General features: G+C 38.3%; 3 long non-coding RNA genes and 1 other non-coding gene across 4 annotated transcripts; 3 read left to right on the top strand and 1 right to left on the bottom strand.

The window, feature by feature from the left end:
- Nucleotides 1–28,819: 28,819 nt before the first annotated feature.
- Nucleotides 28,820–29,457, top strand: LOC133821282 (uncharacterized). The gene is made up of 3 exons (XR_009887436.1): nucleotides 28,820–28,901; nucleotides 28,995–29,095; nucleotides 29,385–29,457. It is a non-coding gene; the product is annotated as an uncharacterized LOC133821282 (long non-coding RNA).
- Nucleotides 29,458–32,724: 3,267 nt separating this feature from the next.
- Nucleotides 32,725–33,601, top strand: LOC133821281 (uncharacterized). The gene is made up of 3 exons (XR_009887435.1): nucleotides 32,725–32,779; nucleotides 33,279–33,341; nucleotides 33,482–33,601. It is a non-coding gene; the product is annotated as an uncharacterized LOC133821281 (long non-coding RNA).
- Nucleotides 33,602–34,167: 566 nt separating this feature from the next.
- Nucleotides 34,168–34,720, top strand: LOC133821280 (uncharacterized). Its single transcript, XR_009887434.1, has 3 exons — nucleotides 34,168–34,294; nucleotides 34,403–34,480; nucleotides 34,603–34,720. It is a non-coding gene; the product is annotated as an uncharacterized LOC133821280 (long non-coding RNA).
- Nucleotides 34,721–36,998: 2,278 nt separating this feature from the next.
- On the bottom strand, nucleotides 36,999–37,105 carry LOC133828222 (small nucleolar RNA R71). The gene has a single exon (XR_009890854.1). It is a non-coding gene; the product is annotated as a small nucleolar RNA R71 (small nucleolar RNA).
- Nucleotides 37,106–72,089: the final 34,984 nt, after the last annotated feature.

Below are 72,089 nucleotides of genomic sequence, written 5' to 3'. Positions count from 1 at the left end.
ACTTTTTCAAACTCACCACCATTATCAGAAAAAAAAATTAATGATATTACGATTAGAGATTTTTTCTACAAGAGCCTTAAATCGTACAAAAACATCAAATGCATTTGATTTCTTTTTCAAGGGATAGAACCACACATATTTTGAAAAGTGATCAACAAAAATAACATAATACTTAAATTTGTCAAGAGATAAAATGGGAGAAGTCCAGACATTTGAGAAAATGAGTTCTAAAAGAGCATTTGAAGAGAGTGATGATAATGAGAAAGGTAATTTGTGACTTTTATTCATATTGCAAGAATTACAATAAGACATTGAAAAATAAAAAATTGATAAATAAAAACGAGAACTCAAAAACTTAAGAATAGATAATGATGGATGACCTAGATGATGATGCCAATCATGCTTAGGAAATTTAAGAGATGAGAAGACTTGAGGTGGACTTGGATGCAATTCATACACACCAGCTCTAGTTTGACCCTGTAGGAGGGTGGTACCCTTGGAAAGCTCTTTTACATGAAAAATAGAGGGTAAGAACTCATTACTAATATTAGTTTCTCTACAAAATTGTGAGATATACAAAATGTTTCGAGATATGGAAGAGACATGCAAGACATTACAAAAATTAAATTTTTTAGAAGATGTAGAGAGTGAGAAATAACCAGTGTTTTGGATAGGGAGGGTATAACCATCACCAATTACAAGTACCTCAGTACTATCATATGGAGCGCGAAGAGACAAATTTTCAAGGTCATTGGTGACATGGTGGGAGGCACCACTGTCAAGTAACCAAGCATTTGATTGAGGAGAACGTGTCATTGCAAAATGGGCTTGAGGTGCCTGAAAAGACGGTTGATAGTCCTTCTTCACAGCTTGAACCGGGACAACGTTGGACACTTGGATGGCCGGGAATTCGCCCTTGAATGTGAGACAATGAATGAGAGAATGGCCTTGTTCATGGCACCATTGGCACTTGCCAAGGTAGGGATATTGTTGGCGAGGGGCGTGAACATTGATAGGAGCTGATTGTGGCCCATGAGGATTTGGGGCCTTGGTCCAGGGTTGAGCAACATTCACAGTAGCAGGGAACGTCAATGGGGCAACCTTGATGGTAGCTATGAGTTCCTTAGTGATTAACTTCTCATGAAGTTCCTCAAAAGAAATTGGAGTGTTTCAAGCAATCACGACATCTATAAACGACTTATATTGTTCATAATCAAGACCATGCATTACCTTATCAATGATGTCTTCATGATTCATAGGCTTTCCCATGGAAGCTAGGCGATCAGTGCATTGCTTAGTAGCTTGCATATACTTAGTGATCGATTTAGTTGAGTGTGTCATCTACCCAAGATTGCTCTTGATTTGCTTGAAGTGACCCCTTGAGGGATTAGCATATGTTGAAGCAAGGATTGTCCATTCTTCTTGAGCAGTACCAGTTTGAGATAAAAGAGGAACAAGGTCTTGTGATTGGGTACCAACAATAGCACCAAAAATTAAACGATCTTGTCGAAACCATGGGACGGCTTCGGGGTTGGCCGCAGGCGCATCATCTTTTGTAATCATGGAGGGAGGCTTAGGGTAGCTACCATCAATGGACTTCCACAAATCATAGCCTAGGAGAGTTGCTTGAAGTTGAGTTTTTCAAGCAATATATTCACGGAGGTTAGTTTGATGGAGTTGTGGACTTGAATGAGAGTAAATGGCTTGGAGGGTTCGGTCTGGTTTGGGATGGTAGCATCGTTCACCATGATGAGGATAGAGAACAAAAATACAGGTTAGTTTTAGGATCTAAAAATTGATACCATATAAGAAATATGAAAGCTTAGATAATTATCATTGATGAATCAAAGCTCGTTAAATAATACACAAACAAGCTATAGTTGGCAAAACAACTTAGCTGAACTACTTGCTAAAGTTAAGCTAAGGATAAGGAAACAAACTAACAATATTGACCTAACAAAAAAACATCTTTAAAAAACATCGTGAATAAAATACAACTTGAATAATTTGAATATTGTAGAATATCTAATTATTCCTTAATACTTATGACTGAATTGGCTAGTTCCATGTCTGCTGTCTTTTTTTTATTTCATTTTCTAATTTTGTTGTTGTTTGCTATGATTCTTGATCTCCAAAGACCTACCTTGGCTTGGTTGTTGCAACTTTATACAAGATTAAACTCCCTTGTTTAACATGGTTGTAGAGTTTTGTGAGGTACACAATTATTGGGCTGGATGGATCAAATCTCTAAAATTATTACATTTATTAAATGGAGTAATAAAAAAGTAACACTTTGATTTAATAGTGAAACACATGTATATAAGATCATCACTGTCATTGAATTTAATTATGATAATAAGGATTTATGTTGAAAAGAACTTCATAGTCAACACAGTATTGTTGTTCGAGTAGATTATATTTGGTGCAATCTTTTAGTTAGAGTTGCAACAGGCATATCTAATGAAATTAAGAAACAATTCGCATTCATAAAGAACATAATACAATAAAGTATATGTTCCATTATAGACATAAAAGGAGAAAATTATGAGAAATTTTTCCTTGGAAAATTTAGAAGTTGGACAACAACAGTAGGTTATTGCATTATTGAATGTCGATGGTTTATTAAATTGTAATTTTTCTGCCTGGTTGACATGAGTAGATGGGTTACATATTTTGCCCAAAAATATAAAATTCTGTTGTAGTTTTGTCTTGTCAAATAAATGAATGAGAAATGAACAAAAAGTTTATATATAAACATGGTATATCGTCCTTCATCGCATAAAATGATACCCCTTGAAGATCAGCGCCTGATTTCCCTCGATCACCACCACCCTTCAAGTCGATGTGTCCGAACTCGACCAAGTCAAGTTATTCTTCGATTTGGCTAAGCAGTTCTTCAAAGTTTAACCACATGGCGACATCAATGAGTATATGGATTTCAATTTCTTGGAGGTGGAGTTTTCAGATGCTTTTGGTTTTGTAAAAAAATTAAAAATACATAATCAAAGAATGCAATTGACTTTCCCCTTAAAAAATCAGGACAACTCTACCATCTTACTAGGGTACACTGACAAAGAGAGAAATCGATGAAATTGCAAAGAAACAGATGAAGCCAAAAGCAAAGGTGAAGAAAGTGAAATATGCATGAAATTTTATGATAAGATAGAGCACACCATAAACTTACGTGTGTCTACGAAATTAGATCCGTTGTTCAAATATCAACGGCAGCAAAAACACCCGCACTGGTACGAGCGTTTCGTATGCCCGTATCATAGAACTACCCTATCTATATATTTATATTCTTTCTAATTTCTTTTTTTTTTTCACATTTTTGTATTCTTCTTTTAAATATTTATGCTTTAAATAAAAAATAAAAATATCTATCTATTTCACATATAATTTGAATTAAATTAATTCATTAATTGAAATGAGAGATATTTAAATCTATATCTATATATATAATATTTATATAAATGAGAGCATTAAAGAGATGATGTGACACTCTAAAATTGTTTAAAATCTTTCTTTCTATTTTCACATCTTTTTATTCTTATTTTAAAAATTTATAATTTAAAAAAATAAAAATATCAATCTAATTCATATATAATCTACATACAAGATACAAGCAACGTACAATGCACTTAATTTTATTTATAGAATTTATTAATTATTTTTACTAAATTTGTATAATTGTCATATAAATTTCAAATAAATAAACAATATTATATATAATAGAATGACATAAACATATTAAAATAAAAATAAACCTAAAACATTTTTTTATGATTTTTAAAAATATATATGTTTACCCAAAAAAGATTTACCTGATGATGTGGCAGAATTAATAAGCACGTGGGATACACCTGACCGTTTAAACGAGTACGATCTATTCGTCCATCGACCAGAATAGAGTTCACTCAACAGACAACATATTTCATGATCGACCAATCTGGTCGTAGTATTTCTGTTATTTTCTACAGAGATGTAATTTCGCATTTATGTAATAATTTTTATGCCCATTATTACTTAGATACGCCTGTATTAAATGTAATTAAGGCCCATCGACCCATGTAGAAATCCTTGAGCCTATAAATAAGACTCAAAGGGCTCAAGAGAGGGAACTTTTGAACAATAGAATTCTGATAGAGAATTATAGTGTTTTTATCCACCAAAATTCATCCTAAAGCTTGTGAAACTTGTGAACCCTAGTTCATTGACCACAGTGTTTGGGATTCAACATCAATAAGAACATTAAGTGGACGTAGGTTATTACCATTTTTCTACGACCAAACCACTATAAATTTTTGGTGTCGTTTATCTTTTTGTCTTGATTTCATCTCGTTTTTATCATTTTACTTGACTCTGGGTCGTTGACCAAATTAAGGGTCAACATTTTGTTGCTTTCATTGAGAGACTGAACTCAAGACCTCCAAAAAGATCAAATGGAAAAAATAGCTAGAAAGACTGGACAAACCCCAGGTGCCGCACCAACCTAGCCTCCTCCGCAAAATGTGGCTGAAGATGAGCCACAAGTGGATTTGGAGGAGGAGGAAATGGATTTTGAGACCTTGAGGACAACACTGATTGTGTTGCAGGAGGAGTTAGCCAATATGAGGGCTAATCAAGAAAATGTGGCTGAAACAATGGCATTGCAGTAGAGAGAAATTGATAGGCAACGCTAATAATTGAATGAGCGGCAAGCTGACATGGATCGCCGGCAGAGGGACGCCACTGCCGCTCTAGAGGCAGCCATTCAGTTGGCCTGGGGACAGCCTCCACCAGCCTCCCAACCAGATCAGCCACCCAGTGTGCCACCACAATAAGGTCCACATTCGGATCATCCCCAACATCACCACACTCCGCCTTAACCAGCAAACCCCCAAAGGTCGGATGCTGCTCAACAGGATATGTCGTTTCAAGATCCTGAGCGGCAACCACCTTCTCATCCTGGTCGAGATAATCCCCAGCAGCAAAAGCAGAATAGGGCTGGGTAGCCTCCCCAAAGTCCTAGACGCCATATTGTTGAGGAACCAAACCCACCGAGCAGGGGACAACGTTCTTCTACAAGCAGAAGTCAGGGTGAATCAGGCTTTGCGGTCAGGGGTGCCCCACGACATAATAATGCCCGGGGACCTACCGACCAGTGCATGCCTCCATCTGTCGGATGGGACATGCCAGCAAGGGGAGGAGGAAATCGTGCGATCAGCAGGTCGCACCAAAGTCGGTCACACTTTAGGGATGGCCATGACTATAATGAGGCAGATTCCGGCAGGGAAATGTTGGCCGAAGGCAAGGAAAGAGGGGTGGAGAACAGAACCCTCCGCCAAGAGAGAACTGGCCTACGAACCAGAATGTTGGAAGGTAGACTAGACAACCCAACGTCTTTGATCGGCTGGGCGTGAGCGAACAAAGGCGTAGGGATGAGGATTTGAGGGATGTTCTAAATGACAGAAGAGAAAGACACGACGAGTATGCCCCTCCAACACCAGTCGTCCCAATAGTACTAGACGCTATTCAGGCTCAACTCAATGCGTTGAATCAGGCCGTCCAACAAATAATGGGGAGCCGGACATCCCATATTGAATACGACCGAAGAAGAGGCACTCCGTTTGTGCAAAGAATAGCAATGGTCGATACCCCCAGCAAATTTAAGATGCTAGTTTTGCCCAACTTCATAGGATTAGAAGACCTTGTATGTCACGTGAATAAATTCGAGATACAAATGGATATCCAAAAGGTCTCAGACAACGCTCGGTGCAGGATCTTTCCAGCTACCTTGTCTGACACTGCTCAGGAGTGGTTTTTCAAATTCCCTCCGGCCAGCATAGTGTCTTGGGAAATTTTTGTGAAGGAGTTTTACGAACAGTTTTATGCTGGTCGAGTACATCCGACTGAGGCCAACCAGCTGGTCGAGATATGCCAGAAGGCTTGAGAAACCTTGAAGCGGTATGTCTAATGTTTTATGCGAGCCGCTGCTGGGGCTAAGACAGTCGGTGATGAAGGAAAGATGATGGCTCTTACTGCGGGGGTACGGTGCCATTCATCCCTATGAAATAATTTGCAGAAGAATAGGGTAAAGAGCACCCAAGAGTTTATGGACCGAGCGGACATGTATATCAAACTCGAAGAGGCCATTGCCAACGAAGGGAAGGCACCCGTAGACGACCATGGTCCGAAAGAAGATCCCACCAAAGCCGCCAATGGGTCTGGGAAACCCAATGGCAACGACAAAAATAATGGGAAAACGGAGGAAAACAAGCGCCCTAAAGGTAACGAATATGAGCCAAGGTTCACCAATTATACAACCCTAGTCGATAGCAAAGCAGAAGTGTATCAGGCCACTCACACAACTATTCCCTTCAGGCGACCAGCCCCAATCAGGAAAGATATCTCCAAGAGAGGTACAACCAAGTTTTGTCGTTTTGATAACAACTATGGTCATGACACCAATGAGTGCAACCAACTCAAGAATGAGATTGAGTTCCTTATTAGGCAAGGGCACGTGCGGAGGTATGTGCGAGTGGCTGGAGGTTCTCAGCGAGAGGCTCAGGGTGGCAATGAGCAGGCACCTGTACGCCAACGCTCACCCCCTTTGCAGCCAGCTCCAGTTGCTGGCACATTGTTGACCATCTGCGGTGGCCCACACCTGGCGGGAGATAGTGGGAAGGCAAGGGAAAGGTACGCCTGAACCTTACGTCATGACCAGGACATTGAAATGTTGAACGTAGAGGAGTGAACTCCCAAAAAAGCTCGAACAGAGGAAGAACTGATAACTTTCTCTGAGCTTGATGCTCAGCATGTCTGATTTCCCCATTCAGATCCTCTGGTCGTGGATGTCCAAATCGCTAATATGATGGTTAAATGAGTATTGGTGGATATAGGAAGCTCAGTCAATATCCTGTACAAATCTTTGCTAGAGAGAATGAAGTTATCAGTGCAAGATTTGGAGCCATGCAACCAAACCATTTATGGTTTTTCCGGTGAAGGGATCGCGCCAACTGGGTTGATTAGGCTTCCAATCACAGCAGGAACTGTACCTGCGAACAAGACATTACTCACTACTTTTATAGTAGTTGATTGTCCTTCTGCGTACAATGCTGTGATTGGAAGGCCTATTTTAGTCGACCTGCGAGCCGTGACCTCGATCTGGCACTTGGCCATGAAGTTTCCAACCGATGTAGGCGGGAATGTTATAATTCCTCGATTACCAAGGCAAAAAGAGGCGGATCGGGGGAAAGAGTTGAAAAAAGGTTGATGTTGGCGAATGAAGTACAAGCCCAATCAGGTGAACAAGTCACCAAATAGGGTGTTGCCCAAAGTGAGGATAGAGACTTAGATGCTCGCTTTGGGGATTTTGAAGAGAGTGTAGGACCAGTGGAGGACCTCGAGGAGGTCCAACTTGAAGAGGTAGATCAAGGAGAAATTACTGGAATTTTTTAAAGAGAACCAGGAGGTGTTTGCCTGGTCGCATAAAGATATGGTTGGGATTGACCCAACAGTTATCAACCATGTCTTAAATATAGACAAGAGTTTTCCACCAGCTCAACAAAAAAGGAGGCTCCTCGACAAAGACAGATTGAAAGCATTGAAAGATGAAGTCGAGAAGCTAAAGGAGGATGGATTCATCAGGGTGGCGTTTTATCCATCTTGGGTATCTAATCCTGTATTAGTTCCCAAGCCAAATGGCAAGTGGAGGACGTGCGTGGATTTCACAGACCTCAATAAAGCCTGCCCGAAGGATTGTTTCCCGCTTCCAAGGATTGATCAGCTGGTTGATGCTACATCAGGACATGAAAAACTATCATTCATGGACACATACTCTGGGTACAATCAAATCAGTATGCATCCACCTGATGAGGATCACACTAGCTTTCGAACAGATACAGGGCTTTACTCTTACAAAGTAATCCTTTCAGTTTGAAAAATGTTGGTGCGACTTACCAGCGACTCGTCAACCATATGTTCAAAGAGTTGATCGGCGTTAACATGGAGGTATATGTCGATGACATGCTTGTCAAGTCGAAGAAGGCAGAAGAGCACATCGGGGACCTGCGAGAATGCTTCAACATCTTGAACAAATATCAGATGAAGCTAAATCCCCTCAAATGTTCATTTGGTGTTGGATCAGAATTTTTTTTGGGATTCATAGTAAACTTGCAAGGTGTCGAGGATAATCCTGAAAAGATCAAGGCCCTGATCAAGATGAAGTCGCCTGCCAAAATTAAAGATGTTCAAATCCTAATCGGGAGGATTGCTGCTTTGAGTAGATTCATTTCTAATTCAATGGACAAGTACGTTCCATTTTTTAATCTACTTAGGGGCAACAAAAAGTTTGAGTGGTCAGAAGAGTGCGAGCAGGCTTTTCAAGCGCTAAAGTCCCATATGTCACAACCACCGATCTTGTCCAAACCGGTTGAAAAAGAAACTTTGTTCATCTACTTGGCAGTCATGGAATATGCTGCTAGCGCAGTTTTGATCAGAGAGGAGGACCATGTCCAAAAAGTTGTGTATTATATAAGCAAGAGGCTGATAGGAGCAGAATTGCGGTATCCGCCCATTGAGAAATTAGCATATTGCCTTATTTTGGCTTCAAGAAAGCTGTGACCGTATTTTCAAGCTCGCCCCATCATGGTACTAACGGACCAGCCATTACGGAAAGTCTTATAGAAACCAGAAGCCATCGATCGATTATTAAAATGGGCATTCGAACTTGGGCAGTTCGATATTTCCTATTCTCCACGAGCAGCTGTGAAGGGACAGGCTCTAGCAGACTTTGTCGCAGAATTCACTGGAATCTAGGAAACCGAGATGATAGAGGAGCCTGAACTCTAAATTCAAGCTCTTTCGTGGAAATTGTTCATAGATGGCTCTTCCAACGAGCACAATGCTGGAGCAAGTTTGATCTTAGTCACACCCGAAGGACATCGGTTCCATTGTGCAATTAGATTCGACTTCGCAGCGTCCAATAACAAAGCTGAATATAAAGCTCTGCTCGCAGGATTGAGATTAGCCAAGGACATGGATATAAAGTCGCTTGAGATCTACAATGACTCTCAGCTGGTGGTTAATCAAATTATAGGAGAATATCAAGCTCAAGGTCTCAAGATGGTTGCTTATTTGAATAAAGCAAACGACTTATTGGCACAGTTCGAAAAGTATACCCTCCAGCAAGTACCTCGTGATCAAACCTCAAATGCTAATGCTTTGGCCAAGTTAGCAAGCGCAAAGGATGTTGACACCTTAAACATAGTACTAGTTGAGCATTTGTCAGCACCAAGCATTCAAGCAGAAGAGTCTACAATGGTGGTCCAAGCGGCAGACACATGGATGACGCCCTTCATTAGATACCTTGAGCAAGGAGTATTGCCAGCAGAAAGAATTAAAGCAAGGACCCTCCAAAGACAGTCGGCTCGATTCATTCTAGTCGACGAAGTTTTATACAGAAGAGGGTACTTGATGCCACTGTTGAGGTGTGTTTCAAAGGAAAAAGCCAAGGAATTAATGCAAGAAGTCCATGGGGGTTTTTGCGGAGATCATGCTGGGGGCAGAGTTTGTAAAAAAAAAAAAATCCTAAGGCAAGGATATTTCTGGCCTACCATGAATGCGGACTCTATGGACTTTGTGCGAAAATGCGACAAAGATTCTCTAAAATACCTCGAGCAGCCCCAAATGAGCTCAAACAAATGCAAACCCCGTGGTCATTCGTAGTATGGGGGATTGACTTGATTAGGCCTTTACCCATAGGAAAGGGAAATGTTAGATATACAGTGGTTGTTGTTGACTACTTTATGAAGTGGGCCAAGGCTGAGCCACTTGCGACGATAACGACCAAGAAGGTTTTGGACTTTGTGGTCAAGAACATCGTATGTCAATATGGGTTACCAAGAAAAAATGTCTCAGATAACGACACACAATTCGACAGTGATCTTTTCACCGATTTTTGCGAAAGGCACGGGATTATCAAGAGTTTTTCATCGGTAGCTCATCCGCAAGCAAACAGATAGGTTGAAGCTGTCAACAAGACCCTAAAGGACACCATGAAGAAAAGGCTTGAAGAAGCAAAGGGGGCATGGCCAGAACAGCTGCCAGAAGTCCTTTGGTCGTATAGAACATCCCATCGAACAACGATAGGCCATACTCCATTTTCTTTAGCCTATGGATTTGAAGCCATGTTGCCTGTTGAGTTGGACCCACCATCACAGAGAAGGTTGGCATATGATCAGAGTACTAATGATCAGTTATTAATGGAGTCTTTGGACTTGATCGATGAAAAGTGCGAGTAGGCTCAACTTCGAGTGGAAACTTATCAACAAAAGGTGGCCAGATATTTTAACTCTAAAGTACGAGAAAGAAAGTTCAGCGTGGGTGATTTAGTACTTAGAAGAGTTTTTCTCAACACTTGCGATCAAGCTGCCGGAGTGCTTGGACCTAACTGGGAAGGTCCGTATCTGATTGAAGAAGTCCTCCAACCAGGCACGTATAAACTTGCTCGCTTGAATGGAGATCTCATTCCTCGCTATTGGAATGGAGAACACCTGCGGAAGTATTATCAATAAATAATTCTTTTTAAAGAATTAGCTTGTGTTAATTTCACTTTTTACAAGTTTATGAATAAGGGATGGTTCATTAAATGACTGGTCGCTTACAAGTGTAAGATCAATTTTTGATCACTTATACAGACACAATTTTGTCCACTTATTACGAGAAATAAAAGGAACTGTGCGCAACTAGTTATTCTTGCTAATTATTGTATTTATTACAAGTATTTTCTCATTACATGTGTTGTTTTGCTATATTATCATTTTTTATGAGTTTTTAGTACGAGCAGTAATGTTCGAACAGGTATTGGTCATGGAAAGTAACCGAGGACCTTAAGCTCCTCAATCACTCGGGGGCATATGAGGTACTAAACAAGCAAGCACATCAACAGGCATATGTAAACACACAAGCAAAATAAGGGAAAGCATACTACGACACTTAGAGTATTTTTCAAAATTTTTGATTTTGTAAAATCAAAACAAAGTGCTATTCTAAGTTCGGTCATGCGACCATATGTTATAATAAATAGAAAATATTATAATGTCAAAATAGAATGTTTTGCACCGCGAGCATTTGCTGCTCGGATGTAATTTGTAATTAAAAGAAAGTTGCCTTACACAGCCAAAAATTGTCTTGACATCACAAACTGTAGTTCGTGTGTCCCAGTTACAAATAAAAATAAATAAATAAAACTATGGAGCAGCATGAGCAGCAGGAGAATCTTGCTGAGATTGCTGGTCGACTGTAGTCTTAGCATCCTCTTCGGCACCTTCGATGCCTGTCGCCAAAGAAACCTCAGGAGATTCCTAAGCTTTTCTCTCTTCTTCCAGGCGAGCAGCGCACTTTGCCACTTCCGCTTGCTTCATATGCTCTGGGAGGTAGTCAAAGTTTTCCCCTGGGTTGCTCTTCCAGAACATGTAGAAGCATTTGAAAGTCGCTCCCTTGTATTTCTCCAGGTTGCGAGCGTTGGTCTCCTCGAGCCGGTTAGCACGCTCCTCCTGCTCGGTGGTTTCTTTCCTGCTGATCACCAGATCATACTGAAGTTTGGAGGCCTCTTTGAAATTCAGCACCAAAGCCTCCTTATACTTCTCTTTGGCCTCAATGATTTTAATCAAGGCCTCCTAGTGTTTCTTCAGCTCCTCGCCCAGTTTAGAGACTTCTCCTCAGCCGCTTTTAGCCACTCGACATATTTCTCTTCGACCGCCTTCAACTGTTCGACACTTTTCTCCTTGGTCATTTTCAGCTGCTCGGTATATCTGGCCTCGACAGCCTTGACCTCCTCGGCAAATTTAGCCTCGAACTCCTTAGCTTAGCGATGGCCATGCCCCAGTGTGAGGATACCCTGTGAATAAAAAAAAGAACAGTAAATCAGTTAAAGGCAATGAAAGAAACTGTTATTCAATTAAAGAAAGAAGGAAAACTTACGCTGAGAATTTTGGACAGCCCGCGGCTGATGACTTGGCTGTACGATAGTGGAGGGAGGTGTGAGAAGGCCTCCTGGCTACGATGATGCCGTGAAAGCCTTTGTATCCTCTCCTGAGTGGCATTGGCGGCACTCAGTAGGTCTTTTGTTGAAGCTTGCCTTGCCTGCTCGGAGGGAAGGCTAGTGCCAGGAGGGGGTGGAGGCGTCGTATTCTTAGAAGGAGTGGGTGCAGTAGGAGGTGCTGGAGGATCCTCTGCTCGAGCCTTCTTCTTGGCAGGATCGCTGCTGCCCTCCCCAGATGCCTTCTGCTCGCTCTTTTTCTGCTCGGGGGAGCATCATCGTTCGCATACAAATCGAAGGCTTCTCCGGAAGGCATGACTGCAGGATGAAAATAAGAGATCAGATAATATAATTTAAGCTATTTAAAAGCGTAAGGGAATAAAGAGAAGGGAAATTCTAAGTGATATACCAGAGCTATTATTACTGGTCGATACATTATTTATAGAACTACTGCTGCTGGTACACTCACTCTCTGCCTCGAAGAAGTCTGAATCTAAATTACTGATCGCAAATTTAAAGTTATCGTCCCTATCAAATAAATGACAGGGGATAGGCAAGTTATCTAAAAGTGAGAAGTCAGTACTGTTCTCGTCGGTGTACTTCGGGAGTTTTTCCTTGCCCTTCCCATGTTGGGCAGGGGTAGCAGTAGCCTGAGGGTTGTTAGAGGGTTCCCGGATGGTCATTCCTGTTGCCTGCCGTCTCAGGGGTTGTGACACATCCTGTTGCTCCTCGGGGATGCCCTCTCCAGTCGCACTTCCTGCGGTGGACTCCCTCACTTCCTGGTGAGGGGCGAAGAGGCCCACCAGCCTCAGATTACTTTCTGTGACCAGCTCTTTGATGCTCTTCTCGATATTCGTCAACCTGGCCAGGGCTGCAGCCCATATCTCCATCTCTAGAGTGGGATTTGGTTGATGCCATGGACCTAGACATAACATCAAGGTTCTAAGGATGGAGAAGAAAAACAAACTAGCAGAAAATAAACGACCAGTAATTAAGAAATTTACCTCCTCGAATGAAGGCCAGGTTATCAGCGACTAGGTCCATCGTAAGGAAATACTCCTGGAAGTACTTCCCTACGTTGGATTTGTAGGTGATGTCACTCAGAAAGGTATGAGCAGACTCTTGGTGGTAGAAATGGAAGAACCCCATGTTGTTATGGTTGGGGTTGGATTTGAGATCGAACAAGTAGTTGATCTCATATGGTGTAGGCACATTCCATTTTTTATGATTGTAAAGGATATAGAGTGCTAATAGTACTCTATATCCATTGGGGGCAATTTGAAAAGGGGCGACCTCGAAGTAATTGGCCACCCCTTGAAAAAATTCATGCAGAGGCAAGATTGCCCCTGCCTCGATGTGGTACCTCGACCAGGCACAGAAGGCGGCTCCGGGCACATTTGCCCTCTAGTCGGGTGAAGGTTTGACTAGGGTTATTCCAGGAAGACCGTACTTCTTGAGATGATTGTTCACCATCCTAGTCGATATGATGCTAGGAGGCGCAACATACCATTCAACATCTGGCCTAAGGCCATCGCGAGGTCAAGCTTTTGGTTGGATTTCTGGTGGTGCAGTATTTATGGGCTGAGGGTTAGTAGAAGGGTCCTCAGTGCGAGGGGAAGGTTGGTTAGAAGGAGTGATAGTTGTTTTCTTCTTTCTGCGAGCAGTATATTTCACACGACCCATGTTTGGTTGATTGGTCGGAGGGTTGGTCGCTGGGTGTTGTTGTGAAAATGGTACTTTCAAAAATAGCAGTGACGGTTGTTCTTGATCCTCGAACAACAATGCGAGAAGATCATCATCGATTGACCTCTCACCTCCCCAAGGATCGTGCATGAATATCTGAGAACAGAAAAAGGAAGATGAGAATCTATGGCCAACAGATAGAAGAAGTGGAAACGTTGGGATAACGTTGCTCGTGTATAAAAGTTAAGATTTTATACGACCAGCAGCATCCTAACGTAGACACTAAAAGTATGCGAGCAGTTTGGAAAAACAGATCAAAAAGTGGAAGTGAAAAGTTTTTTTTTTTAGAAAAACTTTTCGACTCCGAAAACAGGTGGGAAAAACCCAGATTTACCCGAAAGCATAAAAATCGAATTTTTACTTAAAATTTGGGCCCTAAAACAGTATTCTTGCTTCCCACATCGATTTCTAAGCCTCACTTAATGTTTTTTCCACTTGAAAATCCTATCCTATCATGTTTCCGACTACGAACTTGATCACCTCGAAATTTTTTCTCAAGAACATTCAAAAACTCATATCTGAATACCAGAAACTTCGTGAAATTTGTTTTACAAGGTATAACAGAGACAAGGAGATCAAGAAACTTACTTGAATGGCAGATTTCAGAGAGGTCACGAGTGTTGATGCTCAAGGTTGGTCGGACGCGCCTTGGAATACCAAAATTTTCTGGGCTTCTCTTGAGGGTTTTTCTTCAGAATTCTTGAGAGAGGAAGGCTTGGTAAAAAGTAAAAAAATGAGGCAAGTGATTTATTTATATTGATCGTGGCACAGTAATAGAGGTAATAATGGGGGTAAATTTTTGATGTGTGGGAAATCGTGTTAGCCGTCAAAACGTCTTTGGGAAACTGCAACGATCATTGTTATTTACTTTTTTTGAAAAAGGCACTGATAGACGTGACAGGTTAGACGATGAGTTGGTCGATAAAGTTTATTATATGTTGGTCACAGTAAAATAAACTTGGGGGCAAATGTTTACCCAAAAAAGATTCACCTGATGACATGGTGGAATTAACAAGCACATGGGATACACCTGACCGTTTAAGCGAGTACAATCTATTCGTCCATCGACCAGAATAGAGTTCACTCAGCAGACAACATATTTCATGAGCGACCAATCTGGTCGCAATATTTCAGATATTTTCTACAGATATGTAATTTCACATTTATGTAATAATTGTTATGCCCATTATGTAACGACCCCAAATTTGCTAATGAGGCTTAAGGGCCTTGATTAGTGTACCGGGAGGGCATTTCTGGGTTAAATGTGGTTTGCATGACTTTATTGATTTAATACATAATTATATGGTTAATAATGCTTGTGTGATTATATTGGCTTTAATGTGATATGTGTATATGGTAATTGTGAGAACCACATTATTATGTGGGTAGGTCTGCAGAGCACGACTCGAGGCGATCCTAGGGCTAGTTAGCAGGGAAAAGTCACAACAGGGCTTAACAGCTGACTTTGGATAAGTCAAGGGTATTTCAGGTATTGGGTAGTTATTTAGACTATCGGGTTATGAAAATAAATATATGGAGATATATTTGAGGTTAGGAAGTCTAGGCGGGAATATTGGGGAATTTTACCGTTTTTCCCTCGGGGACGTTTTCAGCACCCTGAGCCTCGGTATTTACTTAACGGGATAAGGTTAGACTAAAGGAATAGAAAACAGTAGACAGAAATATTAGATCGACTCTTTCTCAGCCCTTCTCTCTACTCTCTCATTCAAGGAAACACAAAGAGAAAACCACTGAGAATTTAGTGAATCAAGCTGGGAATTTCTGAGAATTGTGGTGGGGATTTGGAGGCTTAGCTCAAGAATTAATCAAGAACTAAATTAGGGCTAAGGTAAGCATTTAATTTCCTTTTCTGTGGTTAGAAATTCTAGGTTTTGGTTGGGTTTTGAGGAAAATATGGTTTTGATGTTTAAAGACAGAATTAAGGAGGAAAGCTTGGGAGTTAGCTTGGTTTTGGCTTGGTGAAGTAGTCCAGCAGAAGAGGTAAGTCTCAATTCATGATTTAGAAGTTTTAATTTGGGTTTGAATGACTGGTTTGAGTGTTTATAGCTCTTTAGTTTCATAAATTGAAAAGAGAATTCTAGTGTGTGTTAGGCTGGGTTTTCTGTGGAATTATGTTGTTTAAATCATACTAAAAGTGTTGGGATTGTTGGGTGTTGAAGTAGGGAGCTTAAGGGTGGTTTTGGCTAAGGTTTCAAGCATAGAAATGGTGGGAATTATGGGTTCGAAGGGAAGGGCCGCAACTCTGTTCTAGAGCACTGCAGCCCTAGTATGAAGATGAGCCAATGAGGCTCGGCCAGGGGTGAGCGCCGCGGCGCCCATTGCAAGGGTCACAGCGCGTGTCTTTGCCCAGGGTGGTCCTTGGTTCTGTTTTGAGGCTAGGGCCATGGCTAAGCTTCAAGGGTCGTAGCCCTTAGTTGTGCACTTGAACTTTTGGGGATTTTAGGCATGGGAATGTGGTCTAGTATGCTCGGGGTTGATTTCACCACCGTGCTTGGTGGAAATCGAATTCCCGGAAGTTAGTTTTGTAACTGGAAACCTATATTTGAGTATTAATGGAATCCTATACATTGGTTGTGACTAGGTGATAAAAGCTTAGGCTCGGGAAAGGATCGTGCTTGAGGAGTGTTGCTCATAAACAATAATCGTAAAGACTAAAGGTAAGAAAACTGCACCTGGTTGAATATATGTGACGGGACTAAGGGTTCCCTATTGTGAATGCTTGAAAAGAGGGTATTATGCCATGCAAGATATTTAGTGAACCAACAGCCTAAGGGTGCCAAGGGTTACACTAGCGCACAGGGCGCGGCTCAACCACTGGTAGCCGAGGACAACTTAATATGCACTGAGCTCGGTTTAAGCGGGCCGGAGTCAGTGGGTTAAACAGAGGGTGCGGCCTAAGTTGTCGACCCTGATTATTATGTGATATAAATGTTATAAGAGTTTGATTGCATCCTTGACTCTGAATATATGCTGATTGACTATTGTGGATTATTTGATGAGAGTTCATGCGTAGTGAGTTTGTTATCTGTTTCTACTGTTTGTGTTGCACATGTTTTCTTGCTGGGCCTTGGCTCACGGGTGCTACGTGGTGCAGGTAAAGGCAAGGGCAAGTTGGATCAGCCTTGATTGGAGAGCTCAACAGGCGGAATGTACATGACCAGTTGCTCAGCCGCCACGGTTGAGGTTTAGGTAGGGACGCGAGACCCAGAGATTGTCTATTTTGCCTTAGTATGGCTTACCTTTGTTTATGTACTTTTGGAAGTCTGTAAATCAACTTTCAACTCTATTCCTTTTGGGATCCCGTGTTTACAACAGTTTAATTATATAAAATGAGTCTTTTAACACCAAAACCTTTTTAACCCTAGTTCTTACATGTTTAATGACACGTTTTCAAATTAATGACTTGATTAGCAAGTCTTGCACCTTTAAAAGTACACAGTGTAGCGGTCTTGGCTATCCAGGGCGTTACACATTATTACTTAGATATGTCTGTATTAAATGTAATTAAGGCCCATCTGCCTATGTAGAACTCCTTGAGCCTATAAATAAGACTCAAATAGCTCAAGAGAGGGAACTTTTGAACAATAGAATTCTGAGAGAGAATTATAGTGTTTTTATCTTCCAAAATTGTATTCATCCTAAATCTTGTGAAACTCGTGGGCCCTAGTTCATTGATCACAGTGTTTGGGATTCTTCATCAATAAGAACACTAAGTGGACATATATTATTACCATTTTTCTGGGACCGAACCACTATAAATTTTTGGTGTTGTTTATCTTTTTGTCTTGATTTCATCTCATTTTTATCATTTTACTTGACTCCGTGACGTTGACCAAATTAAGGGTCAACAATATATAGTATAATAATGATAATTTTTTTAATAAAAATTAAGATTATGTATTATATATTATTGTTATAATGGTATTTTATAATATTTAAATTTTTATTAATATAAGTATTAAATATCTCTTTTTGTTAAATATTATGAAAATAATAATATTTTATAATATTTGAATTCATATTAATATAATTAGTAAAAAATTAGGATTAAATATTTTTATCATAATATTATTTTATAACATTTGAATTTATATTAATATAATTATTAAATATCTAGTCCTTTATTATATATTATTATAATATTTGAATTTATATTAATATAATTAATAAATATTTATTTTAATTAGTTTTAAAGGTATATTCCGTTAAGAAATTAGAATATTTCGTTAAAGTTAACAAAAAAACTGTTAAAACCAAGAATTTCCGTTATCTACACACTTTTTATATAAAGAGATAAAAATTGTGTTGATAACGAAATTTTTTTGTTTTAATTATTTGTTTTGTTAACTTTAACGGAATATTATAAATATTTAACGAGATATACCTTTTGTTGACCATGATTTTGGCCAACGACGAATAGACGTCAAAACTACAATAAACTTTCAAGAGAAAATACGACACTGATAATTTTATAGTGGTTTAGCTCCAATATGTTGGTAATATCCTAATCCACTTAGAGTTTGATATATAGATCTGCACTCAAGATCAGATGAACCTATGTCAACTGAGTTTCTTAAGTGTAAATGCAAGAAAATACAAGATTTCTCTCAGAATACAAATGCTCTCTCAGAAAAATCAGAATTTGAAATCCCTTCAATGATGCCATGAGCTCTTTATTTATAGGATCAAGATCGTACAAATCGAAACCCCTCATAATCGGGATCATTTAGTTTCTCTAACCAATATTTAATTAATAATCAAATTTAAAATACAACAATATGCGATTTCTTTGGGATAATCTGAGAGATTCCCGCTGTGGGTATGACTAATTCTAGCTGAAGTTGTTACTAAAGTTCCGCTGCATAATGATGATCTATCTGGTCGGCCAACTTCACTCCTTGAAGTGAGACTAGTCGGCCAAAGCACCCTTCCGGCTAGGCAAAACTTTTAACTGACCAGAAACACTTGATTCCAAGATGACTGGTTAGCCAAAACGACTGACCGGTCAATCAAAACGGATGACTAGTCAGTCAAAAATCTTTATCGATCGGACATAAATTTTACCAGGCTGGTCAGATCACTTTCAAACCAGATAAATGATTTTCATGCCCAGTAGTATCACAAGATTAATCTCAAACCTTTTACCCAACCATTTATTGCCACTTGTCACTTTTATTGCCACGTCATCGTATTCAAATTTTGGGGATAACATTTTCCCCCCAAGTTTATTATATGATATTCTCACATAATAAACTTTTTCTCAATTGCTGACGACATAAAAAGAGAAAACTGACTTTACACATTCTCCATCCTTTGCAAACAAACCACGACATCTTACCAAACCACAATCATTGTAGTTAACTGCTCCCAATCGTGGGGAAAGGAATAGCAAAAATAATTTCAAGAGTCTAAGAGTAAGTGAAAATTTCCACTCTCTTCCTTTAAATAGACCCATAAGTGCTCCAAATTCATAAGCAAAAAAGAGGGCTCACAAACTACCCATTTCTCTCTTGGCCGAAACCTTCAAGGCTTCCTCTCCTCTTGGCCGAAATCTTCCAAGAAGTCCAAGAAAGGCTCCAATCTTCTTCAAGAAAATCCAAGGATTCTTCAAGAAATCAACACCTCTTCAAGATATTTGGGTAAGTTCTTCTTCCTCATCTCAATTTGTAAGCTTTTTTAAACTCTAAAATTCACATAAAAGCTTGTTAAACCCTTGTATGTGCCGAAACCCCTTTTAGAATACACTCTTGGATTTGTGTATGAATCTTTGATGATTGATGCAATTTGTGGCTGTTTTGATGTAGTTTAGGCTATGGGTAAATCAATTTTCTCTCCAATTTCATGAAAATTTGAAGAAAAAAAAATGATTTTTCACTCCAAATTGCATATTTGGGTTTATGGGTATTTGATGAGCATATGAAACCCCTAGAACCTCATGAACTTTTCAAATCCCACATTTTGATCTTGTTGTAATGTCCTATAAATGGAAGAACATGTTTGTGCTTCAAGCCTTTGAGATTTATGGTCTTTTCGGACCCTATTACCCTTTTTGGCCTTTAAATTCTTACATGATTAGTAGTAAAATCTAGCTCCTCGGAAATAGATAATTAGGGATGCTTGTGTATGGTCGATCGGCTATTCTCAACTGTTTGAACACTCAGACATGCCCCTAAACTGTTCGAGCATGCCTCCTCCTGCTCGAACACAAGGGAACAACTACTCGGACATCCCCATGGCTGCTCGGACACGCACGTCACCCGAGTGATTGCTCCTCCATCCGCTCGGACACCTGCACCAACCGATCAGCTACTACACGCATCCTCTTGGGTAGTTGCATCATTGGATCGGATGTTCCTCTATCCGCTTGGACGCATATTCCCATTCGCTCGGGCATCACGCAGTCTACTCGAACACGCCCCAGCATCCGCTCGGCACCACACGGACCGCTCGGGGTAGCATGGCATCTGCTTGTACCATCACCCAACCGATCAGTCAGCATGCAAATCACTCGGAGGACATGCCCCACCATCCGCTCGACACCATGCAGACCACTCAGAGGACATGCCCCAGATGATCGGTCACCACACCATCCGCTCAGATACGCCGCGCGATCCGTTCGAACATCACGTGGACCACTCGGGCACCACGGCTTCTGCTCGGCCACCACGCCATCTGCTCGGACACGCTGTGCCATCCGCTCGGCCATCAATGCTCCCAAGCCTTCGGGCTACTTCTAAAAATAACTCATGTATTTTAGGCACCAAAAGAAATTTTTTGATTATGACTCTTTCCTTCATACATGTTTATTCTGGGGAGTAAAAATTATTTTTACTACACAGTAAAATATTTCCGAGTAGTAAATAAATATTTTTATGTTTGTTTGGTTCACTCACCTCCCCATACTTTTTTTTTTGTAGATGAATCGCTTCGACTACAGGGGAGTTGACAACCATACAAACTCTGACTCTTCAATTCCCAAGTCAAGCAACACTCCTCAAAGTAGCGACTCTTCATCCAAATCTCCTAGCAGTCGTACTCATGAAGACCGCCTTCGTAGCCTTAAGAAAATCCCTCCTCGGTCGTCTTTATACTTCCTCCACGAAGAATAGTTTCTCAATCAACAGCTTCAGCATTCGCCAATGAGGGTGAAAAAATCCAATCGACTTCCTCAAGACCAAGATCCTTAAGTGGCTCGTAGAGCGACACAGAAGGTAGTGGAATGTGGTGAAGCTCAAACTGAAGCTTCTTCAAGATCGCTGCAACAGGTCCAAAAAGCTAGTGAACCCTGGAGAAAGACTATCCAGAAATTTACAACTGAGATTCAGCAAGCACCTGTTCTAAAACTAAGAAAAGACGAAGACGAACCGCCTTCTTGGTTCATTGTCAAAACTTCTAAACTTAACTCCAGCATGTTCAATAAATACATTCAGGCTTTAGGCCTTGAAGGAGAAAACGTGATATGCCTGCGACCTCATTAGAGAGCTAACAAGCCTGGTGGATCCTATTGCACCTGGTCCAGATACCATGTTTTTGCAGGAGCTACCATTCCACTGCACCCTTTTTTCCGGTCAGTAGTAGATTATTTCAATGTCTCTCCTTTCCAGATAGCTCCTAATGGGATTCAGGCATTATCTGCTTTATATATTCTTTATTACCTTCAAGGTTGGGAGCCACCGACTCCTCATGAAGTACATTACCTTTTCGACCTTAGGACTAACCCAAGCCATAAGAATACAGGTTTTTTCCACCTCTTCCATAGGCATAAATGGATTAAATACCTCCATGGTATCGCGCATAAATCGAATCCCGAAAAATACTACACAGAGTATTTTCTTACTTCAGACATTAAGGCCAACAATTTGGCTTTCACACATGCAGGCCTTTTCCATCAACCCCTACCAACTAGGGAAATGCATTCCCGTGCAGAGGAACTTGCTAGTATGTCTACCGAAGAGAAAAATGTCAAAGGGTTGGTGACCGTGGACAATCTTCAGCTGGTGGGGCTGTTACCAAGCAATCAAAACATCATAGAAGATAGCACTACTGAAGAAGCGCACACAACTGACTAGTCAAACGCTGACACTGAAGTAGTGACTGATCAGTTCTCTCCTGAACCATCTCCCTACTTACACCGACTAGGTGACCTTATTATTAGGGAACCCCTTCCCGAGGACCATCATAGACGTGCCATTCCTACAAAGCCTAGGAAAGGAAAGACGCTTGAGCTCGATAGAGATGTCAGCTCGTCATCTGAAGAAGAGGACGACTTTCTTGATCAAATTCTAAACTCAGGTTTTTCTACTAATCAGTAACCATAGTTCTGTGTTTTGGTATAAATACCTTCCTTCAAGACTGATTGTATGAAATCTGTAGTGTTATGTGGTAATAGTAAAATTTTCATTTATTTACATATTGTCTTCCATTTTTACTAACAAGTCTTGTGCTTCACTCTTTTTTGCAGATCCAGATATGTTCAGACAATTTAACACTTTTGCTGCCCAAAAGAGGAAACCTGGGGAGGGTAGTAGCTCAAACCCTCCAAGCAAAGTTGCTAAGACAACACCGACCAGTCAGGGAAGATTACCTGACCAGCCTATCACCATCCCGCAGCTGACTCCTTCATCGATTCCTCCTTCTACTAGTTTAACACCTACCAGATCGGCTGGCTTAAGTGAGCCCCTTCGCATTGCTGGTGATATGGCGAAGGAATTGCTCAACCATACTCTACACCATGCTTCAACAACTCAAACTTTTGAGACTTTGCCTTGGCTCAGTGTTGAAGTTGTCTTGCAAAGGGGTCTTGCCTAACTGATGAGTGTAAGTAGTATTTTATCATCAAGACATCCCATTTTGTTATTAATTGTTTTTACTTTAAGTAACTCTCTGTTATCCATTTCAGTCACTTATCATGATCAGTCATGCTCATCACCGGGCAGTAGACTATAAGGAATTGATCAAAGTCTTAAATGATCAATTGTTGGAAGCCCAAGCCAAGATTAAAACTTTAATTACATTTGAAGGGGATCTTCGATCCAAGCTCGAGCAGGCGAAGAAGACCATTGCCGAGCGGGATGGATCTCTAAGAGAGTTGGCCGATGAGAACAAGAAACAAATCCAAACCAACAAAATGTTGACTGATCAGCTGGAGAAAATGACTTGCGAGCATGAGGAGCTGAAGCGAGAAAAAGAAGCCGATCTTGCTCATTATGAGGAGATTTGTTTCAACTGCTTCTACCAGGTATGGAAGTTGAACAAGCCCCTCAACCTTGACTTTCTCTCAGAGGAGGCCAGGGCAGAAGAACTTGCCAAATGCCAGGAAAAGGTCGCTGAGGAGGCTGCCAATCTTGTTGGTGTTATGCCTATTTCTCCTACTTTATCATTCCGACCAGAGGACATCACCAATTCCGAGGATGGTGTTGATCAACCCGTTAATAGTTTACCAGACTAGTGATCATACTTTAGCTGACCAGAGAGTCTCTTATCTGACTAGTAGACACTTATCTCAACTATCTTCTTATTATACTTTGCTTGTACGACCGAGCTGTTGGCATGTATACTTTACTTTTCTTTTTGCTAACTTGAAACATTCTAAGTCTATTTAGACTTAAAAAATTATAAGTTTTTTGTGAATAGTAAAGTTACTCTTATGTATGCTTATATTTTTGCATGAGTACCTAGTTTTCTAACATAGAAATTCTAGACATTTCATAAGTCCCTACTAAGCATGCTTTCTCACACTCTTATTGCTCTAAAATTTTATGAGCATAATGTTTATTTTCACACGAATATTTGCTTTTAACTTGAAATTGTGAAAAATTCCAAGTTACTTAAGCTTTGTTAAACAAGTTAGCTCAATGGCCTTTTTTGACTTCGAAAATTTACAAGTCAGCCTAAACACAAATATCTTAACTAGTGCTCTTATTTCTTGTGTTAAATTATATACCAGTATACCCTATGTGCCCCCCCCAAGTGATCGAGGGTTGAATCCTTGGTCACTTGCTACTTGACCGAATCTATTCGAGCAGTTAATTACTCATAAAATACATAGAACATATAGAAAATATTCGAGTAGTTGAACACTGTTCAGATAATTAACACACATGCATATTTGTAGCAATAATCGACCACGCTGCGCGTAGTCTCTTTTATTACTCGTAATTTAAAATGGACAAAATGTGTTTAATAACGAGTCTTAAACAACAAAAATTGTTCAAAAATAAATAATTGACTGGTTAGCAAATAACCAACTCATAAACGAAACTCAAATAACAAGTTAAACAAATTGAAATTAAGCTACCACTCTGAAAGCGGTATTTTAACGATACTATATCCTCAGATGCTTGCCATTCCAGTGGTTTTTTGTCAGGCTCCGTCCACCAAATCCGATCCTAGCACTCCCGCTCATGCCGAAGTGTCTGGGCATATCTCTCCCTTGCTTTGTTATTGTCCTCAACCAAGTGTGGACCTCCACATATAGTGTCTAAGGTAAAGTCCACAGGCCCGGGTTGTAAGGGTGGAGATCTCTGTTGTTTGAACCCAGGATTGCTGCTGCCTCTTTCTCCTTGGATTGCTTCTGCTTGATACTTTTTCAATTTGCCCGACCGGAGAAAAAATTCTATCTCATCTTTGAGGTGATTGCATTCATTTGTGTCGTGGCCATAATCTCCATGGAATCGACAAAATTTGTTCATGTCCCTCTTAGATATCTCTTTCCTCATCGATGGAGGTTTCTTGTAGGGAACTTCCTGATGACTGGCGAGATAGATTTCTGCCCGGCTAGCTGAAAGAGTTGTGTAGTTTGTGAATCGGGGCTCATACTTGGTCGGCTTATCGTTCGGACTCGACTTAGCCTTCTTTTCATCATGGCGGTCAGACCCGTTATTCCCACGTTTCTTTACGCCATTTTGACCATTTCCTCCGTTCTTAGGAGGATCAGTTGATCTGCCCGGATTGTTTATACCTTTCTCCTCTTTCTCAATCACATCATCTAATTTCATGTATTGTCCGCTAGGTCAAGAAATTGTTGGAGTGTTGAGATTGGATTGCGATGTATACTATCCAACAAGGGGCTCCGATATGTTATCCCAGAGGATATTGCAACCATCTTCCCCTCGTCTCCGATAGCAGTTGCTCGGTTAGCCTCTCTCATGAATCTCTGTATATAATTCTTTAGAGATTCATCCTTTCCTTGTTTGATATCTTCCAAGTGGTTGGCATAAACTGGAGGAGTCCGAGCAGCGTTGAACTGTCTACAAAATTCTTTCCTGAAACTCTCCCAAGAGGTAATGGAGTTTGGCTTGAATTTACAATACCACTCTTAGGCAGTATCAGACAACGTAGTGGGGAAAACTCTACAACGATAGTCACCACTCACCTCGAGCAACTCCATTTGGTCTTCAAACTTCCCAACATGCCTTATGGGGTTTTCCTTTTCTGTATATACTGGCAGTACCGGTGCTTTATACTTTGCTGGCGGCTGGGCTGCCCTGATTCGGGCACAAAACGGGCTGCCACTCATGTGGTCTACCGGATCGATTGCAGAAGGTCGTTTCGACAAACCTTGAACTGCGCCTGTTAGAGCATCAAGCTAGGCCTGGACGCCTGGTGCAATTGACGAGGTGCCAAGGTCATGACCACCTGGTCGAGCATTTTCATCTGGTGCACTGTTGTCAAGTATTTTTACTTGGCTAGCAGGGTGGTTTAGATTTTGCTCTTCGACCAAGACGGTCCTGCTTTTGTCTTTGATAACGTCCCTTTTGCATCCTCCTAGGCAATCAAAAACTGTGCTCCGAGTTTTTTCAGAAGGCTGGTCGGGGTGTAGTGGTGGCCTTCCTGTTTGTGCCGGGCAGTCCTATCCTCCTTGTTGGTCGTTGCAATCTTTTTCTTTCGATCAGTCGATGTGATGACTATCAGCCTCATCATGACCATGTCTTTACCTCGAGGAGTCCTGGTTTAATCCTGCCTGGGTGGAGTCTTTTTACTGCTCGATTGGTGACTCCTTAATCTAGAAGTTTCTAATCGGTGGCTCCTGGAGGGGGTTCTAGAGTTCCCCCTTTGAGTCGAGGCAGTGCCAGATCGGACCCCATCATTTTCCCGATCAGAAGGGTTACTCCTGCTTCTGTCCAGCCCCCGAGAATTAGCTCTGTTAGTAGTTTTTCGACCAGCATCTGTATTCCTTGCTCCCTGGGTAGCTGCTCCTCGTGCTGCAGTTTGGGCATTGGCCCAGGCCAACTATGTAGCCGTCTCCAGAGCAAGTGCAGCCTCGCGGTGTCGCCTATCAGCCTCCTCGTGCCGTCACCTGATCTCTTTGCTCTTGGCGTCCATCTCGCATCTTTGCTGCTCAAACGCAGCTATCTGTCTAGCCATTTCTTCAGCAAATGACTCCTGCCGAGCGTTGAATTGCGCCATCTCCTCTTGGAAGGCCCCCATGGCTTCCTGGAGTTGTTCAACCTCTGGAGTCATCTCCTCGAGAAAGACCCTGGGCTCAGTCTCCGGGTTCTGCGGTCCAGGACCTTCTGATCTAGCAGGCTCTTTAGATGTGCCTGTCTTCTATTCTGTTAGGTTCATTTTAGGTTTGTTTTAGAGATTGTTGTATGCTATGTTTTTAGTTATTTAGGATTGTTTAGCACTGATTTATGCTTGTTTTCTTCTTGTTTCAGGTTTTAATGGTCAAGTACATAATATGGAGTGAAATGAGAAGAAACATGTTAAATATGATAAATAAGGTGGATTTTGTGTTGATTGTAGAGTTTCAAGACATTATGTGTGGAAAATACTACATTGAAGATGCTCAACACACGTCGTTTATGCTCTATAACACAAGTCTGAGACTTCAAGCCTAATTTTGGCCATGATTTATTCACTTTCTAGAAACACTTCTTGAAATAAAAGTTGTATATATTTCTCTTAGCTTTCCATAGTTTTTTGAATCATTCAATTCAGATTTATATCAAAGGAGTTATGATCAAAATAAAATGAGCTGATGCTGCAGGTTGTTCGAAATGAGTTTCCATTCTATTATGGAAGTAGCGCTACAGTGCTAGTGCACCCAATTCTAAGGCATTTTGGCACTGTTAATAGCACTACAGCACTCCAGAAGCAGCGCTACAACGCTGGTTACTCATTTTTCAGATTTTAAACCACTTTTTGAAGGACAATCTGGTCTATTCACTTGGGAACATTGGAGGGCTATTTAAGGAACATTATTCTGCGATTTTGGAGATGAGAGTCTCAGTTTAAAAACCCTAGATAAAAAGAGGCTGCTGTAATTATTTTCTCTTTTTTTCATCTGAATTCTGTAGGTTGATTTTATGAACAATTATTTACAGTTTATTTTCATCATGGTATTTATGAACTAATTTCTTTTATCTAGGAATTAATGTCGTCACTGGGATTTTTATTTAATTTTATTATGATTTTCTATTGATACTTCTTTTCTATTCTAATCTATATGATGTGTGTTTAATGCTAGTAAATACTTGATCACTATTTGCTTGATTTAATGGTTTTGATTCAAAATTCGAAAGATGAGAATTGAATATGCTATCATTGTATAGACATAGGGTGCATATTGGACGAAAGTACTTGTATGACTTGTGTAGTAATTAGGTTTATATGTTTAATGCCTTTTATATGTTCAAGTTTATCACAGAAATGTAGAAAACCTGCATATAGATTGAGATCTTATATCTTGAAAAAGAATAGGAATCAATTATATTAACCTGCTATTAGAATAGAAAGAATAGATTTAGAATTGATTATTAAAATTAATAGAATGAACAGTTGATGAAATTAATTCCTAGGATTTTTAAGTAGTGATTCATTGTTTTGCTTTTTAATTCTTTAATTCTGGTTTGTAGTTTATAGCACTACACCAAATACCCATTTCCATAACACATGAATATAATACTAATAAAAAAGTGCTATGCTAGAGTACTATAATGGGCCACTTTATGAAAAAAAGGGCAGTAATAATACACCATCCCGCGCCACTTAAATTTTTTTTTTCATTTGTGACCTGAAAATTTATGAGACCCGAGAGAGAGCCAATTCTCATACCTTTTTTCCCCTTCTCCTTCTCGTCTCTCTCTTCCCTTCGCCCTAGCCGCACTCCCGTAACCACCATCATCCTTAGCTCCGACCACCTAACCACCATCCTCACACTCCGAGCCAAGCTCCAAATCTCAGGCACCCGTGAACCCAACCCCCGAACCAAGTGACCCCAGGTGCGAGCCCACCTCTGCGTGCCTTCGACCCAGTGCGACTTCCATTCGCGGGCCACCACCAAGCTTACGCCGTTGAGGAGAAGATGAAAGGTTCTTTTCATTTTCCTTACGACATTTTGTTTGTGATTCATCGCTATCCCTCGTTTCCTTGAACTGTGTTATATGATCATAGTGAAGTAATTTAAAATTTCTTAATAATAATAATAATTTAGGGATCTGTCCAAAATTTTGCAAGTTTTTTAAGCTAAAGCCCTTTGTCCATAGCCGAGAAAAAGAAGAAGAAAAGATGCAGCAAAGAAAATCCACATATGGAAGGCCTACTGGAACGAACAGTTTCGATTTCTCCTACCGCATGGTCGTTGAATCTAGCGAGTTTCATCTCCTATTTTGATTCAATTCAATTTTCATTTCAGTTTTTAGTCTGATTTAATATCTTTTGTTCTACCTCATTAGACCCGACTTTGGTTCTAATGTAAGTTTTTTTTTATTTGAATTTGAATTTTAGGGTATCAATGAGTAGCTGAAGGAAAGTCTCACCTCTCTAAGCTAATTTTTGTTCAGGTATATTTGAATTGCTTGCTTGTAATTTCTGCAAATCATTACAGAAATTTCATCAAGTAGCTGCTTCATTTTACTTAGTGAAATTTGTATTTTGGATTTCATAAACCATTCAATTTGAGAGAACTATTGAAAATCATATATTTTGTCTTCAATTTGTTGTCCTTGTGTTCTTTTCCATTTCTTCAAAGTCGAACCACTCTTCTTGTTAATTCATGTGGTGCTGTGTATTCAGGTATTGAGAATCTTGTAGCTGTGATTTTGTTTCCCATACTTATGTATTCTTTCCAAATGGGTGCAACTGGTGCAGCAATTTCCACAGTTGTGTCTCAGTACGTGTTCTTTGACTAGCATTGTAAATTTTCTTTAGTTTTTGCTGTGATAATCCCTTGACATAAGATGTTGCTCGAATGTTTATATTTCAGATATGTTGTCACCTTCTTAATGCTATGGTTTCTAAATAAGAGAGCAATACTACTGCCTCCAAAGATGGGATCATTACAATTTGGAGGATACATAAAATCTGGTAAATTTGGTTTTGTTTTTCATTTTTTTCTTAAAATATTAAAAAATAAAAATAATCCTTATGTTATTGAACTTCCCTCTTTTGTATGAAGATGCTTTCTTGTCTTACAATTTGACTGAAGCATAACCAGTCAGTTGATATATACTATGTTCTGTTTTTTAGTTTACTTTTCTTTAGCAAAAATATTACCTGTTTCTCTATTTTAGACATGTTGACCTTTTTCTTTGCCTGTTATAACTAAGGTATTATATTTTTATTTGATTCTTTCATATATTTTGGGATGTTATAGGTGGTTTTCTTCTTGGAAGAACTCTTGCTGTTCTAACAACCATGACTTTGGGGACATCAATGGCTGCTCATCATATATGCATACAAGTATGGTTGGCTGTTTCGCTTCTGGTTGATGCCCTGGGTGCATCTGCACATGTATTATCTCTTTCTTTGACTTACATTGCTTGCTATAATGTTTTGATCCTACTAAAGTTGCCCTTGTTTTGGACCACTAGTTTTGGCAAAGTTCTGCTTATTATTATTGTTTTTTTTTTGCTCATACTGGTCAATAATAGAGGGATACTTTAGTTTTAAATCTGTTGAAATTTCTCTCTGCATAGTCAGCGTCTACACATAATTTTTCTCTGTTGATTTATGAGTTGTAGGCTTTGACTGCAAGTTATATGTCTAAAGGTGACTATAAGACAGTGAAGGAAATTGCTCACTATGTGCTGAAGGTAAGGTCTTTTTTTCTGTGTTAATTATTTATCGAGTTTTCTTGTACCTAAAGATTTTTGAATGTCCTACCCATTGAGTTTTTATACATTTTAATTTAACTGTCTATCAGGTAGGATTGCTCACAGGTCTTGCCTTGTCTGCAATTTTGGGTCTATCTTTTGGTTCATTAGCTACTCTGTTCACCAAGGATGATGAAGTACTAGCAATTGTTGGTACTGGAGTATTGGTATGTGTATATTTGTTGTTCATAAGTCTGATTGCTTTTCATTTGCCTTTGGCTAACTGGCCATGTATAGACTTCATAATGACGCTCTCTAAAACTGTTACAATTTGTCAGTGCTAGTCAACCTCTGAATGCACTGGCTTATGTTTTTGATGGTCTCCACTTCGGATTTTGCATATGCTGCCCGTGCCATGGTATGCTGAACTTTTGAAAATCTCAGAAATTTTATTTTTTGGGTCTGATCCGAAGATTGCATATTTTGCTCATTTTGACTACTGTTTTTTTTCATAGATGGTGGTGGGAGGAATGTCTTCTGCATTTTAGCTATATACTCCGACAGTCATTGGTCTTCTCGGGATTTGCTAAAGGTTTGGTCTATCTCCATGGCTGTTCAGCAACAAGAGCATGCTTTCAAGTGTTATTTGAAATTGAGTTTGTTTTTAGTATATGTGAGTTGTGCTGTTACTCTTCTAAATTTTGAAACGCCTCCACCTACTAATTATTTAAACATTTATCTGCTATTATTTCATTATTGAATTGTTTTTCTCTTTTTTCTTTGCCTCAAGCCTCAAGGGTACTGAAATTGGAGAGAAATAGTCTGGAGTATCTTCTACACCACTTTTGTGGAGTAACTGCTAATAAAGAGTTGGTTTTTTTTTTCCCTTACTGATATTCATTTCTTTAAAATTTGTGGGGTGTTTTATATAGTTTTAATTTGTGTTTAGGGACTATAAACTTTCATTAAGGGGTTGTGAATGGTTTAATATGATAAGGCTTGAATTATGGGCTTGAATCTGTCTTTTGCTTTCATTGGGTAATTATTTGTTTTATTGTGATGGCTGAGGTATTTTTATATGAATGATGATGATTTATTTACCCAATAATCTGTTGCTTTTTTTGATTGATTATTCTCTATTTTCAATGCTTGCTTGTGCCTTGTACTTAGTTTCTAGCCAATCTAAACTCACTCTTCTGTTATTTAAGCAAATGGCATACGATGATCCATGAGCTAGAAAATGATTAGTTTCAATTTTTTGAATTTTAAGTAAGTAGTATCATGATCCGTGAGCTAGAAAATGAACAAACAATTTTTCCCTGGATAATTCATTAGACAATAAAAAAAAAATTTATCAAGATTATCTTTAAACTTTAAGCAAATGAAGCATAAAAATGTCTAGTGATGAAAAAAGAGAAATCATTTTCTTTCTTGGATCACTTTCATTATTATTATTATTATTATTATTCATCGAAACACAATTTTCCCTAGCATAGTATAGATTCCATAAATGTGGTAAAATTAGTACTGTACCTCTACTAATCTTGGCTCAAAGTAATCCCTTTTTCAAGTGTTTGCTTCCTAGATTGAATCAAGATTTATTTACATAGATAGATACTGCACATACTATTATTAAAACTTTAATGGAAATTGACTTTAGCTTTATATGAAAAGGGTATGTGGAAAAAGTTACAAAATGAGGTGAAATTAATGTAGAGGCACATATCAAGGACTCAATAATGTATGACTATGAATTATCATTATCAATGCCCATGTAATATCTATCTTTTTTCACATTGAAAATATGCTATTAAAAGTCCATGTGCTTGGAGAAGGGTATGCCCCTAAACATTTGTTTTTTTCTTTATAAATGTGTCAAATGCATTAGAGAAAATATTTGTTTCTTTTCTCTAAAAAATAATAAAGTTGATTAGAGGAAAATAGAGGGCTAATGTTTGTTGTTTGTATATGTGTCAATGTAGAATTATTGGTCAAACTGCTTTAAATGGGAAGTACCAATGGATTCAAGCTGATGGGCCAAGTGGGGAATGGAATTCTTTCAGATCTACTGAAAATAAACACACATTTTAGGTATTTCTTCTTTCTTTTTCAGTTTTTAGAGTTGAAATCACATACATATGTTGAATTTTTTGAAGTTAGAATTCTTGTTATGTTTGCTTATTTTGTGAATTTTCTTTCACTCTACAAGATGATTCTGAGGTTTGCTATCAGTTTTCCTCTGGAATAAAGGTACAATTTTTTTCTTATTGAGTACTTTAATTGAGATTAGTATGGTAGAAACTTGTACTTTAACGAGTTCACTCCAGTTTTTGGTGATGACAATTACAAATAGTTGGGGGAAAACAATTGCTCTGCATTGAACTCTAATCAATGCTCACCTTCTGTATATGATATTCATTGCAAAAAATGAAGTTATTAGTCTGTTTTTCTGTTTGTGTCATATAGTTATTAATTAACTCCTGATATATTATTTCCACTGCCTATGCCTGTTTTCATTCGCTGTTACTAGTTTCGAATTCAGGTATGTTAGCAGTGACTTTGGTAACCATCCTCTGTCTCATCTGATGGGTTCTGTCTTTGGCTGCGTATCCAATCAGAAGTGGAGCATTTTATAGATGTCTCATCCATGTCATCTGATATGATTTCCAGGATGATTTGATGCGCTGAACAGACTAAGAACATCTTAAGTAATTTAGTTGCTGCTGTTGACAATTTGTGGTATCTAAAAGATGGAATACATACTGTAGTCTTGAAAAGACTTTCAGAAAATGGTAAGAGCTATGTGGGTTTTACAGTTTTATTTTTGTATGATACTTCGAGCACTAATCTGTAGACTTATCTTTTGCATCTTTTAGGTTCGAGAGATGGAAAAATGGAAGGAAGGGAAGCTTGGCGAAGCCAGAGCTACTTTGAGACGTTCTATGAGGGAAATTGGGTATGTTTTTTAGCTTGTCTTTTTTATCTTTAGTAGTGTCTTTGTTACTATTATTTCTAATGATGATTATCAACATTTTAATAAAGTATAATATTTTATTTTCTGTCAATTTTTTGTGTAGTTTTCTATTTCTTTCTCGACTGTCTTTTCTTTGAATTGTTTCTCATTGTAAAGCTTTCTCAATCTTGTTTCTTTTGGTACTCGTGCATATCAAATAAAAAAACACGATGATTGCTGACGCGTTTAAAAGGTCTCTTTATAGTTAGCTGTGACATAAACAGAGGTCACGTTGGTGCTTCTTCATTCCTGCTGTTGGGCTGCACTTATTTGGTTTTCAAATTATTGCATTGCATTGCGTCCAATATTTTTGAACTTGTTTGAGGACATTTACTTTATTTTTATAGCTAAAAAAATTCGTCACCAGGATCTAGAGAGTCCTTTTGATACAAGCCTATTAGACTACTAACTTTGAACTTTTATTTATTTTGATTTTTTGTAGATTGGATGTAGCAGAGCAAAGTGGAGAGGTTACACGATCTGTCTCTGGCCCAGTACTTCCAAGGTATTAGAGGCTCTGCATAGTGATCATTTAATTGTTTGTTTTTAATTTTTTAACAAGCGATACAAATTTTACTCGGACATTTCCATCACATCTGTTGGCTTCATTGCTAATTTTCTTTTATTCTATGATATTGGTATCAGGAAAAACTATGGGAATGCTGACATACATGTGGAGAGACAACTTATGCCCCGTGTTCTTGCTGGTACCAATGGCCCCACTGATTGGAATGAAGCTTTGGATATTATTTCTTTTGGTTCTCCTGAGCAAGTACTTGTGGTTTATATGTACTTTTATATTAGAAGAAATATTAGTTATGAGAAAACTCTAACTTGTCTCTTACAGTTAATAAGCCTTCTATTTTGTAAGGGTAAGCTTTAGGTTTTTATTTTTTATTTATCGTAAAGCCAATGGGAGAATTTTCAGTTATTACGTGGAAAAACTAAGTGATAAGTAAATATAATATATGTATGTATAAAAAAAAAGAGTATTGTTAGCGGGTCTTGTGGCTAATTGCTAAAGCTATTAGCAATTATTCTGGTTAAAAAAAGAGTAATTCTTGCAGCTAATATTCCCATTCCCCTTATATTCTCATTGCAGCTATTATTCTGGTTAAAAAAGAGTAATTCTTACATTTTGGTCTGATTTAATAATTCAAATGTCTGGCCTCATTGCTATACATTTTATTTGTTATGAAAGCTTTCGTTTGTGTTTGTAGGGTAGAGCAACTTTGTTTATTGTTTATTGTTCCTTTTTCTCTTTTTCTCTTCTTCTTTGTTATTTTTATTTTTCCAAACTTAAAAAAGTTTTAATATTTGTGTGCCTTTTTGCAGTCTGTTGAAGGAATGAAAGTCGTGTGTCATGAGCTGACACAAGCCACTAATGATCCAGAAGGCAGTGCAATGGATGAACTTATTAAAGATGCAGACAGACTTGTTTCATGCCTTGCAAACAAGGTAGCGCTTTACTCTGTCCTTCCCTGTACTTTAGTTTTTGTTTCTGGGTTTTGTTTTGTTTTTTGGCATTATTTAGGCTTTGATTATGAACTTTTTCCCATAAAATAGGTTGCCAAGACCTTTGATTTCAGCTTGACAGGAGCATCATCTAGATCTTGTAAATATGTTCTCAACACCCTCATGCAGGTAAGTTTGGTTTATGTTGTTGTTGAATGTCTTAATGCTAACACTGTACTCTGTTTTTCCATTTTTTTATATACCTTACTATAAACCTAACTAGTTGATGTAAAATTCTAATTGATTTTTAGACATTTCAAAACAAGAGATTGGCTTATGCTATCAAGGAAAGCACTCTTGATAGTCTAATTACTGAGCTCCTTCTATGGCTGTTGGATGAGAGAGTTCCACATCTGTGTGGATGCCAGTGTGTTTTCCTTTCTATCACTATCTAAAAGTTCATACTTGCATTTTTTTTCATTTATATGAACACACATAGAGTTATACACCTTTCATCTTCATGTTTTGTTAATATATTTAAAAGCAATCATAGCCAATTAAAACAGGTTACCATTTAGTGTCTGATTTTTTTTAGCATGAATAATTTAATTTTGTGTGGTATTTTGCAGAAAGCTATAAAATATGTCCAACCTGCTACTAGAAGAGAAGGGTTTTCTGCCATTCCTAATGTAAAATTGGAAGATGTAGGTGGACTAGATCTTATAAGGAAGGAACTTGATCGATTCATAATTAGGCATTTCAAATACCACGAGAAATTTAAGGTAATTTTGTTATGAAATTTATTTATGATAGCCATTCTACTGTAAATAAGAGTTAGAGTTGAGGTAACATTGTAAAAGTTAGCTTAGCTTTGTTTGAGTTCTTTTCTAAGTTTCTTGTAGTAAATTCTTTCATTTTCATTAAGTTTTAGGTATTGATAGAGTACTCTGTTTGGCAGTGGAATTTTCTCTTCGTTCATCTCTTAGCTTATTGTTTTAAGTTGCATGTTTTGTTGCTTCAGTCGTTTTGCATGGTAGTACATCTTGCTATACTCTGCTGTTTCGTCAAGTTTTGGAGTTATTACAAATTTAATTTAAACTTGATATGCTTACAGGTGGAAACTAGCTTAAGTCTTATGTTCTTAATAATAAAAGGACTTTTTTTTACAATGTGCAGGTATATTGAGATGATTTCTTTGGAGCAATTCTTGACAACATTTGTAGTTGAGGCCTTTAGAATGGAAGAATGTATTTCACTAATTTTTGTATACATTTCTTGTTTTGTATTTAGTGATAAAGGAATCAGAATTGGGCATAAATTATGTTGTAATATGATTTCTTAAGCCTAGACTAGTAGACTAAATATTGTAATTACATTTGAGTAATTAATAAAAATCTATTTATGTTACCTTATTTGGCTTCAACTTTCATATTTGTTTTCCTAGTTTTGTGTAAGTAAAAAAAGATTATGTTTCTCTAAGCTAATATAACACATATGTTATACTAAAGTGTAGTATAACACAAAAAATGTGTTATACTAAAGTGTAGTATAACACAAAAAAAGTGTTATACTAAGTGTAGTATAACACAAAAAACATGTTATACTAAAGTGTAGTATAACACAAAAAAAGTGTTATATAATCGACTATAAATAACATAATTAAACACTTATCTATACATTAAAATAACACAGAAATTGTGTTATCGTTGACAGTACAATAACACATCTGTATAACACTGATAAAGTGTTATGTAAAGCACCCTGACCTACGATAACATAGTCGGTCTTAACACATCAGAAAGTGTTATCGTATGTTTTGATAACACATTTTCGGTGTTATTAAAAGCATTTTTTCTTGTAGTGTAGTATTTCTTTTATTTTTAATTGTTCACTTAAATTTTAATTAACCAAATAGAATTTGAAAATCAATTAATGGTACTTGGGAGATAGTCTCTGTGGGACGATATCCGTTTTTTCCGGAATTTACTACTTGACACGACTACGTATACTTGCGTACAGAAAATTCAGATCAAGTTTTTGGCGCCGTTGCCGGGGACTTATATTCCAATATCACGGTTATTGTTATTTGATCTAATTTGGTTATTTTATTTTATTTCTGTTAACATTTATTTGGATCAAGGTTCTATTGTGTTTCAGAACTTGTTGGTATATGCAAAGCAATAGAAAAAAGGAGATTATACCAATAGATCTAGAAATTGAAAGAACGTGCAGACAAAACAGGAAAACAAAGAGGAGATTGGATTTTACCATGGCTGAAAATTTGGAAAATGGTGCTAATAATGGTCAAGGGGCTGCAGAGGTTCGAAGGGAGCAAGGACCAAGAACTTTGAGAGATTATGTACTTCCTACTGTTACAGGAGTACATTCATGCATTAGACCTCCAACCATTGCTGCAAACAATTTTGAGATTAAGCCAGCCATCCTTCAAATGGTCCAAACAACTGTTTAGTTTGGAGGTTTGCCAACGGAGGACCCCAATTTACACATAGCTAATTTTCTGGAGTTATGTGCAACGTTCAAGATGAATGGGGTGAGTGATGATGCTATAAGAATGAGGTTATTCCCATTTTCACTGAGGGATAGGGCGAAGAGTTGGCTGATATCTTTACAGGCGAATTCTATCACTACATGGGAGGAGTTAGCTCAGAAATTCCTTACCAAGTTCTTTCCTCTAGCAAAGGCTGCAAAACTAAGGGGAGAGATTAATAATTTTTATCAAATGGAAGGAGAGTCACTGTATGATTCTTTGGAGCGATTTAAGGAGTTGTTAAGGAAGTGTCCACACCATGGAATAGAAAAGTGGATGTTGGTGCATAATTTTTATAATGGGTTGAATGGAACCACGAGGACAATTATAGATGTCGCAACGGGAGGTGCCTTTATGAATAAGAGTGCTAATGCAGCATATGAGCTATTAGAGGAGATGGCGATGAATAATTATCAATGGCCAACTGGAAGGGGACAACCAAAGAAGGTGGTTGGAATGATAGAATTGGATGCCATATCAATACTTACAGCTCAAGTAGCAGCTTTGACAAAGCAACTACAAAAGACTACACTCCCATCTCAAGTTATGAAAGTTCAAAACCTATGTGAATTGTGTGGAACAACCCATCCACCCAACCAATGCCCTGCTATAGATATGAATAACATGCTCATGGAAGAAGTACAAGCTATAGGGAATTACCCGAGACAACCCAATAATCCAACTTCCATGACCTATACCCCAGCTTGGAAGAATCATCCTAATTTTTCCTGGTCTAATAATCAAAATACTTTACAACCTTATCCTCCACCTCAGCCACAATATCAACCTGCCCAATATAGACCACCATATCCACATCAACATTCACAACAATACCCTCCACCTGGATATTATCAACCACAAAATAGACCACAACAAATTCTAATGAAACCAGTTGAACCTCAATCTAATGTACTCAACCAATTCATGACTGAAACCAAGGCGTCCATAAGGAGTTTAGAGACTCAAATAGGGCAATTGGCTACTTTAATGTCAAATAGAGCTCAAGGAAATTTGCCTAGCACTGCAGAAGTTAATCCTAAAGAGCAGTGTAATGAAATATCCTTGAGGAGTGGGACTAAGTATGAAGGGCCTACAGTAGAAAACAAGGGCAAGAAGATAGATGATCGATATGTCACTAGTCCAGTACAAGAGGAGGTTACTGCGGATTTTCTAAAGAAAGAGAAGTCTAATGAAGAAAAGGTTACTGAAGACCTTAGGAAGGAAGATGAGGTGCCACCTGTAAGTATTGAGCACCATGTTAGAATTCCATACCCATAAAGGCTTCGCAAGCATAATTTGGATAAGCAGTTTGCAAAGTTTTTAGAGGTGTTCAAGAAGCTACATATTAATATACCATTCGTAGAAGCATTAGAGCAGATGCCCAGCTATGTGAAGTTCATGAAGGAAATTTTGTCAAAGAAAAAGAAGCTAGAGGATTATGAGACAGTTGCATTAACTGAAGAGTGCAGTGCAATACTACAGAAGAAACTACCTCCAAAGCTTAAAGATCCTGGCAGTTTAAATATCCAATGTTCTATAGGGAGTTTAGTAGAAACAAAGGCATTATGTGATTTAGGGGCTAGTGTGAATTTGATGCCTCTATCAATCTTTCAGAAGATGAATTTGGGAGAAGCTCGGCCAACTACAGTGTCTTTGCAGATGTCAGATAGGACAGTTAATCATCCTCATGGAGTTATGGAGGATGTATTGGTAAAAGTGGGTAAATTTATCTTTCTTGCGGACTTTATTATTTTAGATATGGAGGAAGATGAAAATATTCCAATAATACTTGAAAGGCCATTCTTAGCGACTTGTAGGGCGTTAATTGATGTACAAAAAGGTGAATTAAAGCTGCGAGTGCAAAAAGAGGAAGTTATATTTAAAGTTTTTGCAGCAATAGAAATTCCAACGTATTGTAGAGTTGAAGTGGTGAACCAAGGAGAGAAAAAGTTGGAAGGCTCTAAGACAAGCTCCATAGTGAAAACTATAATGAGGAAGGGGCGAAACCGATTAAAAAAGTACTTTAGTGAAAGAATTCGAATGTTATATGAGCGAGGGAAAGTACTACAAATTTCTAATCACAAGAAACAAGGGCCAACACATGACACTATGGCTCTCAAGGACGTGAGGGGAGGACTTGATCCAAGGTTGAATATGAATGAAAATACGAGCCCGGCTAAAAGATGTTAAAGACAACACTCTTAGGAGGCATTCCTATGTTTATTTTTAATTTGTAATTTTATGATATTTGTTTTCGTTTTTGTTTTTTTATTGGAACAATGTTTTTAGAGATTTTGTTTTTGTAATGCCCTACTACCTTAGAGCCGTTACTAAGTGAGTTTAAAATAGAAATCGTGCTTTTGACTGACTCTAAGTGGTTTCTAAAACCAAAAGTGTGGATAAATCTGAATTTAAGGCTGTACACTTTTAAAATGTTTAACTTCATTGAAAACGTAAGTATAAAACATCTGGGATCCCAAAATAAGGTTTACAAAATATTTACAACTCAAAAATAGATTTACACCAGGTTAACTATCAAAAGAATGGATTAATACAGCCATTTACAAAATGCCCCCAACCAAAGCAGTCGGGCAGGCCGAACATGTACGCGCCGCCCCCACACTCTCCATACTCATGGCCGGTTGACTGACTCCTTGCTTTTACCTGCCACACGAAGCACCCGTGAGCCGAAGCCCAGCAAGAAAACCCAAATAGAACATAACATATGCAATTAATATAGCTGGCATAATTCACAGATAAATAGGAAAACCATCAGATTAAACAAGCACGGCCATGCCGCCCCAGAGGCCTTACCAAAGCTTGGGGTCTCGGTCCTTACCGTAGGATAACTCATGTATCCCTTGGGTCCCACCCTGGCTATAGCATCCCATGTGCTGAGCGTTACTTCCGGCCCCACGGCCGTACCCGGCCTTCGCCGCTCTCGGCCTTAGCCGCTCATTCCATTATAATCACACATATAATACATTATGAAATAACCGTTCAAACATACAAGAGTTCATCTAAGATTACACATTTGCACACAATACAATCTAGGGCCGTGCCCTGCAATCACACAGTGGGCCCATGCCCTAATCTCGGGTGTTACGGTTTTCTTACCTTTAGATTCGGTAGCCTTGATCAACCTGACTCCTTGAGCACGATCTTACCCGAGCCCTAGCGCTTACCTAAGAAAAATCCATAAGTCAAAGTCATCACCAAATCCCAAGACCAAAACCTAGCCTCGGGACTAATCCCGAGCCCCCGGGAAGTCCTGGATCCCCAAAACAAAGTGGCGGAATCAAGCCCCGAAGCCTAGGTCAAAATCCCTTCACAAAAGCCCAAAAATCCCCTCTGTGAACAGTGCAGCGCTACAGCGCTCAAAAGAGGGCGCTGTAGCGCTACAAGCATAACCTCCCCACCAGAACAGGGGCTAGCGCTACAGCGCCCCCTAACTAGCGCTGTAGCGCTAGTTGCAGCCAGACCAAACCCAAAATCGCATTTTGCGATTTTCTTCTCCCATTTCAACACCAATCTTGCCCAAACCTTTTCCAAACCCAAAAACACACATAACAACACCTCACACTCATCCCAAGCACCCCATGAACTCAATCCCAAGCTCAAGCAACCCACAACTCAAAATCTAACTCAATGAACCCAAAAACCAGAAAATCACTCAAACAACAAGGATAGGGTCTTAGAAATCATACCGTGGGTGGAATTTCGACCTTGAACTGAACCCTAGACCTCCTTGTCTTGCACCTTCACAACCTTGACCTGTTTTCCCCAAAAACCCCATCCATTTAGCTCAAAAACACAGCTCAAAACCAGCAAAACCCTAAAACCGAAAACCTCAAGAACTTACCTCAAATCTCTGATGTGATCTTGCTAATCCCTTGCCAATCCTCAAGCCTAGCATAGGATCCTTGATGCTCAGCTAACCCTAGCTTTCCACTGAGCTTAACCTCAAGAAAAATCAAGGGAAATGGTTGGGAGAGCGACAAACCGAATCTTCATAGCCAAACCCTTCAGTTTTCCCCTTTTCTTTTCTCTTCCTTCTTTCTTTCTTTTCAGCCTATGCTTTTCTCTACAAAATCCACTAAGTATAAAGCCCTTCTTTAATTTATCTCTTACAAGCCTAATGGCCAAAATGCCCTCCCTTACTAATTCTAAACCTTTATGTCCATAAAGGGGCATTTTAGTCATATTACCCAAATTCCCACTAATTCCTCAAGTGTTCCTAATAATTCCCGCTCATTACCCAATACCTGATTAATCATCAAATATATTCCCAAATTCTCAATTAAACTCCCCAGGCTTAAACCAAGACGGGTACAGGTTTCCGCTTTGACTTTCCGCTAACCCGCTCATTCTAGGATCGTCTCGAGTCATAGATCATAGGTACCAACATAGTCATGCCCAACATGGCCAAATTACAAATATGCTCAATCAGGTCTACATGCATACTAATTCACATAGTCATGCATCACAATTAATCACATAGTCATATAACGTGCATTAAATCATAATCATGCATAAAACTCATTAAAGACACACACAGAATTCCATTATGCCCTCCAGGCACACTACTCAAGGCCCTTAAGCCTTAATACTAAATTTGGGGTCGTTACAGTTTTAGTTGTTTTTAGTTTTATTCTGGAACAATTGTGTTGTAACTCGTAACCCGTGAAAAACGTGAAAAAATTGAACTTTAGGTGTTTATAGCGCCACAGTAATGGCAGTGTCAACCTTTCGAGGGACCTTCGTCTCAGCAGCCACCACCACCATACTGACGTGGCTGGTCAGGTAAGTTTCTGTTCTCATTCTTTATGTATTTAACATTGGGGACAATGTTCGATTTTATGTTTGGGGGAGAGATTTATTTCTGGTGTTGTTTGATGCGTTTTTTTCGGTTTTTTTTTTTTTTTTAATTAGTTGTCCGTTTTGAGTCATGTTTTAGAGTATAAATTAAGTTGATAATAATTTCCATTTAAATATGATTGACTATTTTATAGTATAATCCAAAGGAAAAATTGATGTGCTTATAAAAATAATATGTGTGCTTGGTTAGATTACTTTGTTTTTCACTGTGATTTGTTGACATTAGAGATCTATTACTCATAAATTGCAAATGTTATAATTAAGTTATTTTATGCATGTCAAATTTGGATTATGGATTGAAAAGCTTGAAAAAATTCTAGAACCTGCTTGCTTACTATTTGAGATGAAATTTGAAACAATGCACATTTAGGAAAATGATATGGGAAATTTTTTTTTGATTGGTTGTGCCTTTCAAGCTAACCCTATTAAATTTAATCCTTAGTCAACCCTTTTGAGCCTTACAACTGTTTTGTTGTTAACACATTCTTTTGAGCATAACTATAAAATGAAATACCATTTACTCTTTTTGACCCATACCATGAGCATGAAAATATTATATGAGGGGAGTGAATGTGTAATGGGATGTTTGTATTATGTGTTATTCAGAAAATTACTTTTGATTGAGAAAGAAAAAAATTAAAGAAAGAAAAGGAAAAGAAAGTGAAAAATGATTATGCTCCCAAACAATTATTTATTGAAAAATCAAAGTTTGGGGGAGTTTATTGAAATATATATATCTATTCTCATTCATTGCACAGAAAAAGGGGTAACAAGGGATGAGTGTGTGAAATTGTTCGGAAAGCTTGTTTAGTGGAATGCTTGTGGTATGATTAAGCCTAAAATTGTCTCTTTATCTACCTATACCTAAGCCTTCTATTACAACCCTTATAAATTCCTATTGATTCTTATTTGTGCATTTGTTTATATTAATGGAGAATAGTAGGTAATGTAGGCATATGGACTATTTGAGTTTGTGGTTAGTTGGTGAGAATTTGATGTGCATAAAGTGGTTCAATTATTTTATTTGCGAGTTATGAGTAAATGAGCTTTGGTGTTGATAGATTGCGGTGAAAGGGTGAATAATTGAGACTAAAAATCTAGATTAATGTTTTAAATAGCATGATTGTTTTTCCTGAGAATTATATATGCATAACAGTCTTGAGTGTTTGAATTTGTTAGTTATGTCAACTTGGTTTGTTAGGTTTGGGTCTAGTTAGATTATTTACTCGAGGGCGAGTAAATGTTAAGTTTGGGGGAATTTGTTAGGTTCATTTTAGGTTTGTTTTAGAGATTGTTTTATGTTATATGTTTAGTTATTTAGGATTGTTTAGCGCAGATTTATGCTTGTTTTCTTCTTGTTTCAGGTTTTAATGATCAAGTACATAATATGGAGTGAAATGAGAATAAACATGTTAAATATGATAAATAAGATGGATTTCGTGTTGATTGTAGAGTTTCAAGACATTATGTGTGGAAAATACTACATTGAAGATGCTCAACACACGTCGTTTATGCTCTATAACGCAAGTCTGATACTTCAAGACGAATTTTGATCATGATTTCTTCACTTTCTGGAAACACTTCTAGAAATATAATTTTTAGATATTTCTCTTAGCTTTCTATATCTTTTTGAATCATTCAATTCTGAGTTATATCAAAGGAGTTACGATCAAAATACAATGAGATGATGTTGCAGGCTGTTCGAAATGAGTTTCCGTTCTATTCTGGAAGTAGCGCTACAGCGCTACAATAATAGAGCTACAGCACTAGTGCACCAAATTTTGAGGCATTTTGGCACTGTTAATAGCGCTACAGCACTGGTTACGCGTTTTTCATATTTTAAACCACTTTTTGAAGGGAAATCTGGTCTATTCACTTGGGAGCATTAGAAGGCTATTTAAGGAACATTATTCTACGATTTTGGAGAGGAGAGTCTCAGTTTAAAAACCCTAGATAAAAAGAGGCTGTTGTAATTATTTTCTCTTTTTTTCATCTGATTCTGTAGGTTGATTTTATGAACAATTATTTGCAGTTTATTTTCATCATGGTATTTATGAACTAATTTCTTTTATCTAGGAATTAATGTAGTCACTGGGATTTTTATTTAATTTTATTATGATTTTATATTGATACTTCTTTTCTATTCTAATCTATATGATGTATGTTTAATGCTAGTAAATACTTGATCACTATTTGCTTGATTTAATGGTTTTGATTCAAAATTCGAAAGATGAGAATTGAATATGTTATCATTGTATAGACATAGGGTGCATATTGGACGAAAGTACCTATATGACTTGTGTAGTAATTAGGTTTATATGTTTAATGTCTTTTATATGTTCAAGTTTATCACAGAAATGTAGAAAACCTGCATATAGATTGAGATCTTATATCTTGAAAAAGAATAGGAATCGATTATATTAACCTGCTATTAGGATAGAAAGAAGAGATTTAGAATTGATTATTAAAATTAATAGAATGAACAGTTGATGAAATTAATTCCTAGGATTTTTATTATTGATTTTTAAGTAGTGATTCATTGTTTTGTTTTTTAGTTCTTTAATTCTGGTTCGTAGTTTATAGTATTTCTTTTATTTTTAATTGTTCACTTAAATTTTAATTAACCAAATAGAATTTGAAAATCAATTAGTGGTACTTGGGAGATAGTCTCTGTGGGAGGATATCCGTTCTTCTAGAATTTACTACTTGACACGACTACGTATACTTGCGTACAGAAAATTCATATCAGCTTCTTGGAGGCCGCATTGGTATTCTTGGGCGCCATAATAATACGATAATCATGTGTTTCTTCTCTTCAGGCTCTCAATGAAAGCACCAAAATGTTGACCACGATTTTGGCCAACGACGAGTAGACGTCAAAACTACAATAAACCTTCAAGAGAAAATACAACACTGATAATTTTATAGTGGTTCAGCCCCAATATGTTGGTAACAACCTAATCCACTTAGAGTTTGATATATAGATCTGCACTCAAGATCAGATGATCCTGTGTCAACTGAGTTTCTTAAGTGTAAATGCAAGAAAATACAAGATGTCTCTCAGAATACAAATGCTCTCTTAGAAAAATCAGAATCTGAAATCCCTTCAATGATGCCATGAGCTCTTTATTTATAGGCTTAGGAGCGTACAAATCGAAACCCCTCATAATTGGGATCATTCAGTTGCTCTAACCAATATTTAATTAATAATCAAATTTAAAATACAACAATATGCGATTTCTTTGGGATAATTTGAGAGATTCCCACCGTGGGTACGACTAATTCTAGCTGAAGTCGTTACTGAATTTCCATTGCGTAATGATGATCTGTCTGGTCAGCCAACTTCACTCCTTGAAGTGAGACTGGTCGGCCAAAGCACCCTTCTGGCTAGGCAAAACTTTTAACTGACCGGAAGCACTTGACTCCAAGATGACTGGTCGGCCAAAACGAATGACTAGTCGGCCAAAACAGATGACTGGTCAGCCAAAACGACTTACCGGTCAGTCCAAGCGGATGAATGGTCAGTCAAAAATCTTTACCGGTCGGACATAAATTTTACAGGCCGGTCAGATCACTTCTAAACCAGATAATTAATTTTCATGCCCAGTAGTATCACAAGATTAATCTCAAACCTTTGACCCAACCATTTATTGCCACTTGTCACTTTTATTGCCCTGTCACCGTATTCAAATTTTGGGGATAACTCCTTTAAAACTAATTAAAAATAGATATTTATTAACTATATTATGTTATACCTAAATTTCGAGAATAAAATAGTAGCATCGAAATGTAGGCTCACAAGTGAAGATATCAAAAACATTGGAAGTTGATCGGTAAAATATGATACGCAAGTGCACGCAATCTATAACGACCCGAATTTGCTAATTGGGCTTAGGGCCTTGATTGGTGTGCCTGGAGGGCAATAAATGATTTAATATGCTAATATGTGGATTTACGTGTATATATGATTATGATGCATGTTTGGTTAAGTTAAATATGATTGTGGACCCCATCTGGATATTAGGGGTATAAATGTGATAAATGTTATATATATGTGATATGACTGTGCAGCACGATCCGAGACAGTCCTGGGGAGCGGTTAGCCTGGAAGTCACGACGGGGTTGAGATTCGGATTCGGGGCGAGTCGAAGGGTAGTTCGGGTATTAGATGAGTTATGGGGTTATCGGGACATGAAAATAAATATTTGGAGATATATTTGAGGATAGAATGTCTAGGCGGGAATATTGGGGAAATTTACCATTTTGCCTCGGGGACATTTTGGTACCCCGAGCCTTGAGGTAACCATATAGACTTAAGCTGAATAAAACAAAAAGGAGGATTTACTTAGAAGCTTTGGGAAACCGACCTATACTTCTCCTTCTGAACTAAGGATAGCATCTCACCATCCTTATCCTTCTCTCCTTCATTCTCTAAGGCATATCAAAGGGAATTTTTGGTGCAAGCTAGCTTAGACAAGGGATTGGGCTGAGGAAACTTAGGAGCTTAAAGCTTGAGGATTGAGGATCAACTACAGGGATTGAATTCAGCAAGGTAAGCTTTAATTATTGGGGTTATGTTGAGAATTGTTTCTGGTTTGCTAGAGTATGCATGCTAGTTAAGTTTGATATGTTCTTGAGTATTTTAGTTGGGTTTTGGAGCAAATTTTGATGGGGTTTTAGTGTTGATATTGAGCTGGTATGTATGTGTTAATTATCTGGGTTTGCTAAGTAGGCTTTGGGATTGTTAGCTTGGTTTTTGTGAGGGTTGCCCTGAAGAAAAGGTAGAAAACTGATGAAGAATTCTGGGTTCGGTAACGAGGGCCGCGGCCCGTGTGCGCGCGCGGCCATGGGAGGCCGAGAAGCTCAAGCGCGCCGCGGCGCTTGGTGCGCACGCCGCGGCCTGTGTGGGGGTCAGTGTGGTGCTAGCCTCGGTTTCGAGGCTAGCCGCAGCGCTTGTGGGAGGGGTCGCGGCTCTTAGTGCTAGCTTGTGTTTTTAGGGATGTTTAGGCTTTGGAACTCAATGGTTAAGGCTCGGGATGGATTTTATCACCCGGATAGCATTCAAGGTCCCGGAGGTTAGAGTTATGGCTCGAAGTTATTTAATGGACTTGAACTTGATGGATGGATATGGTTATTGTGTTATGATTAGGGTTTTGGCGAGGCTCAAGTTAGAAGACTATGCTCGGGACATCGGTGCTCAGAGAGCTCGGGACTCAGGTAAGGAAACCCTTGTTCCTATAGAGCTTGTGTGCAGGGCTGAGCCCAATGTGTTTGAATGGAATTGGTATGCATGGCTGAGCCCAATATGTTAGAATTACAGGGCATAGCCTTTAACTGAGTATGGTAGAATATTGTACTTGCTTGTTATGCTATGTATGTTGTTATGTGAATGATCGGCGAGAGCCGAGAACGGTGTAGGCCGAGAACGGCGAAGGGCCGGAAACGGCAAGGGGCTGGGAGCAGTGTTGAGCACGTGGAGTGCGAGTTGCCAGGGCGAGTCCCTAAAAGGATACCTGGGATATCCTCACGGCGTGGTTTGCGAACCCAGGACTTGGTAAATGCCTAGGACGGCTAGGCTGTATGTGTTTAGGCCGTTGGTGGCCTGTTTATATGCTTGATATATGTGTTGCATATGTTATCTGTTTGTGGGTTTTCTTGCTGGGCTTCGGCTCACAGATGCTCTGTGGTGCAGGTAAGGGTAAGGGGAAAGCCAACCAACCGCGAGTGTAGCAGGCATGAGGCGGCGTGTACATGTTTGGCCAGCTGGCTGCCACAACCAGTGGAATTTGGGAGATGTTTGTAAATAAACCTAGATTTTGTCGTTTAGTCAACTTGGTTCAGCTTAAATGTTGTAAATGTTTCTAAACTGTAATTTGGGATCCCAAGTGTTAAACTTTTATGATTTTCAATGAAATGAATTTATTTCTAAAGTTTTTCCTCTGTTTACGGTTTAGTTACACTGTTTAAACTAAAACCTCGATTAGCGAGTTAAATGCACGTTTTAAACTCACCTAGTAATGACTCTAAGGAAGTAGGGCGTTACACAATCGATTCAAGTAATATAGATAGTAAAAAGAATATCGTTCCCATAAAGACTATTAAACAATTACCAATAATTGTTCTTTAATTTTTATTTGGCAAACAAAATTTAGATGAATAAATTTAATTATAAAATTTTAAATAACTATGAACAAAAATAACTAATCAAAAGATGAAAATCAATAATAAAAAGACCTAGGGTATTAAATTCATCAACTTTTCATTCTACTAATTTTATTAATCAGTTCTAAATTTATTTCTTCCTATTCTAATAGCAGGTTAACATAAATCGATTCCTATTCTTTTTCAAGATATAAGATCTCATCCTATATGCAGGCTTTCTATATCTCTTTGATAAGCTTAAACATATAGCAGACATTAAGCATAGAAACCTAATTACTACACAAGCCATACATGTACTTTCGTCCAATATGTAACCTATGTCTATATAATGATAGCATATTCTATTCTCATCTTTCGAATTTTGAATCAAAATCATAAATCAAGCAAATATTGATCAGGTATTTACTAGCATTAAGCAAATATTATATAGATTATAATAAAGAAGAAAAATCAATAGAACATCATAATTAAATTAAATAGAAATCCAAGTGACTACATTAAACCCTAGATAAAAGTGTTTAGTTCATATCAGGCATGACTAAATCAACAAAATAATAATTCAGAAACTTAAGATTCAATGACATGAAGAAAAAATAAAAAATATAAAAGTGCAGAAAAACTAATCTCAGAATCAAAATTAGTCTCTAAACTCGTAATTAAAATCTAACCTAACCCTAATTAAACATAAAGTCTAAATTTATACTAAGAAAAAAAAACGAATTCTTTTTTTTCATATGCGGGCCGCGACTTGGCCTTTCCTAGGTCACGATTTGTGTCCTTTTTTAGCCCTTCAGGATCTGGTTAACGTCTGCAGGCCCTGCGACTCTCTAAACCCCAGTCGCGACCCTCCTCTCCATGGATCTCCTGGGTTTGCCTCTGACTTCCACTAGCGCCGCGACTTATAAGAGCAAGTCGCGACTCTAATTCCTTTCAGCAACCTTGATCTTCTGACTTGACTAGAGTCGCGGCCCTTAAGCCAATGCCGTGACTTTAATTCAATTTTTTTTTCTTCAGATTTTAACCTTTTGACATCCTTCCTTCATCAAAACTTATTATTATTCATCCTTAGCACCAATTTGAGTCAAACAACCACCAAAAGCTCAATTTTTCCACCATTTCCTCTTCTTTTAGCATTTAACTCATGATTCAATGCACCGACCTTCAACAAAGGCAAACAAAAGCATAATCTTGCACAAAAAAAATATATAAAGACTCAAGATTACCACAAAAACACATTATAAAACGACACTTAAATGGAGTTATCAAACTCCCCCAAACTTACTCTTTACTCGCCCTCGAGTAAAGAACACAACAATAAATAGACTTGAATAAAAACCTAAACAACAAACACACCTGAATCAAGCTGATAACAATAATTCATGCCTCAAGCTATGATGACTAACACACTTATATAATCTTCAGGAAAATCAACTTACAATCTAGAATTTCAGTCAAAACACTATTCCAATTCACTTGAGTCCAAACAAAAATAAAAGCTCTCAAAATCATGATTAATAAATAAAATGTATTCGAATCATTTCATGCTCACCAATTTTTTTTTATTACAATCAATTAATATCATTATCCCATAAGCTAGATATACTTACTAATCTCCACTAATGTAGAAAACAAATGCTCAGAAAGCAATAGGACTTTCACAGCTTATAATTGAATGGCTTAGGTAAAGGTAGATAAAAAAGTCATTTAAGCTAAAATATACCATAAGCACACAAACCAAACAAACCAATCTTGTATCAACTTACAAACCCCAAACACAATCCCAAATTTCCCCAATTTTTCTTACATTGAGAGAAATTCATAAACTGATTTTTTTTTCTTGTTATTTTTTCTAATGATACTAAACTCCCCCAAACATAATATATTCCTGAATGGAGCAGTTTTTAGGCTGGTCCATTCGTGCATCATGTCTACTATTCCAAATATAAAATGATATTTATTATATGCATTAATTCATTATATTTTTTTTTCTTCAGCAATATGTCTAATCCAAACCCTATAACTGCTTTACTTGCTAATGATAAATTGACTGGAGATAACTACATGAAATGGAAATCGAAGATGAACATTGTTTTGATATGTGAAAACCACATGTTTGTCCTGAATGAGGAATGTCATGAGGCTCCTGTTCTCACTCCTGTCAAAACTGCTAGAGAAAAGTATGACAATTGGATCTTATCTGACAATAAGGCCAAATTTTATATTCTTGCTAGTATGAACGATGTGCTCAGAAAGAAGTTTTAAACTATTGAAACAACTTATGAGATTTGGGAACCTCTACAAGGCATGTTTGGCCATCAATCTGATAAGTGCAGACATGATGTTACTAGAAGCTTCATGAACATGAAAATGAAGAAAAATATTTCTTTTAGAAAACATGTCCTAGACATGATCAACATATTGCACGATGTAGAAATCCATGGTGCGGCCATTGATGAGAGAACTCAAGTAAGTGTGGTACTTGAATCTCTCACACCAGCTTTTGCGGCATTCACTACCAACTATGTTATGAACAAGTTGGAGTACAACATGACCCAACTACTAAATGAGTTGCAAACTTTTGAGTCTCTAAACAAATGTTCCACTAAGGTTGAGGAGGCAAATTTTGTTTAAACCAAGCCTTCCACTTCAAATGGCAATTCGAAGAAAAGGAAGGGTGGCCAAGGAAAGGACAAGAAAAAGGATAAACAACTAGAGAAGACCAACAAGTCTTCTAAGAAGAATAATTATGCAAAGAACTCCAAAAAGAAGGCACCGAAAGGATTATGCTTTCATTGTGGGGTTGATGGTCATTGGAAAATTAGTACCTGGCTAAATTGAAAGACAAAAAGAAGGGTAAATTTTATTTACTTGTTTTAGAATCTTGGTTAGTTGAAGGTGATTTATCATCTTGGATAGTTGATTTCAGAGCCACTAATCATGTTTGTTTTTCTTTGGAGAGTCTTAGTACTTTGAGGAAGCTGGCTCATGGAGAGGTGACCATGAGAGTTGGAAGTGGACAGGAGATCTCGACAGCTGCAGTTGGAAAAGCTCGTCTAGTTTTTTATAATAATAAATATATTGTGTTGGACAATGTTTATTTTATTCCTGGATTTTCTAGAAGTTTGATTTCCTTATCAAAATTTCATGAACAAGGTTTTAATATTTCTTTTAATAATAATTCAATTGTTATTTCGAAATATGGTTTTGACATTTGTTCTGCAAAAGTCTGAAGGTGGACTTTACAAGTTAGAGTCCAATGTTGAGCATGTTTATAATTCTGAATTATTTAAAACTGCGAATCCCATATCCATTAAAAGACAAAAGATAGATTCTGATAGTGAAACATATCTGCGGCATTTGAGATTGGGACATATTGGTTTGGACATAATTAATAGACTAACAAAGGATGGTCCTTTTAGAGAACTATCTATTGGTTCTCTCTCTATCCGTTAATCTTGCTTAGAAGGAAAAATGACTAAGAGATATTTCTCTGCTAAAGGTTCAAGAGCCACATAACCAATTCAACTTGTACATACGAATGTTTGTGTTCTATTAAATGTCCAAACTAGAGGAGGTTATGAATATTTCATCACTTTCATTGGCGATTATTCAAGATATGGTTACCTATACTTAATGCAAAGGAAATCCAAAAATTTTGGTAAGTTTAAAGAATTCCAAGTAGAACCTGAAAAAGAAATTAGGTAAATCACTAAAAGTACTTCGATCAGATCGAGGCGGAGAGTACTTAGATTATGAATTTGAGGGCCATTTTCATGAGCATGGTATTCAATTCAAATTCACCGCATCTGGAATACCACAACAAAATGGTGTTTCAGAAAGATGGAGCAGAACCTTGTTGGACATGGTCAGATCGATGATTAGTTTCTCATCATTGCCTTTGTCATTCTGGGGTTATGCAATAAAATGTGCTCTGTACATACTTAATATTGTTCCATCTAAGTCTATTTAGAAAACTCCATTGGAATTATGGAATGGTACTAAACCCAGTTTATGCTATTTCTATCTATGGGGTTGTCCTACACACGTGCTTAAAGAAAAGACTGGGAAGTTGGAATCACGCACCGAGGTGTGCATGTTTGTAGGATATTCTAAAAAAACAAAAGGTGGTGTATTTTATAGTCCCAAAGATAACAAAATGTTTGTATCTACAAATGCTAATTTTCGGGAGCATGACTATATGAATAACCACAAACCTCAAAGTAAAGTTGTACTTGAGGAAATGGTTTCAAATAAACAAGACCAATCACCAGCAGAGGAAAATGAAAAACTGCTAGAGGATATCGCTACTTCTAGTCAGAACAATGGAGAGCTTCATCGCCGTTGGAGGGTTGGTAAACAACCAATTCGGTATGAACATGAAGTTCAGATGCTTGTGTCTAGCACAAACAAAGATTATCCATTGACATATAGGGATGAAATGGAAGATCCAGACAAAGAAAAATGGCTAAACGCCATGGACCTTGAAATGGAATCGATGTATTCCAATTCTATCTGGACTCTTGAAGATCCACCTGAAAATGTTAAACCTATTGGTTGCAAATGGATATTCAAGAAGAAAAGAGGAACATATGGGAAAGTAGAGACTTTTAGAGCAAGGATAGTAGCAAAAGGCTACACATAGAAAGCAGGAGTTGATTATCAAGAAACTTTTTCACTTGTGGCCATGCTTAAATCTATCAGCATACTCTTATCCATAGCTGCTTGCAGGGATTATAAGATTTGACAAATGGACGTTAAAACAACTCTTCTGAATGACTATCTTGACGAAACCATTTACAGGTCACAACTGTAATGCCCTGGATAACCCAAGACCATCACACTATGTACATTAAATAGTGCTTAAGTCGCTAAACGAGTCATTAGGTCATAAACGTGCATCTAAGTGTTATTAATAGGCCAGGGTGAAAATCTTGGTCAAAAGGAATGGATATATTTTATTAAAAACATTAAACTATACATGGGATCCCATAAAAGTGTTTACAAAGTTATTTACAATTCAAAATGCTCATTACAGTATAAAAGTTACAACACGCCGACCTAAGCGGCAAAAATAGGGTTAAACCCTAGTTCTCCTGAGAAACACCTTGGTCGTGGTGGTCAAGCGGCCGCATATTTATGTAATGACCCAACTACTCTAGACTTTTGGACCATTAACGAAAACTATACATAAGCACTAATCCTTAATAAAACTTACAAGTGAAAAGACCATAACTTTATTTAAGAAACTTGTAAAAATAAAAGTTAAACTTACATAAAATTCAAGTTAGGATATGGGATCCCATTGTTTTAAAATCAAAACATGACATAATTAAAAAGAGATTTACATAACAAAATGCGGAAAGATACATGTAAAAACCATAAGAAACAAAACTACATCCTCGAATCGAAATGCTCGGCTCTTGAATCCATTCCGCCTCAATACACATTCTCTAAGCTTCCAAGAACCTTCCCCGCCACTAAGACCTATTTTCCTGCACATATAGACAAAAAGGAATGAGCCTAATGCCCAGCAAAGAAAATCTAACATATAGCCATATACATAAAAATTCATAGTGCAATATAAAAAAAAACATACCATAACACATATATCACATACATACTATAATGGCCATTATTACTTGGGGTCCCATAGACTAAACAAGTCATATGCCCATTAGATTAGTGGGGTCCTACTAGCTAAGCAGGTCATATGCCCATAATCTATTTGGGGCTTGTTAGTCATATGGGTCATATGCTCAAGCCTACAAACATACATATCATAACATATTTCATAACATAAAAACTATAAGATAACATATAAAACATATAGCACATAAATCCTATCCTATTTTCCTTACCAATATACCGGGATGATGAGAACAAAGTTGGGATTTTGGAACACTCCTAAAAACCATAATATAGAGGTGAGTATACTGAAGAAAAGAGATGGAAAGAATAAACTACACCATCGAAACGATACTTACCAATGAAAACCTTAAGTTCGAAGAACTTAGATGCCTAAGAATAGAAAAGACTGAGTTAGGATTTGAGTAGAGAAGAACTATAAGAATCAATATAGAAAGGAACTAGAATTAGGAATACCTTGAATGCTTCTATGACCAAACTATACCTCGAAACCGAAATACACTATAACCTTACTTCCCAAGTGTTTATTAAGCTTATAATTCCCAACCCAAGTGTTTACACTCTCACAATAACCTAGCAACTTGCAGCCTCTGAACTTAGCTTGATGAATGAATGAAGAATGCTTGGTGCTAGGTCCTATTTATAGAGTTCTAGGAATAAAAATCTTCTTTTTAGCTTTGAATAAAAAATAATAAATTTAATTGAAAATATTTGAATATTCTTCAGCAAAAGGCTTAGGAATTGTTCAAATTTTTCAGAGAGATTTAAGGATTCAAAGCTTGATTTTTAAAATAATAAAAACAAATAGAATCCTAACTTCTAACTCCCTAAATCTCGTAACTCTAAACTCCCCTTCAGTAAAATCAACATATCCGGAGCTTTAGAAATTCGATTTGGACTATCTTTATACCGTTAGAAAGCTCATTAAATTATCTACAACTTTTAAGAAATACTATTTTCTGAAATTCCTAATATAACTGGGTCAAAAACAGGTCGGAAGTTACAGTACCCTAAAGTTACGAAAAATTTATTTAATTATCTAAATATCAACCTAATCCACAAATAAATAAAATTGTGATAAATGTCATGCTCCTATCAGATTTTGGTGAAGACTAAGTCTTATATTTCTCTTATTTTATCATTAAAATAATAATTTCTTAATAATCATACATATGATAAGTGTTACTATCTTATTGGGTCTATCTAAACCTTATAATATAATAAATATCACCATCAATATCAGTCATATTAATCAAACCTTAGGTTAAAATTAATATTCTTAAACTATAGGTTAAACTTAGAAAATCTACAAGTGTTACTATGAGTGTCCAATTAAATCCCGGTCTGAACCAAAATCCACAGTTATAAACATACTACAACTAATACTAGCTATTACTACTACTACTACTACTATCTAACTAGCTAAGTAAATTCTGGGACTCTACAATGTACACATCACCACCTAAGCTCTCTACTCAAGGTTGGGTGAGCTTTTCTTTCCCTTTACCTGCACCACATAGCACCCGTGAGCCAAGGCTCGACAAAAAAACTTATTACTACATGTATACAATATAAATAAATTGTTATGAGGCTTGCAACCCTAATCAGATGGTGACTAATAAGTCTCTCTGAATAGATGACTAAGAAGTCTCTCTGGGGCCCTGCGCCCTAATCCATGTGACGTCTCAGTCACCTGAGCCTTTTTGGCCCTGGCTCTGAGTAACTAGCCTTAGACTAGCCAAGCGCTTTAGTTATCTTCGACCAATAGGTCGGTCAAGCATTTAATGCTAATGTTGATTAAATCTAATAATTTCAGCCTACGTTAAACACGCTAATGCCGCTCTTGACTCATAAGCCAATACTATACACTAGCGCTCAATACTATTGCCGATCATGACTGATAAGTCAGAGCTTCGCGACCAATACTAAACAACATTACCATTTCTGACTAATAAGTCAGTGCCATTCACAGGTAAGCAAAGCTGCCAGGCATTTATAATGTAATAAATGTCCATGTATAGATCACTCAACATGCCTCATCAATAACCATGCATGTCACATACTAGGTGCAGTTTTCTTACCTCTGGTTCGAGCGTGCAATAATAAAAGAACAACCCTTGAGAACGATTTGTCCTTAGGCCCCTTAGCGGTCACCTAATCATAACCAAATATGAAATCTCATCAATAAAATAAATAATAAAAAGGTTCATGGACTAAAACCGTGCTCCCAAAACCTCGAATCCTACTGAAACAGTTAGTAGATTTGGACCTGAGCCAAGAGAATCGAAAACCCTTGCTTAAAAGTTGATAAAACCCATCCCGGCACAAGAGGGACAGGCGGGTCACGACCTGCCCCCAAGGGCTGCCCCCCCCCCCCCCCCAAGACAGAGAGCCCCCTGTCTGGGGTGCCAGGGGCGGGCCGCGACTTGCCCCTGTTGGTCGCGGTGCGCCTGCTAGACAGAACCCAGGGGAGGCTCTGGGATGCATTCAAGTCGTGACTTCCATGAACTCGGTCATGACTTGACCCCATGAACCCAGCCCCCCTGCATTTTTCTCAATTCAAACTTAGCCAAATCTTCATCAAACCAATCCCAATACAACAATTAATCATCACCACAACCTTATTACTACTTTAACAACAAAACCTAAGCTTGGAAACACCCAAAACATCAACAAATATCCATTTCTAAGATCAAATTTCAAGCTTAAACATAACCTTAAAAAATTGAAGCTGAAAACCTTACATCAATCCTAGAATTGAACCCCTTTAGTTGTTGATCACGATCCTAAACCCTCAATCCTCAAGTTAATCCTCTAGCTTAGCTTCAAAACTCCAAACTGAGAGAGAGAGAGAGAGAGAGGGATGCTCGAGAGAGATGAGAATAGAGAACTCTATTTTTTCCTTAACCTTCTACAACCATCCCACTTAAGTCTATATAATATCCAAAATGACAGAAATGCCCCTAAGTCATATTAATCTTTCTAAGCCACCCCAATGGTATATTTGTCATTTCCCACCTATACCGCTAATAATAATTAACGTCCTCTAATTCCCGTTACTCCCAATACCCTCAATTAATTAATAAATCATATCCCATTACTCGCTCATTCCCGGTAATGTAATAAGCCTCAAATTACCCCTAGGCTAGCCCCGAGCCCGGTAATTAACCTCGTTATGACCAAATCGTTAACTTGCTTCTTAGGATCGTCTCATGCTGAATAGATCAAACATATCCACATAACAATGTGGTCTCACCCATATGTCACGTAAATTACGAAGATGCCCTTCTTATAAGAAGTGGGCCGACATGCATGAAATTATCATCATATAATAATATAACTCACATAATCATGCATATAATCACAAATTAAATTAGTTATGGCCCTCCTGGCCCCCTAATCCAGGCACTAAGCCACATTAGGGAATTTGGGACATTACAACTATCCCCTCCTTACAGAAATTTCATCCTCAAAATTTACCTGAACAGCTAGGGATACTGACTCTGCATATCTGACTCCAGCTCCCAGGTCGCTTCCTCAACCTTGCTATTTCTCCATAATACCTTATAGTTTTATTCCTCAAGACCTTGTCCTTTCTCTCTAGTATCTGAACTGGTTGTTCCTCATAGGAGAGATCTGCCTTAATCTCCAAATCCCCGTAACTCAACACATGAGTCACATCTTGTACATACCTCCAAAGAGCTGAAATATGAAATACATTATGCACGGCCGACAATGCCGGTGGTATGACCAACCTATAGGCCACCTGACCAATCCTCTCCAGGATCTCAAATGGACCTACAAATCTAGGGCTCAACTTGCCCTTCTTCCCAAATCTTCTCACCCCTTTCCATGGCGAGACTCTAAGGAAGACATAGTCTCCCACCTGGAACTCTAGGTTCCTGCATTTGGGATTTGCATAACTTTTTTGTCTGCTTTGAGAAGCTTGCATCTGAGCTCTAATCTTTTCAATGGCCTCATTGGTCCTCTGAACTGCCTCAGGACCCAAGTATCTCCTTTCTCCTGTCTTATCCCAATGAGTGAAAGATCTGCATTTCCTACCATACAACATCTCATAAGGAGCCACCCCAATGGTCGACTGATAGCTATTGTTTTAGGATAACACTATCAAAGGTAAATACTTACTCTAGGACCCACCAAAGTCCAACACACATGCTCGCAGCATGTCTTCTAATATCTGGATCATCCTCTAAGATTTTCCATCTGTCTGAGGATGATAAGAAGTACTGAACTTCAATTGTGTATCCATGGACTTCTGCAAACTTCCTCAGAACTTGGAAGTGAATGTGGGGTCCTGATCTGACATGATCGACCTCGGTGCCCCATGACCACAATCTTTCTCACATAGAGATCTATGTACTGGTCAACTGTATAAGTAGTCTTCACTGGAAAAAAGTAAGCTAACTTGGTGTATCGATCCACAATAACCTATACTGAATCATGTTGACCCACAGTCCTGGGTAACTCCACCATGAAGTCCATCGTTATGTCCTCCCATTTCCACTTTGGGATGTCCAGAGGTTGTAATAGCCCTGCTGGCCTCTGATGCTCCGCCTTGACTTGTTGACATGTCAAGCACCTAGCCACATACTCTACCACATCCGTCTTCATCACAGGCCACCAATACAGTGATCTCACATCCTGATACATCTTCGTGGTGCCTGGATGCAAAGAGTAAGGAGTAGTATGCGATTCATCCAGAATCTCCCGCCTCATAGCAGTGTCCATCGAAACATATATCCAACCTAAGTATTTCAACAAGCCCATCTCTGACACTGTATAATCTCTGGATACTCCAACTAGAACATCCTCTCTGATCTTGGTCAACTATGGATCACCCAACTGACCTTCCTTTATTCTCTCCAACAGCGTAGACTGTAGCGTAATGTTGGCCAACTGGCCCACCAGCAACTTTATGCCAGCTCTGATCATATGCTCTACTAATTCTCTAGATATCAACTTCGCACTGAAAATCTGTCTCGGACCTTTCCGGCTTAAAGCATCTGCTACCACATTGGCCTTTCCTGGATGATACAGAATCTCATAATCATAATTTTTTACTAACTCCAGCCAATGCCTTTGCCTCATGTTCAAGTCTTTCTGTGTGAAGAAGTACTTCAGGCTCTTGTGGTTAGTATAAATCTCACACTTTTCTCCATATAGGTAATGTGTCCATACCTTTAATGCAAAGACCACTGCTGCCAATTCTAAATCATGAGTGGGGTACCTCTGTTCATATTCTTTCAATTGATGTGAGGCATAAGCAATCACCTTCCCTGACTGCATCAGAACACAACCCAAACCCTGATGTGAGGCATCATAGTATATCACAAGCTTCTCCTGATCTATTGGAAGACTCGAAACTGGAGCAGTAATCAACCTCTGCTTTAATTCCTGGAAGCTATTCTCACACTTGTCTGACCACACAAACTTTTGATTCTTGCACGTCAGTTCAGTTAATGAAGTGGCAATATTTAAGAATCCTTCCACGAAACGCCTGTAATAACCTGCCAACCCAAGAAAACTCCTAACCTCTTAAGCATTCTTTGGCCTTGGCCAATCTCTAACTGCCTCAATCTTGGCTAGGTCCACCTTAATCCCCTCCTTACTGACAATGTGTCTGTTGACGCGGTTCTTCACCAACAGGTAATTAAGAGAAGAAGAGAAAGGGATTAGTGCTAAATGTAGAACCATAACAGATATATGATCTTAGAGAATGAAAGAGGTGACTCAAGGCATGTTTTTTAAGTGGTTCAAAGGTTAAAATCCTTCTACTCCACTAGTCAATATTATTGATATATACTGGGTATTTGATTACAGAGTATTTCTTACAAGAGATCATTCAACCAACCCCTTATCAACTCCCAGGGTCTCCATATTTATAGGAGAAGGCACCTGGACGTTGGTAAGAAGGTCATCCCGTGACCTTCTTACCTATCATATCAATTAAGTGACATTCATGATTAATTCCTAAACCTGACACATAAGTGTGGTCAAATCGATAGGTAAGGAGATAATGGGCCGCACGGCCCAACCCAGTCGTGGGTGTCTGAATACGCACGTTCCTGCTGCGTGTCCGAGAAGTCAGGGGGATATCAGACACGTGATGTCTGATATATGCACGTTTACCTTCCGTGTGTTGACTTCACAAAGGGTCATAGCCTCCATAGGTACGAGCTGCATACTTGACTCGACCTTCGGCCTTTAGAGTCCCTACTCCAATCTTGGGAAATGAAGGCGAGACCTTGGGGCTTCCTCGAGCTAATGATAGAAGCTCCGGTTTTGGGGGCGTCCATGAGATAATCATGATTAGTCCGCAGCTCGGCTTGCTAATCAGCCCGTGGGAAAATCAGGGCGTACAATGTCCAATGAAAGTTACCTGAGATAACAAGAACTCACATTTCTTGAATTTTGCAAACAATCTGTGTTCCCTCAATCTCTATAGAACCAACCTCAAATACTGCTCATGTTTTGACTCTGAGAATAAACCAGAATATCATCGATGAAGACGATCACAAACTAGTCCAAATAATCCTTGAACACTCTGTTCATAAATCCATAAAAGTAGCTGAGGCATTAGTCAACCCAATGGACATGACTAGGAATTCATAATGCCCATATCTGATGCAAAAAGCAGTCTTCGGTATATCTCCCTCCTTGACCCTCAGCTGATGATAACCAGATTGTAGGTCTATCTTAGAGAATACCCTTTTCCCTTGCAACTGATCAAACAGATCATCTATCCTTGGAAAATGATACTTGTTATTGATTGTTAACTTATTCAGTTCTCTGTAATCAATACACATCCTCAGAGAACCATATTTCTTTTTTACAAACAGAACTGGTGCACCCCACGGTGAGAAACTAGGTCTGATAAAACCTAAGTCCAACAGCTCCTGCAGCTATACTTTCAGTTCTTTTAATTCTGTTGGGGTCGTTCTATAAGGTGCTCTAGACACTGGCTCCGTCCCTGGTGCCATTTAAATCACAAATTCAATCTCTCTGTGTGGTGGAAACCTTGGCAAATCTTCTGGAAACACATCTAGAAACTCACAGACTAGTTTGATCTCCTCTGGTCCCACTGGCATGACTTGAGTGGTATCAACCACACTAGCTAAGAATCCTATGCAACCTCCTTGCAATAGATCTCTAGCCCTAAGAACAGATATCATAGGTATACGAGGTCCATGCAAAGTGCCAACAAATACAAAATGATCTTCCTCTTCAGGCTCAAAGGTTACCATTTTCCTTTTGCAGTCTATGATTGCCTCATACTTCACTAACCATTCCACACCCATAATCATATCAAAGTTGGTCATAACCAACTCTATCAAATCAACTGACAATTCTCTGCCCTCTACTGTCACTGGTAGTGATCTAACCCATCTTCTGGATACTACTAATTCCCTAGTGGGTAATAAGGTCCTAAACCCCACAACATAATAATCACATGATCTACACAGTCTATCAATAATTCTACTAGCAACAAAAGAATGTGTAGCACTAGAATCAATCAAAACAGTATAAGGGGTTCCAGCACTAAAAACCCGACCTGTAACTACTGAGGGACAAGCCTCAGCTTCTGCCTGAGTCAATGCGAACACTCAAGCTAGGGCCAAGCTGTCCGCCTTTCTTGGCTCTTCCTTTCTTACTTTCGGACAAGCTTTCTTGAAATGTCCCACTACTCCACATAAGAAGCAAGTTTTTGCCCTACACTCCCCTATATGGTGCCTCTTGCACCTAGGGCATTCAGGATAAACCCTCCAGGCCTCACTGCCGCCCAGCGGCCCATTGTAATACCATGTGCTCGCCTGTCAGGGCCTGGAGTTGGGAAGGCATTAGGAGCCTTCCTCTTCTGATCACTGGGGCCTCCGCCCCTACCTGAACCTATAAATGGAGGTCCCACCCTCTTAAAGTCTCTTTTGACTGCATTATCACGCCAGATCTTGTTCACTGCGCTCTCAGTTGTGAGCGCCTTCTCAACCACCTGTGCATAAGTAGTAACTCCAAACACAGTGGTAATACGAACATCACGGGCTATCCTAGGTTGTAGCCCCTAGAGAAACCTCTCTCTTCTGGTCCCATCAGTGGGCACCAATTCCATTGCAAACTTTGCCAGACAGTCAAACTTTAAGGCACACTCAGTCACTGACAGAGTTCCCTGAAACAACTTGCTAAATTCTTCAGCTTCTGCAGCCCTGATGGCATCATTATAGTACTTTTCATTGAACTGACTCTAAAACTCTTCCTAACTCAGGGCATTAACATTTCTGGTCAGGGATATCACTTCCCACCAAATTTGGGCATCCTCCTGAAACATGTATGTGGCACAAGCCACCCTCTCATTACCAGAAACCCTCATAAAGTCAAGGATGGTGGTAACCATGCTCATCCATTGCTCAACCTTAGCTAGATATACACTACCCTAAAAAAAATTGGAGGGTGCTGTTTCCTGAACCTTTCATAAATAGGTTCCCATTTACTTTCAACCTCTGGCAACTGGCCAACTGTTGACACCGATATAGGTGGTGCCTCTAGGAAGATGTTCCCTGCAGGAACCTGTTGTTGTCTCAGGAGGCAGATTTCTTCTTCCTGCCTCACTACTCTGGCTTGTAAATTAGCAAACAGTTGCTGCCAGTTATCAGGAGCTGACTGAGGGATCTGACTCTGGTCATTTTCCTGACCCTGTTTGTCATTCTGACCCTGATCTTCCTGGCTAGCTGATGATTCTATCTGCCTTGGAACATACTATCAACTCATACCTTGCTGCATTAATCAAAATGACTAGTTAGGTAGTGATAAATAAACCTCTTGTCGCTTCACGGTCCAAGATCATGCAGATACTCATCCATGTTCCACAATCATGGTAACAAACATATTGATTCATGACCACAAAAATTAACATTTAGCAATCAGCAATTAACCATTAACAATGCTAATAAGCATGTTCTATCAATATCAATGTTAATAAGCACGTTCTTGCTCATCATGCAGCAGTCAAGGGCCAGCCCTATTAGTGTATCTCATGCATGCAAGTAAATCATTTACACTCTATTTAAGCAGTTAAACACATAACCACATAAATAGTTACCAAACCATGAGTCGAGCTTGTCTTCAGTGGCAAGTGTATATGCCCAGCTAGTCTACAAGAACCCTAAACCTTGGCACGCTTTGATACCAAGTTGTAACGCCTTGGATAACCCAAGACCATCACACTGTGTACTTTAAATAGTGCTTAACTCGCTAAATGAGTCATGAGGTCATAAACGTGCATCTAAGTATTATTAATAGGCCAGTTTGAAAATCTCGGTAAAAAATAATGGATATATTTTATTAAAAAAATTAAATCGTACATGGGATCCCATAAAAAAATTTACAAAGTTATTTACAATCCAAAATGGTCATTACAGTATAAAAGTTACAACCCACTGACCTAAGCGGCAAAAATAGGGTTAAACCCTAGTTCCCCTGAGAAACACCTTTGCCGTGGTGGTCAAGTGGCCGCATATGTACACATCGCCACCTAAGCTCTCGACTCAAGGCTGGGTAAGCTTTTCATTTCCTTTACCTGCACCACATAGCACCCGTGAGCCAACGCTCAGCAAGAAAACTTATTACTGCATGTATACAATATAAATAAATCGTTCTGGGGCTTGCAGCCCTAATCAGATGGTGACTAATAAGTCTTTCTAGGGTAGATAACTAATAAGTCTCTCTGAATAGATAACTAATAAGTCTCTTTGAATAGATAACTAATAAGTCTCTCTAGATAGATGACTAATAAGTCTCTCCAGGGCCCTACGCCCTAAGCCTCTCAGTCACCTGAGCCTTTTTAGCCCTGGCTTTGAGTAACTAGCCTTAGACTAGCCAAGCGCTTTAGTTTTCTTTGACCAATAGGTCGGTCAAGCATTTAATGGTCATGTTGATTAAATCTAATCATTTTGGCATGCGTTAAACACGCTAATGTCGCTTTTAACTAGCCAAGCGCTTTAGTTTTCTTCGACCAATAAGTCAGTCAAGCATTTAATGCTCATGTTGATTAGATTTAATCATTTAGGAATGCGTTAAACACGCTAATGCCACTCTTTACTCATAAGCCAATACCATACGACCAACGCTCAGTACTATTGTCGATCATGACTGAAAAGTCAGAGCTTCGCGACCAGTACAAAACACAATTATCATTTCTGACTAATAAGTCAGTGCCATTCACAGGTAAGCAAAGCTGCCAGGCATTTACAATGCAATAAATGTCCATGTATAGATCACTCAACATGCCTCATCAATAATCATGCATGTCACATACTGGGTGCAGTTTTCTTACCTCTCGTTCGAGCATGAAATAATAAAAGAACGACCCTTGAGAACAATCTGTCCTTAGGCCCCTTAGCGGTCACCTAATCATAACCAAATATGAAATCTCATAAATAAAATAAATAATAAAAAGGTTCATGGACTAAAACCGTGCTTCAGGGATGTCGAATCCTACTAAAACAGTTAGTAGATTCGATCTGAGCCAAGAGAATAAAAAACCCTCGGTTAAAACTCGCTAAAACCCATCCTGGCACAAGAGGGATAGGCAGGCCGTAACTTGCCCCTGTGGGTCGCGGCGCGCATGCTAGACAGAACCCATGGGAGGCTCTAGGATGTATTCAAGTCATGACTTACATGAACTTGGTCGCGACTTGACCCCACGAACCCAGCTCCTTTGCAATTTTCTCAATTCAAACTCAGCCAAATCTTCATCAAACCAATCCCAATACCATAATTAATCATCACCACAACATTATCATTACTTTAACAGCAAAACCCAAGCTTGGAAACACCCAAAACATCAACAAATATCCACTTCTAAGATCAAAATCTCAAGCTTAAACATAACCTTAAAAACAGAGCAAACACCTTAAAAATTCAAGCTGAAAGCCTTACCTCAATCCCAGAATTGAACCCCTTCAGTTGTTAATCACAATCCTAAACCCTCAATCCTCAAGTTAATCCTCTAGCTTAGCTTTAAAACTCCAAACCGAGAGAGAGAGAGAGAGATGATCGAGAAAGATGAGAATAGAGAACTCTGTTTTTGCCTTAACCTTCTACAACCATCCCACTTAAGTCTATCTAATAGCCAAAATGACAGAAATGCCCCTAAGTCATATTAATCCTTCAAAGCCACACCAAGGGTATTTCTGTCATTTCCCACCTATCCTGTTAATCATAATTAACTTCCTCCAATTCATGTTACTCCCAATATCCGCAATTAATTAATAAATCATATCCCATTACTCGCTCAATCCCGATAATGTAATAAGCATCAAATTACCCCTAGGCTTGCCCCGAGCCCGGTAATTAACCTCGTTAGACCAAACCGCTAACTTGCTTCTTATGATCGTCTCATGTGGTCTCACCCATATGTCACGTACATGCACATAAATATACAATTATGCTCTCAACGGGCCAAAATTACAAAGATGCCCTTCTTATTAGAAGTGGGCCCACATGCATGCAATTATCATCATATAATAATATAACTCACATAATCATGAATATGATTGCATAATCGCATATTGAATCAGTTATGGCCCTCTTGGCCCCCTAATCCAGACACTAAGCCACATTAGGAAATTTGGGACATTACACCAACTAGAAGGGTTCGAAATTAAAGGTCAGGAGCAAAAAGTTTGCAAGTTTCTTAAGTCTATTTATGGACTCAAACAAGCTTCAAGATCTTGGAATCTTAGATTTAACGAAACAATCAAAATGTTTAGTTTTGAACAAAACGTTGATGAACCTTGTGTTTACAAACAAATCAAAGATAAGATTGTGGTATTCCTCATTCTTTACGTTGATGATATTCTACTCATTGGGAATGACATAGAAACATTATCAAAAGTAAAGAAGTGGTTAGTTGAGAAATTCCAAATGAAGGATTTGGGAGATGCCAAATATGTTATGGGAATTCAGATCTGTAGAGATCGAAAGAACAAAGTTTTGGCACTGTCTCAAGCAACTTATATTGATAAAGTGCTAGAATGCTTTGGCATGCAAAATTCCAAGAAAGGCACTATGCCTACCCATTCAGAAGTTAAATTGTCTAAAGAACAATGTCCACAAACACCTCAAGAAGAGGAAGACATGAGACAGTATCCTTATGCCTCTGCGGTAAGTAGTCTAATATATGCAATGTTGTGCACTAGACCTAACATATGTTATGCAGTAGGGATAGTCAGCCATTATCAATCCAATCCTAGATTGAGTCATTGGACAACAATAAAGAATATTCTCAAGTATCTCAGACATACTAGAATTATATACTTGTGTATTCAGGTGGAGACCTGAACCCCACTAGATATACTGATTCTGATTTTCATTCAAACAACAATAGTCGAAAGTCGACATCTGGATCAGTTTTCACACTTGGACGAGGTGCTATAGTTTGGAGAAGTATTAAACAATCTAGTATTCAAGATTCCACCATGGAAGCTGAATACATAGCAGCTTGTGATGCAGCTAAAGAGGTTGTGTGACTCAGGAAATTCAATATTGAACTGGAAGTTGTTCTAGGCATGGATAAGCCATTTGTTCTGTACTATGATAACAGTGGCGTGGTAGCTAATTCAAAGGAACCCAGAAGTCACAAGAGGGGAAAGCACATCGAGAGGAAATATCACTTGATTCGAGAGATAGTCAATCGTGGAGATGTTACTGTCTTGAAGATTGCCTCTAAAGATAATCTTGCAGATTCGTTCAGAAAGACTTTATCTATTAAACCTTTTCAGAGTCATGTAAGAAGTATGGGGTTGAGGGAAATGCCTCATTTGCTTTAGGGCAAGTGGGAAATTTTTGGGAATAGTGCCTTTAAAGAAATTGTAGTTGACAATTGTTTTAATGAAATGAATAAATGAATTGAGTTATTGCGTATAAGTAGCTTATGTATATATTATTGTTAATAATATTAAGTAAATATCAAAAAATTCTCAAGTTCATCTATGTGGTCTCAATCTCATATTGGTATGAGAGGATCGAGATTAAGATAATGAACTTAAATAGTTTGCTATAAAATAACGTTGTGGAATCTTTAGATTAATACTGCTAGTACGGTCCACTAGTATTATGAATACATGTGACCTAGATCCGGGTTACTAGTGTAGTAGGACACTTTAGTGGAGGTACTTAGTATACTGAGAGTATGTAGAGCTGGACCAGACGTGATTTGATAATACTTGTTTGAAAATCGTTTCATAGTATTATAAAAAACAACAACTGATGATCATATACAAACTGATCTTAATCTTGAAGGTGCTATGAACTCCTATATTTGTCATTTGATCCTTTGATTCATGCGTTACGGTTTGTCAAAATGATCAGGCTAAGAACTATTGTTTTGGGGACTCAATGATGTATATGGCTGGGGACATAGCTTAACAGATATGGAATCTATACCTTCTTATAGATTGAATGATTGTTCCTATGGGGTTGGCTTTTGGAACTAAAAAGGTTATTGACGTCAAATTCATAATCAGATTATGAATTAACCTTCACTAGTAAAGTCAGTGGTACACTAGGAATCAAGATATAATTAAAAGGGTAAAACGATAATTCTATTCCCACTTAATTATGAATCATCATCTAGAATTAATTTGTATGTAATGATTATATCAATGGACACTTTATGGTTACAATAAAGTACTCAATAAATATATGTCTTTAATTCTTAAGAGTGCAGTCTTATATTTATAGTGGTGTAATCATGAGTTTAATAAATATGATTATTACATCAAAGAGTTTTGGATAATAATCTATTATTTATTAGAGCTTGGAATTATTAGTCCATAGGTCCACAGGGCGGCTCTATCAACACTATTCAAGGTAAGAGTTGATACAATGATCAAACTGTGAATGGGCTATTTGAGAGAATATTTATTCTTCGGGAAAAATATACAATTATGTGATAATTGAAGTTGCACAATTTATTATTGCATTAATGCAATTTTTGAAATTGTATAGAAATAAAAGAAATTGATTTTGATCAATTATTTTATTTAAGTGAGAAATGATAAATATGTATAGTCAAATTTTGTTTTGAGTATTATATTTATTTAATTAATAATAAGATGATAATGAAAATTCAAATTTTGAATTTTGAAATTCAAGTTGTTATCTTTTCCTTACAAAGATGATACCTTATTTTAATTTTTAATTATTAATTAATTAAAATAAATATGTATGAAAAATCAAATCCCATTATTTTAGGGAAGTGTTACACACATAGGGTTTCCTGAACTACCCTATGCGTGTACCACTACTGATAATGATCAATTATTAATTTTTTATTTTATTTAATTAATTAATAAAACATTTTGAAAAAGATTTTAAAATGGAATGTAAGACTTTGTCTTCAATTATCATTTATTTTTATTATTATTAAAATGATCACTATTGTCTTATTATTATTATGATAATAATACCTATATATTCTATATGATAGAATATAGGAAATGAGTAGTTTTTGAAGCCTCAGAAAAAGTGATCATCATTTTCTCACAAAAGAAAAATATTTCTCTCTAGCCTATAATCAAGAGTCTCATGTGTTGAGAATACTTTTGATTCAAAAATTTGATTCTTGTTCTTTATGTGCCCACCCACATCTTGAGGTGTCGAGAACATCTTGGAAGATCTTGGTGTGAGTACTCAAGTGAGGATAGGAAGATCGAATTATTTACGAAAAGATTCAAGAACTCTTGATAGGCTACAAGAGGTAAATCATTCTGTATCATTTATACATATACATATTTTGTTGATTAACATATTTCATATTAAAGGATCCTCATATAAAGTTGTTTATATGAAAAAATTTAGTTGTATACAATACTACCATTACCGTAATTTCCACTGTGCACTAGGAACAGTTCCTAACAACATTTACTACCCTATTTTCATGGGCTACCAAGAGAGGACCTGAATAAGCATCTAACAGAATTTCACATAGTCTGCTCTAGTATGAAGCTAGCATTTGTAACTGAAGAGCAAATTAAATGGAGATCCTTTCCACTTTCTTTGAAGGATGGTGCAAGGGAATGAATCTATTACCTTCCTCTTGGACCTATTAGTACCTAGAATGAAATGAAGACATTGTACTTGGAGCATTACTTCCTAGCATCTAAAGTTGGTAGCATAAGGATGGAAGTATGTGGCATTCGCCAATAGACTGGAGAGTCTTATATGAGTATTGGGAGAGATTTAAGAGGCTATGTACTAGGTGCCCCCATCACCAAATAAGTGAAAAACTTCTGATCCAATACTTTTATGAATGGCTATTTCCATTGGACATGGGCATATTTATGCAACAAGTGAGGGAGCACTGGTGGACAAGATTCATGTTGTAGCTAGGAGTTTAATTTCTAATATGGATGCAAATTCTCAACAGTTTGGAGTTTGTCATGAGGGTTCAGTTAAGGGAGTAAATGAGACAAACTCTAAAGTAGAGCAGCAGCTTGTGCATTTGACTAGTATGGTTCAACAAATAGCCTTAGGTCAGCAAGTGAGACCTTGTGGCATATGTCAGTTGGTGGGGCATCCTACTGATGCATGTCCCACCCTTCAAGAGGACATCAATGAGTAGGTAAATTCAATGGGGGGATTCCCAGGGCAAAGGTATGACCCTTATGCTATAACTTATAATGAAGGGTGGAAGGAACATCCTAATCTTTGATATGTAATCAACAACAAACCATACCTACTAGACCACCAGGTTTTCCTTACCAACAAAGGCCTCAACAAGCCTATGCACCTCATCCTCAACAACCCCCTATCTCACAAGGTTAGGATCCATCAATGGCGGATATGTTAAAAATGTTAGCGGCCTCCAATATACATACTCAAGTAATTCTTCAAAGTGCTCAAGTGTCCCTGAAAAATCTAGAGAATACTATGGGTCAAATAGCCACTTCATTAAGTCAAAGTGAACTAAAAAATCAAGGAAAGTTACCTTCACAACATGTTAGGAATCCAAGGGAAAACGCTAATGCCATCACATTAAGGGATGGCAAGACTTATGATCTACCTACTATTCCATCAAGTTCAAACGACGCGCCATTTCCTCCTACTCAACCCGCCCAACAAGACAAAGATGAAAACTCAACGACAACACCCAAACCTAAACTTAAACCAACTATTCTCACTTATGTCACTACTCCTCCATTTCCTAGTCGTTTGAGAAAGACAAAGAAAGATGAAGTTGAACAGGAAATACTATAGACTTTTCGCAAGGTTAAGGTAAACATTCTCTTACTTGATGCCATTAAACAAGTACCTTGATATGAGAAGTTTTTAAAGGAGTTATGCACCAATAAGAGGAAGTTAAAAGGGAATGAAAAGGTGAGTGTGGGGAAAAATGTTTCGGTGGTAGTTCAAAAGAAACTTCCACCAAAGTGTAAGGATCCTGGAACCTTCACTATTCCTTGCACCATTCGAAGTAAAAGGATGTATGTTAGATTTGGGTGCTTCAATCATTGTATTTATACCTCTTTGAATTTGGGATCACTTGAAGAAACGGGGGTGATCATTTAATTAGCGGATCGTTCTAATGCCTATCCAAGGGGAGTAGTAGAGGATGTATTGGTTAAAGTAAATGAATTAGTGTTTTCTGTGGATTTCTACATTCTTGATATGGAAGATGAGTCAGTTCCATGCTCTACACCAATTTTATTGGGAAGGCCATTTTTAAAGATAGTTATAACCAAGATAGATGTTCATGAGGGCACTTTGACTATGGAGTAGGATGGTGAAGTGATTTTCTTTAATATTTTTGAGGCTATGAGGTATCCAAGTGATGTTCATTCAGTTTCTTCAATTGATATTTTGGACTCATTGTTGCAATGAATTCTTGATTGACATGGAGAGGATGGGTTTGATGTTGTTTTAAGGGAACCAATAGACTTGAAGAAAGAGGATGTCACTACTGAAGTAAAGGAAACAGTGGCTGCACTTAATATTGGTGGAGAGGTTTCTAAAGAGGTACCATTCTTCGTGTTGCCTATTTCTCATGAGCAACTTCAACCATCTGTCAAATCACCACCCAATCTTGAATTAAAACCACTACTGTAGTGCACCAATTTTTTTTTTTTAGTTTATTAAAATTTTGTGATTTATTTTATTTAAGTGTTAAGTGTGATGAATTGTTTTATTTAAATATTGTTTATTTTATTTAGTTGTTGTTGTTTTATTTGATTGTTTGATATTTTATTTAATTTTTAGAATTGTTTGGTATAATATTTTGAATTTAAATTTGTTAATTGTTTGTTTGGTTAATGTTATCCAGATTTTCGGATAGCGTTTAGATTGATGTCCTCGGGGAAGCAGAATTATCGATGTCTTTCACGGTAGGTGACCAGAGCTCGCGGATGGACAGAAAGGCTTCGCCTCTCCTGTTTAGTGTCCGGATTACTCTTCCAAGCAAACACGACACGGAAACCCGTCAACCCTCTCGGACTCCCGAAGGAGTATCCTTCGGGGAAGCTCCTTCCAGGAGAAGCTCTTCGAGTGTTCTTCGCGGAAACGGTTCCGTGCCTCGCACGGAACAACACCAAGCGGTCGAGTCATGGAGGAGGAATATTTGGAATGATATCCACCTGACACAGGATCCCGCCTGACACGCCCAACAGGTCAAAGCCGCACACATCCCAGCACGCCTAAGGGTACCTTTTCGCCTACTGTTCTGCTGACAACTTGGAAAAGACGGCTGACTTTGTGTGTTCCCCATACTTTCATGTAAATATACCCACATAGAGTTTTGTAGCCATGCTACTACAGTAATTGTATTCCCTATTTATGGCTGGAGTAATTAAGACTCATGTACGTAGAGAAAAACCCTAATCCAAAACCCTAGCTATAAAGACCCCTTCATTTTACAAGAAGAGGGACGGCCAACAGATCACATAGCAAAAACTCTACAAAAATCTCTCTAGCTTCATCTTCTTCAAGAGAACCCGAGAGAAACACTGTGAGTGTGTGAAGTTCTTGTACACCAGCCATCTTACTGTAGTCCTTTCCAAGTATAATAACATCGACTCGTGGACTAGGGCTTGTTAACGCCTGAACCACGTAAAAACACTGTTTGTTTAGTTATATTTCAACATTTTTACAGTTCTTATCTTTTTATTATTCTGTTTGTATTCGTTTCCGAAAAACTCGGTAAACATTTTGGTGCTCTCATTGAGAGCTGTAGGAAGTTGTTAGTCAGCTCTTTTTCTGTGTACGTTTTTTGTATTCACTTCGTGCTGAAGAGATGGTGACTACGAGAAAATCCGCGGTTGACAAAAATTCTAGGGTCAACCCCGATACTGTGATGGAAGATGCGGTGCAAAACGAACCCTTGGACTACCAAGGTGAAGACCCGACATCCCGCCAGGATCGGGTCAGTACTGAAGATACGACATACTTAGAAGACGAAGAAGAGTATGTCCAAGACGGTTATTACAAGGACGGCTGCTACTATGAGAAGGACCCAGAACTGGTCCAAGTAGCCGAAGAACTGGAGGTCACCAAAGC

The sequence above is a fragment of the Humulus lupulus genome, chromosome 3, assembly GCF_963169125.1.
Source record: "Humulus lupulus chromosome 3, drHumLupu1.1, whole genome shotgun sequence".
NCBI lineage: Eukaryota > Viridiplantae > Streptophyta > Magnoliopsida > Rosales > Cannabaceae > Humulus > Humulus lupulus.
Note: the sequence above shows the minus strand (reverse complement) of the source record. Positions and strands in the feature narration are given on the sequence as shown.